Source organism: Sus scrofa, chromosome 9 (genome assembly GCF_000003025.6).
Source record: "Sus scrofa isolate TJ Tabasco breed Duroc chromosome 9, Sscrofa11.1, whole genome shotgun sequence".
NCBI lineage: Eukaryota > Metazoa > Chordata > Mammalia > Artiodactyla > Suidae > Sus > Sus scrofa.
The window spans coordinates 21,490,876-21,557,401 of NC_010451.4; the positions used below are offsets into that span (position 1 = coordinate 21,490,876).

General features: G+C 40.8%; 1 long non-coding RNA gene across 1 annotated transcript; it reads left to right on the forward strand.

Moving 5' to 3' along the window:
* LOC110262276 lies at positions 21,491–58,005 on the forward strand. The gene is made up of 6 exons (XR_002347104.1): positions 21,491–21,662; positions 22,624–22,738; positions 27,032–27,207; positions 31,627–31,711; positions 43,809–43,918; positions 57,889–58,005. It is a non-coding gene; the product is annotated as an uncharacterized LOC110262276 (long non-coding RNA).

The following is a 66,526-nucleotide window of genomic DNA, read 5'->3' on the forward strand; positions in this document are numbered from 1 at the left end:
CCAGCCTGGACACCGGCGGGGTCCTAACCAGCATGTTGCTGCGCAGCGGCAGCTGCCCATCATGCTCCCGGGCCCTAAGCCACGGCTCAAGAGAGGGAAGGTGCCGCTTTTCATTTCCCCCAAGCATGGGCACCCTGGGTAGTGGATAGGAAAGGATTGAGGGGAGGTGGATGTGTAAGGAAGTAGAGATGGTGAAGTGCGGAACAAAGGAAAGCCCAGAGGGCCTGCGGTGCTGACAGCTCATCTCTCCCACTGGGGACACTGGAAAACCGGAAGAAGAGGTTTAACTCCTGCCTGGACAATTCATCGTATCTGACTTCGCTAGATCCAAGATCCTCGTGCACTGAAAAGGTAAGATAGAGTTCAGATTGGAACCTCTTAATTGGTGAAGGCCGTAATACTTTGCTTTCAAAAACTTAATTCAAATTCCAACTCATTCAGAAAGCGTTTCCAATTACCCTCCCCCTCACTGATAACACCAGGAACTTCTTTTTTATATAATACTTATTTAATGCACCAGACTTTAGGAGCGTTTGTTCATTCCTCTATCTCTGTTTCCATTTTGCGATGTTCATCGCTGATCGTGTGGCACTGATTATTTTTCTAAATATCTGTATTATGAACTGACAAAGACAGGCTCTTATCTACTCAGTATTCTCAGCTCTTAGCAAAGTCTAGGCATTGAATAAGTTCACAGAAAATATTTAACAAAAGCATTCAAAGAAGGGACCAAGTGGAGATGATCTTGGTTAGTTACAAGGCAAAAAGAACCAAAGGCAGAGCTGACCAGTCTGTGAGTCCTAAGGGGTAGTCTTACATTCTATGGAGGGAACCAGTGGGTAACTGTTACTGGGAGCAAACGGATGTATTAAGGAATATCGTAGTCCTTAAGTTATCCAATTGTGGGCTGGCTCTCCAAGTAATACACTTCCTACCACTAGTGTTCAAGTTAAGTTAATGCATGTTCTTCTGTTTGGAGTGATCCGGAAGGATTTTCTGCATTTATCTGACATGGACTTATCTCTTTTGATAATGATTTTTGACCTCCTATGATTGGGAAGCCTTTATGAATGGAATAGTAATTGTGTTAGGCCTTACCTGAAGCAAGAGAGAAGAGCTCAGGTCAGAATGCCCCCACACCTCCCCCTATCCAGACCCTACTCATGTATGCTTCATGCCATGCTAGAGATGGGGGGAGCGCACTCTGTTGACCTTTGGCCTGCACTTGACTCCTAGTACTGAGTTCTTTGTCCCTGGACATGATCAGAGAGGTCCAGACAAAAAAGAATCTCCCTAGCCTCTTCTGCTGTCATGATTGTTAACCCCATGTTTCCATCGTCAGGGCCTTCTCAGACTAATTTCTCTCATACCCCTGTTTCAAAAGCTTCAAATCTCTGTTCCTGATTGAAATTTCATAAAGTTATTGCATTTCCTAAAATTAAAAAAAATTACAAAATGTTACTAAATTATTATTGTCGATTAAAATGTAGTAGAAAATTGCTGGCCTTGAAGCCAAGAGATCAATTAACTAGTGCCAGTTCAGCTTACAACAAGCAGTGTGATTTTAGGAAAGTCAGCTCACCTTCCTGGGCCTCCTTTGTCAAATGAGAAGACTGATCTAAATAATCTCGGAAGAATTTTCTAACCTTAATTCTACATAAATCAAATTATGTTATTTCTCCTGAACTCTCAGTCCAAAGAATAACAAGTTTACCCACTGAAATAATATATGGAAGTTGAGTACACAAGGGACTTTCTAAATTATATAATTTGTATATTGGTCTAAATGAAGATTAGGAGAAAGCTGGTAGGTGATAGCCTTGGTGGTGCTGCTGAGGACTGGGGCTTTTTTTTTTTTTTTCCAAGAGATGCCTCAATTTCTTTTTTTTAATTTAATGTTTATTTTCTATTGGGATATAATTGATTTACATTGTTGTGTTAGTTTCAGGTGTACAACAAAGTAGTTCAGTTATACATATATCCATTATTTTTCAGATTCTTTCCCATATAAGTCATTACAGAGTATTAAATAGAGTTCCCTATGCTATACAGTAGATCTTTGTTAATTATCTATTTTATATAAAGTTGTGGGTATATGTTAATCTCAAAGTCCTAATTTATCCCCATCTCCTTTGGTAACCATAAATTTGTTTTTTAAGTCTATAAATATGTTTCATCTTGTAATAAGTTCATTTGTATCATGTTTTTCAATTCTACATGTAAGTGGTGTCATGATATTTGTGTTTCTTACTTACTTAGCATGATAATCTCTGGGTCCATCCATGTTGCTGCAAACGAATTATTTCATTCCTTTTTCTGACTGAGTAATATTCCATTGTGTATATGTACCACTTCTTCTTTATCCATTCCTTTGTTGGTAGACATTTAGGCTGCTTCTATGTTTTGGCTATTGTGAATAGCACTGCTTTGAACATTAGGATGCATGTATCTTTTCAAATTATGGTTTTCTCTATGTATATGTCCAGGAGTTGGATTGCTGGATCATATGGTAGTTCCATTTTTAGTTTTTTAAGGAATGTCAATACTGTTCTCCATAAGGGTTGTACCAGTTTACATTCCCTGATGAGCAAAAGGTGGGCTTCCTCGCAGGGCTTGACCTGCCAGTCTGTAACAAAACCCTCATTCATCAATGCCAGGACTGATTACAGTGCTGAGCTATGACTCTGTGTATACTCAGCCTTCATTTACACAGCCTCATCTGTTTCCCCTGGGAGCCCTGTCTGGCTTAGTTTGATCCATTCTAGAGCACCAGCAGTGGTATCAGCAGTGGAGGAGGTGCATCTGACAGTGCAGAAAATTTGCTCGGAAGAAAGGAGATAAATAGTATGATGACATGAACACTTACATCTGAATGACAGAATACACAAAGATCTTGGCTATACTGTCCCAGCTGGTATTCTGCATATTTTCTGTCTATCCCAGGAGGCTTATGAAAAGCAACTACAGGTGGTTATTGCTCAGAAAGAGGCTTCCTCCTAAAAACACAACTTGGGTATGAATGTATAACATACTTATGACTATGTAATACTGATATGTAATATTACTTATGATACATAATATTCTCAACTGTCCATCCGTAGGCCATGAGCTACATGCAGGTGGGGATTATATGGAATATATCTCTACATGCTATCACCCAAAAGAAAGTAGAGCTGGTCTTCCAATATAGGCTCAAGAAACAAAAATTGAGAATCATTTTTGTTGGATTATAAATAATTTTTCTTCTTTTCAAAATACCCATAATATATTTTGGTTTTTATCTAGAAGCAGCTTTCTTGTGGTGAGACCTATCTTCTTACACTCGCGTTCTCTAAATGGAATCTCTTCCTTTGCCTAAGTAGCTGCTGCATAACACCTGTGGTACAACCCAGCATCCAATCTGAGATGCTTTCCCTGTTTTCCTGGGGTAGTCAGCCTCTCCCTTCCTTGGCTCCTGGTAGTTCCTGGTTTGTAAATCTATGAACCATCTCATTTATCCCCTCTCTTCTCTTTCTGCTACTCTCTTGTGGTGCTGTGTATCCTTAGGCAAGTTGCCTAACTTTTCGTGACTATTTTCCAATCTGCAATATAGAATTAATAAGAGGAACTATCACAGTTTTGTAATAGGGTTTAAATGAGTTAATGTATTTAATGCACTTAAAGCTGCACCTGGCAAAGGATGTTTTCAGTGTTTTAACTAGTGATACTAACACTTTTTTTCACCTTTTAATGTTATACTTTGGTAAAGCCTTTTTTTTTTTTCTTGTCTTTTTAGGGTCGTACCCATAGCATATGGAGGTTCCCAGGCTAGGGGTTAAATGGTAGCTGTAGCTGCTGGCCTACACCACAGCCACAGCAACTTGGGATCCCAGCTGCATCTGCGACCTATACCACAGTTCACGGCAACACCATATCCTTAACCCACTGAGCGAGGCCAGGGATCAAACCCACATCCCCATGGATCCTAATCGGGTTCATTAACTGAGCCATGATGGGAACTCCCTGGTAAAGTCATTTTGATAAAACCTAGTTTATCTAAAAAAATCAATTCCACAGGGGGTATACAAAATATCTCTGTACCTTTCCTTTGATTTTGCTGTGAACCTAAAACTACTCTAAAAATTGTCTTAATTTTTAAAAACTGTCTAAATCAGTTCCTTTGAAGACTAGGTTATATGAAATGAAAACCATAGTAGAGGGTCACTTCATCTGATCAAATAAGTTACGAATTTGAAAGGTCTTCTGAATCCAATCTCCCTGGTGATACACAGTTCTTATAATGTGACATTACCTTTATTATGCATGACCTTTGTAATTATTAAAGGAATCTTAAAATGTTTTAAATCTAATTAAATCCAATAAATTAACATAATTTAAAATAAACATTTAAAGTAAGTGTCACCAAGACAAACTGTCTAAAAAAAGTTTACATGAACAAAAATGTAGATCAAAAAACAAAATACACAAGGATATAAAACAATTCTCTAGTTCATGAAAATACTGTCAGAGTGATAGTTACTAGAAACCTTAAAAGTGGAGAGAAAGTATTTTAGATGAATTTGATTTTTAAAAAACTTTAAATTGTCAAAGTATAGGACCTCAAAGAGTTGCAAAAATACCCAATGTCTTAATATGGAAATAAAAACATGGAGTTCCCACCACGGCACAGTGGGTTAAGAATCTGACTGCAGAGGCCCAGGTCACTGCAGAGGCTCGGCTTCAATCCCAGGCCCAGCACAGTGGGTTAAAAGATTCAGCATTGCCAACAGCTCGGCTTCAATCCCAGGCCCAGCACAGTGGGTTAAAAGATTCAGCATTGCCACAGCTGCAGTGTAGGTCACAGCTATGGCTAGGATTCAGTCCCTGGCCCAGGAACTTCCATATGCCATGGGTGTGGCCATAAAAAAGAAAAAAAGAAAAGAAAAACAAAAAAAACTACTAGATTTTTTTACTAGTTTTTGAATGTTGTAAGATAAAGAGTAAAAGACCCCTGTCACTACCTATTCAATTCCTCCTGCAGAAGAAAACACTGCTAACAGCATGGTGGGCTTCCTTCCATATTTTTTCTACACTGGTGCAAGTATTTGGTAGTTAGTTAAAAGGCTTAATGCCATATACCCTATATGGTAATCTGCTCTTTTCAACACTGTATCCTGGGCATATTTTCATATCTCCTAAGTGTATCTCATTCTTATTAAAGGCCCAACACTTTTCCCTGGTATAGATTCACCGTAATTATTTAAGCCAGCCTGAATAGGAGTTGAATTTTAGGTGATTTCATCTGTCCTTAAACCTCTTTCTGCTGCTCCTTTAACGTGCTGGGTAGCCTTGGGCAGTTTACTTAACTTTTTCAAATAATCATTCAAATGATCATTTAAAATAATCATTTAGTGAACTATAGTAGGTGTAGCTTTAATTCATTTTCATTCTTAAAACATCAAATGGAGTTCCCTGGTGGCCTAGTGGTTAAGGATCAGCATTGTCACTGCTGTGGCACATGTTCGATCCCTGGCCCAGGAATTTCCTCATGCTGTGGGCACGACCAAAAACAAAAAACAAAAACATCAAATGGATAATATGCTAAACAGAATCTTTAAAGACAGGAATAATATTCTTTTTTTTTAATTCTTTTTTCTTTTTGGTCTTTTTTAGGGCCACACCCATGACACATGGAAGATCCCAGGCTAGGGGTCGAATCGTAGCTGCAGCCGTTGGCCTATGGGACAGACACAGAAATACCAGATTCGAGCCATGTCTACGACCTACACCACAGCTCACAACAATGCCAGATCCTTAACCCACTGAGTGGGGCCAGGAGTCAAACTCACAACCTCATGGATACCAGTCAGGTTCGTTACCACTGAGCCACAATGGGAACGCCCAGGAATAATATTAAATCTCCTTGAACCCCATACTCCCAAAGAGAATTTAATGTATTTTTGTAAGGAAGGATGCTGAAAAGAGGAGGAAAAATGAGAAAGGTGGTTTGGGTTTTCTCTTTCGGCTCTATCCCCTATCCTACTTGTAAAGGAGAAGGATGAGAAGACAGCACCACATAAGATGAGGGGGTGTGGCCCGCTCCAGGCAGGCTGGGGCTCTGTACTGGGGTGGGAGGCATGCCTGCTTATCCCTGGGAGGGGATCCAGAGCAGCGAGGCATTTAGTAGGAGGGAGGATTGAGAAATCACTTGTTCTTTCAGAGGCCACTGGCCACCAGGTGCCATATGGCTGCTTCCCCATTATGAATTCCCTGAACTCCAGGCACACCAGTACTTAAATGTCAGAACAGAACCATGTTTAAAGCCAAACAGGAATTATCTTTGGATTCCCCATAGTATCAGTCTCTTCTGTTAGCTTTGATGATTCAGAGGGAATGCATGTGTTAAATTAACAAGGATATTAAGAACTTTGGAAGTATGTAATCTTTTCATTACCTAAGTACACAATGCTTACTCTGTTGGGTTTTTAACATTTGAATGTTCTCTGATTAAAGATTCAGCACCGGGAGATCTCCTCGTGGCGCAGTGGTTAACGAATCTGACTAGGAACCATGAGGTTGCGGGTTCAATCCCTGGCCTCGCTCGGTGGGTTAAGGATGCCTCATTGCTGTGAGCTGTGGTGTAGGTTGCAGACTCGGCTCGGATCCGAGTTGCTGTGGCTCTGGCATAGGCTGATGGCTACAGCTCCGATTTGACCCCTAGCCTGGGAACCTCCATATGCCGCAGGAGCGGCCCTAGAAAAGGCAAAAAGACAAAAAATAAATAAAATAAGTAAAGACGCAGCACCTCCACATCCTATAAGCCAAAGGGGCAGGAAGTAAGAAAAGGAGGAGCATTTGGACAATGTGTGGAAGTGGTTGTGGGAGGGGGAGAGGGAGGAGAATGTCAGCCTTGTGCCTTAGTATAACTGGACCATCCAGAAAATCTGAACAAGAGGCCCTGTGTCAGTAGGAATTTTTACCCCTGCGCTTCAAAGCCAAATTGTCACTTTCCCTGTGTCCCAATTCCAGGATCCTAAGTTGGGATCCAATGTCCACCCTGGGGGCCTGTCAGCTACGGCCATGATCAGGGAATATTTACTGAGAAAGAGATTCAGGCTGGGTGGCAATGATGGAAATCTCTTTTGGACAGGGTTTGATGCCATCGGAAGAAAGGGACACACTTGAAATGTGGCATGTCCAAGGCACCTTGGAAAGAGATTAGTGCAAGTTTCTACCCTGTCTGGGTGGAACCAGAATAGCCAAGCTGCCTCTTTAGGCCTCGCCTACCCTTTCTTCAGACATACCCTCAGCTTCCTTTAGTTTCTCTACATGGACTTCGGCTCAGAAAAATAAAATTCACCTCTCTTGGATCTGGGTATTATTAGCCTACTCGATTTCTCCAGAGTCTGCTCTCCCATGTGTTAAATAAGCATTTAGCAATGAGATCCTGTTGAACACCAAAGGAAGCTATATCTAATCACTTGCGATGGAACATGATGGAGGGTAATGTGAATAAAAGAATGTATATAAATGTATAACTGGGTCATTTTGCTGTACAGCAAAAATTGACAGAACATTGTAAATCAATTATAATTAAAAACATTTTTTGGAGTTCCCGTCGTGGCGCAGTGGTTAACAAATCCAACTAGGAACCATGAGGTTGCGGGGTCGGTCCCTGCCCTTGCTCAGTGGGTTAACGATCTGGTGTTGCCGTGAACTGTGGTGTAGGTTGCAGATGCAGCTTGGATCCCGCGTTGCTGTGGCTCTGGCGTAGGCCAGTGGCTACAAAAAAAAAAGGCATTTTTTAAGCTACTGGGTATAAGATAGGCTCAGGGATGTATCGTACAACACAGGGAATATAGCTAATATTTTGTAATAATCGCAAATGGAGTGTAACCTTGAAAATTGTATAAAAATTTTTAAAATAAAAAAGTACATGATACCCTCCAAATATATACTAAGCATTTAGATCCCATCTTCAGACATCCTCCTCTCCCCTTCCTTCTGTATAAGCAAAGATAGAGCTTGTTGTCCAGTGCATAGGCAAAAATCACCTGACTCATCTAGTACCCCTTTAGGACAGCTGAAGTTCAGGCTTCAAGCTGTCTTTGTTGCTTAGATCTTCCAAATTGGGCATTTCTAATTCTAGAATCAGCAGCAAGGGGATGTTGGGACAGGTCATCTTATTGCATTTTTGTTTTCTTAATTTGGAGTCAAGGCATCTAAGTTGCAATTATGAGGACACAGACTGCACTGCTGGCTAAATTATATTTCCTCAAGAGCCTTATCAGTGCCTTTTAAAAGGCAACAATACAGCCTGCTACACACCACTCAAAATATTACATACAGAGATTACCCATAGAACAAAGATGGATCCTCCAGGACAATAAGAAAAAAGAAGCTGACTCAAGATCCAGATTAGCCAGGCAATTCTGGGCATTTTCAAAGCAGAGAAGCAGGAGCAGAGATGTGACCCAAAAAAAAAAAAAAAAAAAAAAAAAAATTAAAAGAGATACTCCAGCATGACGACTTTGTAATAGAAGTAAAACAGAGTGGGATTTGTTGCCCCAAATCCATTCCTTTTTTTAGGGCCACGCCTGAGGCATATGGAAGTTCCTAGGCTAGGGATCAAATTGGAGCTATAGCTAGTGGCCTACTCCACAGCCACAACAATGCCAGATCCAAGCCCTGTCTGCAACCTACACCACAGCTCATTGTAACAACGGTTCCTTAACCCACTGAGCAAGGCCAGGGATTGAACCCTCATCCTCATGGATACCAGTCAGATTCATTACCACTGAGCCATGATGGGAACTTTTTTGTGGCACTCATTCCCTTATCTTCTTTGAGAAGGCACTTCTTTACCACTTCTGTGTCATTTTTTTCAGATAAAGCTGATTTCACACACAGGACACAAGATGGAACATGTGGTCTAGACTAGCTTTGTCACCTTATCCCATCCTGCTTGCCACTGTGTGGTTTTGAAGTGGGCTCATGTCCCAAGGCATGTCCCCCAGAGCCAGGAAGACACAACCTGAAGACTTTTATGTGTGTTCTCAGAAAAATAGAGTCTCCCAGCTGCTGGTTAAGGGATGAGAGGGTAAAAGTGTGAACTGTCCATGGTGTTCTGTGCAGAACTGAGAACCAAACCAGTCCTGAGAAGTAATCAAGAGATGCATCCAAGTGGAGTTCCCGTTGTGGCTCAGAGGGTTAAGAACCCAGCTAGTACCCATGAGGATGAGTGTTCGATCCCTGGCCCCGCTCAGTGGGTTAAGGAATCCCATGTTGCCTTAAACTGTAGTGTAGGTCTCAGACATGGCTTGGATCCCGAGTTGTTGTGGCTATGATGTAGGCTGGCAGCTCCAATTTGACCCCTAGACTATGGGAATTTCCATATGCTGCACGTGCAGCCCTTAAAAAAAAAAAAAGACACATAGGATTGTTATATGATAAACAACCAAAGATTATATTGTAATGTCCTTTTTTGTCAGAGCTCCTTAGTCTTTTCATCCATGTGGAATTCCTCTGGCCTTATTTCTTTTTGAAGAGCTCTGTCAGTAAGCTCCTAGCCCCCTGCCTCTCTCTATTTTCTTCATTTCCTTATCTTTTTTCTGCTTTCTCCTGGGATTCCCCTAAAAATTCAAAATTCTTCATTATTTATTATTTTCAGTAAGTCATCTCCTCACCCTCACTGTAAATTCTCCTTACAGACCATGCCCTCAGAAGACTTCATTTTTCACACTCAAACTCTATAGAGGTTTGGTATTCTCCCTGAGATTAGTTGGTTAATATTGCTATTTCTTAGAAAGGAAGAAACTACTGTTTGTCTCTTAGAAAGAAGAACCAACTGCAATTTCTTCCTTTCTTTCTTCTTTCTCTCTGTCCCTTCCTTTCTTTATTTCTCATTATTAATGTTTTTGTTTTGAAATAATTGTAGTTTCACATGCAGTTGTAAGAACTAATACAGATAGAGCTCAGTGCCCTTTACCCAGTTTCCCCAGTGCTAACCTCCTATGAAACCAGTACAACGTCATAACCAGCATATTGACATGATGCAGAACATTTTCATCACCACAGGATCCCTAAAGTTGCCCCTTCATAACCACACCCCCTTCGCTCCCATCCTGACTTCCTTTATTTTTTACTGATTTATTTTTTGTCTTTTTCTAGGGCTGCACCCACAGCGTATGGAGGTTCCCAGGCTAGGGGTCTAATTGGAGCCGTAGCTGCTGGCCTACACCAGAACCACAACAATGCGGAGTCTGAGCAACGTCTGCAGCCTACACCACAGCTCACAGCAATGCCGGATCCTTAACCCATTGAGCGAGGCCGCCTCATGGCTCCTAATCAGATTCGTTGACCACTGAGCCATGACGGGAACTCCCTGACTTCTTTTATACTCCCTGATAGCTACTAACCTGTTCTTAACTTTTATAATCTTGTCATTTGAAGGTTATTATATATAAGTAGAATCAAACAGCATGTAGCCATTGAGGATTGACTTTTTTCACTCAGAGGGGTTATTTTGCATTTCTTTTATGGCTAGTAGTATTAAATACCTTGTCATATGCTTACTTGCCATCCATGTATTTTATTTGGTTAAATGTCCCATGTCCTTTGTTCATCTTTTAATTGGATTTTTTGCTTTTTGTTTTATTAGCTCTTGAGTTTTGAGAGTTCTTTATATTATCTTAATATTATATTTATCTTAATATAAATATAATAAAAAGCTCTTGAGTTTTGAGAGTTCTTTATATTATCTTAATATATTATATTTATCTTAATATAAATATAATATATTTATATTATCATATTTTGAATATGTGAGTTGCAAATATATTCTGTTTCTTTCTAGTTTGTCCTTTTATCTTCGTAACAGAATCTCTTGCAGAGTAAAAGTTTTTAAATTTTGCTGAAGTTCTGTTTGTCAGTATTTCCTTTATAGATCATGATTTTGGTGTGAAGTCTAAGAACCATTTGCCTAGCTCTAGGCCCCAGAGATTTTTCTCCTTATGTTTTCATTCTAAAAGGTTCATCATTTACATTTATGTTTAAGTTTTAACTTTTATAGGTGATGTGAAATTTAGGGTAAAGTTAATTTATTTGTTTGTTAGTTTGCCTATGTATATATCCAATTGCTTGCTTCATCAACTCCATGTCAAGTATAGATGACACAAAAAGGAAACTCAGGAACTCACTGCTATGTACTCCTCAGGCCCTGAGGTCCCTGGATGGTTGTTTTCTTGCTACCTTTCGGAGTATTCTTATGTTTGTTTTAGATTATAATTAGAGGATTTTTAGTTGTACTTAGAGGAATAGGACAAAGTATGCCTATTGCATCTTCCTAGAGGTGGAAATCCTTTATTATTTTTTTTTAAGTGCATTTTAATCTTCTTTGTAAGTTAAGTTTTAGTCCCTCCAGATATCAAGTACTATTCCTTGTAGAGAATCTAGCGTTGCAGTGTGAACTTGGTGTGTTTGTGGTCGCCCAGGTTCCAGCCAAATTCAGCTTAAAGTTCATATCTTTGAATTAGCTGTCATGGTGAACCTAGACAGCTTCTTGCCCTTTGAAGACCCTGAGTTCAGATGTGCAGATGTATTAGACACAAATTAAATGTTTGCTGGAAAAGGCACCTTCCAACACTCTTTATCCTATGTCTTTTGATAACTTCTCTGTCCTCATCCCAATCACAGAAATGGCCTAATGGTTCAAACTGTCCCGGAGTTTCTACCTTCAGCCGCAGTGATTGGTTCATAGAGGGGAGTGCAGCTTTAACTCATCACAATTTTGCCCGGGTTTTATCTGGCTAGAGCTAAATAGGCCATTTACTTTTATCTTTGATCAGGAGATGTAAAAATTGAAAAACAAGCAGGCACCTCACCACAGAAGGCGAAATGAAATAAGAAATCATCCCTCTAGTCGATTTGTTTCCCCATTGCATCATAAGGCAAGAAACCATGTCCTTCGTTGTCACATCCCAGGCACTGAACATCTGGTAAGTGCTTAGCAAATGTGGAATGAACAAATAAAGGAATGGATTCTTCTAACTCTTAAGTATTGCCTGTAAGTCAGTGCTATCCAAAAATGGTAAGACAGCGACAAAAAAAAAAAACTTCAAATGTTCTCTCTTTTTTTTAATTACTGAGCATTATTGACTCCAACTAAAGTAAAGAACATGATTAATTACTGTTTGGTGATGTTATGTTGCTCTGGTCTTCTTCCCTTCTGTTTCTCTGTGAGAATAAAACTCAAGGTCAGACCCTGAGAGATACACAGTACCCTTACCTGTCAACAGAAAGAAGTCCTGCTCTAAGAGTCATCTGCAAAGGGAATGCTTGTTTTACTTCTGTCTCTCTTGCTCCTCGTCTGAGTGTCTGATGGCTGCTGACAGCCCTGACTCCCTTCCTTGTGGCATGTAGCTTCCTCACCAAGAAAATGGTGCACACCCTGATTTTGTTATCAGCTGCAATGGCATTTCTCCTTGCAAATGATCTCTCCACTTGCGGAAATTTTGCTTAACCTGAGCTGTGCCTGATGTAGGACCATGGGAGAAGACATATAACCCACTGCTTCTCAGACTTTAAGGAGAATTGCCCTTGGACCTTATTAAACTCCAAATGTTTTCCAGTAGGTCTGAGTGGGGCCTGAAATAACTGCATTTCTAACAAGTTCCCAGCTGATGTGGCTGGTTTACACACATAACTTTGAGTAAGAAGACATGCCACTTTGAGGCTCAGTATTTTTTTTTCTTTTTAGGGCCACACCTGTGGCATATGAAGTTCCTTGGCTAGGGGTTGAATCAGAGCTGCAACTGTCAGCCTACACCACAGCCACAGCAATGCAGGATACAAGCTGCATCTGTGACTTACACACAGCCTGTGGCAATGCTGGATCCTTAATCCACTGAGCGAGGCCAGGGCCAGGGATCAAACGCTCACCCTCATGGTTACTAGTTGGGTTTTTAACCCACTGAGCCACAATGGAAACTCTGAGGCTCAGTATTCTTAATTGTAAACCTGCAATAATTAACCTCCACTCTGATGACTTCCTAGCTTTGTAACATAATGTAAACAGACACATGATGTAAAGAAAAGATTTTAAGTACCTACAACTCACTATGTAAATCTAAACTTTATGGCCTTGTGATCACCTTAGCTCAGCTACTCTCAACATCAAGAGTCATTGCCGGAGTTCCCTTCGTGGCTCAGCAGTTAACAAGATCAACTCCGATCCACGAGGATGCAGGTTCAATCTCTGGCCTCGCCCAGTGGGTTAAGGATTCTGAGTTGCTGTGAGCTGTGGTGTAGGTTGCAGATGTGGATCAGATCCCACACAGCTTTGGCTGTGGCAGAGGCCAGCAGCTGTAGCCGATTTGATCCCTAGCCTGGAACTTCCATATGCTGTGGGTTTGGCCCTAAAAAGAAAAAAAAAAAATTCAATATCAAGTGGAGATATAAACGTTAAGATTTGAGGGGCAATGATGAAAGAGCCACTGGCTCAAAGTAAACTTCCATACTGGTATTGGTGCCTAAATTCTCAACTATATTATAATTTATAATAGAATATTGACACTGGAAAGAACATTAGGGAGTTGTCTACAGGAGTGGATTCAAAGCTAGCTGAAAGTCAGAATCACCTGCAGATTGCTGAAAGAACCAAGACCCTCCTGGAGCCAACCACATATCTGAATTAGAGGTGCATGAATTTGTGTCAAGTGGATCTTCCAGTTGGTTCTGATGCCATCATTCTCATATTCAAGTGTTATATTCGTTGAGTTCTAACTGATGTTTTGCAAATGGAAGGACCAAGACCTGCTGATGAGCTGTGCTGTCTCCTGTTCCCCCAGGACAGGGAATCTGGGGACTAGTGCCATAGCGGGGCTCTAAGAAACTGGGAAACTGGAATGGGGGATTCTCACCACAGATGAAGAAAGTCCCCCAGTCAGTGCAATAAGCAAAGCCAAATCTACTCACAACAGCCAAGATCCAAGATATCAGGAAAAGAAAGATTTAACTTACCAAACAGGGTAACCAGAGATAATGGACATTTGTCCACATCCAATGTCTTTCCCATTTGGGGAGTGGTTTTTTGTTTTGTTTATTATTGTTGTGGTTGTTGTCTTTTTCGGACTGTACCTGCAGCATATGGAAGTTCCCAGGCTAGGGTCGAATTGGAGCTGCAGCTGCCAGCCTATGCCACAGCCACAGCAACTCCAGATCTGACCACATCTGTGAGCTACACAGCTCATGGCAATGCCAGATCCCTTAACTTATTGAGCGAGGCGAAGAATCAAACCCACATCCTCATGGCTACTAGTAGGGCTCATTACCACTGAGCCACGACAGGAACTCCTTGGGAGTGTTTTTGACTCAAACTAACCTGAACAGCCAGATACTATCTTTCCCTAGAAGCTAAGGTACAGGCAGTGGTCTGTGTTGAGCAGATCAGATGCTCCTGCCTAGTGTTGTTAGCTGTTTTTCCAATTCCAAGGAATGAGACCTTAATTGGAACTATCTTCACCACTGCTAGAGTCAATTAAAGGGACTATTCTCAGAGAAAAAAGTCACCAATTAAAATGCAGAAGGACATGGAATTTTTCTAGGTATTAAATGCCACAAATAAATTTCATTCTAATTGTTCATAATCACAGTTTAGAGACCCCCAGAGGATGAGAGCTCTGAGCATTTAAAATCCCTAAATCTGGTTAGGAGATCTGTGTCTTTGCCATCAATTCTCATTTAATGAAGTGACTGCATTTGCATAGTGCTGTTTTGCTGAAAAGAGAATTGTGGCAGTATAAAGTAAGATTCATTTTGCATATACTGAAAAGGGAGAAGGATAGGTCTCCTAAGACATATAGGGTACCTCTAATAACACGAAATGCAAGGGAATTTATACAACCAAATATTCACTCCTTCACTCGAGTTATTTGTTTGACAGACTTAGGGGAAATCAAATTGAGAGATTATTCTATTATGTTATTTGGGAACCCAAGTAAGGGACAGTTGATCTAATTTGGAGTTGGGAGATTCAGGGGAGGTCGCCTTGGGGAAGGCAACAGCTAATCTGAACACTAAACAATAAGGAGTCTGTTATAATGGGGACAGCATTCCCACAGAGGGGAAGGAGAAACAAATGTAGAGATGTGAGCACAGTATACTGTGGCAACTCCAGCCAACTGGGTGTAGCACGGGTCAGAGCTGGACTGTCTGGTGAGCACCCAGGGCAAGTAGTAGTGCAGTGTCCCTTTAGCAACTTGCTTTGCGGAGTTCTCCTGTGACGCAGGGGGTTAAGGACCCCAGGGTTGTCACTGCAGTGGCTGTAGTCACTGCTGTGGTGCAGGTTTGATCCCTGACCTGGAAACTTCCACATGCTGCAGGCACAGCACTCCCCCCCGCCAAAAAAAAGAGAAGGACATGCTTCTCTGCTTCTCACCTATTTAGTGAGAGAGGGAGAAAAACATTTTCAATTAGTAAACCATTCATATCTCCCTTTATGTTAAAAATAAGACAATTCGGAGTTCCCATTGTGGTGTAGTGGTTAACGAATCCGACTAGGAACCATGAGGTTGCGGGTTCGATCCCTGGCCTTGCTCAGTGGGTTAAGGATCCGGTGTTGTCACAAGTTGTGGCATAGGCCACAAATGCAGCTCAGATTTGGTGTTGCCCTGGCTGTGGTGTAGGTCAGCAGGTGCAGCTCTGATTCAGCCCCCAGCCTAGGAACTTCCATTTGGCACAGATAGGGCCATACAAAGAAAAACAACAAAAAATATTATTTAATTTAAAATATTATTTAATAATGCTTTATATATTAGGAATATGCCCAAGTATCCAGATTTTTTTCTCTTATTGAGTACAGTCTTTCCCCTTGGAAAGGTGAATTTGCTGCCCTTAATTAGAACTGTTTTAACTCTTTAGGACTCATCTTCAAGCATGAGCTGCAACAAAAAATAGTGGACTTTAGAGTTTTGCTCTGCCACTTTTCTGTAGGGCCTTCAGCAAGTCACTCAACTTTTAAGCCTTAGCTTTTACATCCGTAAAATCGAGAAAATGATGTCTTCCTTAGAAGGTTCGTTGAGGTTAACTGGAAGGACTTCTGTAAAATCATCTAACCTCATGGAAAGTGAATTTTAACTCACTTCCTTCTTTATGCACTTAGTAAAATATCCAGTCTTCCTAATTGCCCTTTTTATGTCAAAAGTAACAAAGCTCAGGCACATTCACCAATATTTTGAATGTGTTTTTTTTTTTGTCTGCTCCAAAAAAATTAAATATACACACAAACAAAGATAGTAACTTTGGACTATGAGGCACATACCAGAGAATAGTTCCAGAATTGCACAGTGCAATAACATCATCTTTTGAAGTCTGTGCACAGCCTGGCTAGGGGTCTACAATGAAGTCCAGTACCCATTTTCCCCAATTGATTGATTCTGGCATATTTATAGAAAAATTGGTCAAGATAATTTCATGCATTCTCCTCTATGTCCCTACTAAAGTTTCATTTGATAGAGGTTGAAGGAAGGAGATGGTTGAAGCAGGTAAGAGAGTAGTAACTGGCCCATTCGGTAACTGAAGACTTGATTCATGTTTCCAGTGTGGTTATTCATCTCTTATTCCTTTACCTCCCTGACCTTTCCTGCAGCATACGACAACCTTTTTCAAATCTCTCAGTATTTTATGTTATCTTATTATGTATTAGGCGGCCTGCTTTTCTTAGATATTTGTATTTCCTATATTTAATTCATTTACGGGCAGCAGTGGACAGCTTGATAATACATCTTTGTATTGGCTTTCCCCTTTTTTTATTTCTTTCTCCCTGATTTTCCTTCTCCTTCCTGGAATCACTTCCAAAATGAAGTCTTTGCATGCAGATCTCTGTCTCAGGCCTAGGCTTTTGTGAATATCCAAGCTAAGAAGGCCTCCGGTCATCTTCTTTGATCTCCATGCCCCTCTTTCTACTACTGCAGACTTTCCTTGGTAACCAGAGAAAGTGAACCCCAAATGAAAGCCTGCATAGCCAGGCTCTGCAATATCGCAATACACCTAGAAGCTGTGTTCTCCCATTCCTAGCCTCTGATATGTTCTGTGAAGGACAGTAGTAGAGAGCAGAGAGATTAGAGAAGTCTTTCACTTTGTTAACTTGAAGAATCCAGAAAACATTCTTCTCCCAGGGATGGAAAACTGCTGGCAGAGAAATAGGCACCCAAAAGGATTGTTGATGTCAAGACATATGGAAATAGCTGCCATCAAGAGCATTATTCTTCGGGAGGTTATGTGCTTGCTCTTTGTAAAGACAAGGCTGCATTTCTGCTCTGCCAGAGTAAATGGCATATGCAAATCCTGTTTGACACCCCCTTTTGAGGAAGGCAGCTTATTTGCTTTTATGTTTGTTTCTGTAAATTGATTAGCGAGCAACTTGCTTATTTATACCCCAAATAAGACAACAGAGAATTGTAATTATATTTCACTGCTGGCCCACCATTTCTGCCCTGAAGAATGTAACAAAAGGATGGAAACACCCTCTCCTCCTTTGGAACTGAGAGCTGTGCTTTAGGCTGTTGGCAAGATGTCTGTTATGCACGCCCCACCAACCATCAAATGGGCCCGAGGATTAAGATTCCTATCTCCAGGCTGAGGGCCAAAAGCTGCACAGTAATTGCAGCATGGTGCTTGGAATTGAATTTGATAAGGAATTAATGACATGTGAAACATTCTACCTAATTTTGAATATCTCCTGTCTGATTGTGATTAAAACAATCAAAATGCATTCTGACTTGGGATTGGAGGTAGCCTAAATTGGACCGTCTTCCATCATCCTCAAAAGAACACAGAGAGGTAAGGCATTGTCATTTCTATTTGAGAAAATGGGAAAAGTAATTGTCAAAAGAAGAAATAAGTCTTCCCAATACTGTGCCAATACCCAATACCCAAATACCCACATATTGTGCAGGTAACAGAACTTGCACTGATGTTCGTATCTGCCTGTCTCTTCAAACCATGCTACCTACCCCATCTCACCTTAGGTTTATGGGCGGCTCTCTGTGGACTGGGTCTTCTTCTATATGTTTCCATGAGTACCTACTTTATTATGGCCGAATAAAACAAGCCCTAAATATAGTACCTTAAGACACAACAATTTATTATTTCCAGTGAGTCTACAGGTCAGCTAAGTGCTTTTACTGACCTGGACTTGGCTGATCTCAGCTGGACTCGGTTATGAATCTTGACCAGTACCTCTGGTCCGCAGTAGACAGGCTGCTTTCAAAGAGCTCAGGTGAAGTAACTCAACTCTGCTCCAGGTCATTTTTTTCATTCTTCAATAGGTTAGTCCAAACTTGTTCAAAGAGTGGTAAATTGTGGTGCAAGACCTCTTGAGGCCAAGGCTTAGAATGACCATTGTTATTTCTGCCACCACTGATTGGCTAAAGCAAGTCAGAAGGCCATTCCAGATTCAAGAGGTGTGGAAATAAACTTGTGTTCATGCTGGTAGGAGCCACAAATTACAAAATGATGAATCGACTATCCTTTAATAAAAATTTTTTTAAAGAAAATACAAAATGACATTGCAAAGGTGTGGATACAGGAAGGGAAGTGATGGAGAATTGAATGCATTTTTGCAACCAATAAATCAATAAGTAAACGGGTCTGGGTACAATATTATATTCCTTTATCTGGATTTCCTGTGGCCGTCAGGTGGTATAAAGCACTAATGAGCTAGAAAAAATATATATATCACATGCAAAAAAAAACTTACTTCCACATTTTTGGCACCATTCCTTTATTTATAATCACATATGGACTAATTCAGATTATAAAAACATATGTGGTAACAGAACAGGCCACCAAAATTTTTAAATGATTTATTTTACTAAAACACATCTCAGGGAAGTTTCAAGGTTATCCAGATATCAGGAGTGCTCTCTCTCTCTCTCTCTCTCTCTCACTTGCATTCCAGTACGTTTCTTTGACTTGGGAACAAACACATGAAGTTAAATCTAGAGGAGAGTTTCCCAACCTCAGAACTGCTGAGATTTGGGGGCCAGATAATTTTCATTGTGGGCGATTGTTCTGTGTGTTATAGGATGTTTAGCATCCTTCCAGGTTATGAAAACAAAAGCTTCTCCAGACACTGCCAGATGTCCCCTGGGTGGGTGGAGGAGGGATCACAGTCACCCCCTGTTGAAAACCACCGACTAGTAGGAGGTGTACATAACCCACAGCCTACGGTAACTCTGTCACAACTATTCATCAGCTTCTGGAAGTGTGTCCTCGGGTACATATCATCCATTAGTATGTCACAAAAATGAAAAATTGAGAATCACTGAGCCTGTGAAAGGATGACTGTTTTCAGAGGAAAATCATAATTCTCCTCTCTGGATATTTCCTTACATAGAGACGGAACACCACGAACACCCCTGGCCTTTCTCCATAGTCTTAGTCTTAAATGATCGTTGATTTTGGCAGGGAAATTCATTCCATGTTCCCAGCTCCTGTCCATCTTCTTCACACTTGAGAGCAAACTGCTCACATTTTCTGCTCCACTCCTTTGGAGTTAGAGTTTATAGCAGCAGGTTTTACTCCCCAGGGTGTCGGGTGGAAGAGTGAAAGTTAATACAAGAAGTGTTGTCATCTAGTGCATCGGTCGGGGAGTTGATAAATAGTGAAATTCGATTTGGGGTAGAATACATAGAAAGGGACTAAGCATTTCAGTGTGGTCCAGGCACACAATGTCAGGGGCCTATGGGAAACAATGCAGCTGGTTTGTATAGCTCTTTGGGTGACTGTTAGCTGTTTTAACCAGGGCAGATGGCATTAGGCCTTAGGCAATTGCATGTAGGATTTTGTCCATTACGGGATGTTACACCTTAAGGCAGCTTTGTCCTCAGGCAGGCAGCTTAACTTTTTTTTTTTTTTCTTTTTTTTTAATAGAAGCAACTAAATGTGCTCTGTCTGAGGGAAATAAGCATTGGCCTGCTTATTTTAAGCAGAAGCAAGTGCTCAGCAAAGAGGTAGCTGTGGGTCTCAGCAGAAAGGTCTTAGGAAACACATAGACATTGGGTCAGGAAAGGTACAGGCCAAGATCCTCAGGAAAATTTGGGGCCTCAGGTTCAGCAAAGGCAGGGGGTGGCACGGAGCCTTCCACAAGGTGCCAGTCCACGAATAGCAAAGATACAGGCTGCAGGGACCTGTGTGGGTCAGAGTTGCTTAATTTTACATGAAAACAAACAAACAAACAAACAAACAAAAAAACCAAACCCCTCTCCTCTCGAGAAGGAGGGCCAAAGCAATGTCATGCCGTGAGGCCACAGTGGGCCAGGTCTGAAAATATTTGCATATAGGAGTATATTGACGCTTTGTCACCAGATATGATCCATACTCATTTCGGCACCACAGACACAGAAACACAGGGCTCAAAGGGGAAAATGGCAATGAAGAGTTTCCCCAGGCACCAGATGGAAAGAAAGGCATCTCCTAAGTGAGATGCCCCACGTGACAAAAAAATCCCAGATGTATTTTTCTAAATTTGCAAAAGAGCAGCAATGCCTTGAATGCCATATGTAGGAGAGGTACGCTCCTCTCACTGCTTGGTTCAGTGCTGTTCACCCCTATCATACAGTAAATTTAAAACATCAAGATTAACCTCCCAGTTAAGTGTATAAGATACGCATTATGGATTTTGGACGAAACACCAGAGACTGGCCTTGTCTCTAGACTGACACAAAAAGTGATTTTCTTCATCCTTCCTCCTCTATACAGGCTCTTCCAAGTCCATGCCGTCACCCTTGGCAACATTATGTTCATAATTTTTTTTGGGGTCAGCATAACTGATGATTCCTGCCTGGTAACTGGTTATATGGGTTTTCAGTTGACTCGATCTCAAGCCACTGAAAAGCAGGAGAGAGAGTTGAAAGTGGACAGCAGATTCCAGATGCCACCACTGAGTTCCTTATTTTCAGAGCTTTGACTTCCCTTTGCTTCCTAGATGCTGTGACAAACGTTTTAACAGCACTGGCATGAGATGGCAAGGACCAGATTGAGTCCCTGAGCAGCAGCTAAATGTTACTCTTAAGCCCTGGTATTTGAAACACAAACAGAGCACCTAAGTGTAGGAAGTCACGACTGCTCTCAAGTGGGTGCTAAAAAGGCTCATTTTACATCTAGGGCCATGTTCCAGTGGGACAGCCCTCAGCCTAGCCCAGAGTTCTTCAATCATTTCTCACTCCAGTGGTGATTCCTGCCTGGTTACTGGTCTGGTTTTTCAGTTGACTAGATCTCAAGCTATTGAAAAGCAATCAGGGAGCAAGGACTAGGTCTCAGAGCTGAACTATAGTGAATTTAATTGGCTATGAGAGGCTCTGGCTGAGAAAGGAAACAGGCAGGGCAGTTCCAGAATGCTGATGTGTTGATGTAGCTGTAATGAGGCAGGAAGCACATTGCTTCCAGGGTATTTCCAAATGGGTTTATTTTGTTAAAATAAAGTCAGGAAAGGCAGGAGAGAGCCCTGCAAATTGTGTTTTCATGCTTGGAAATGATAATGGCTACCACTAATATGTGTCTGCAAATCGGCAGGAACCTGGACAATTGTGCGACTCAGAATTGCAGGAGAGAGTGGCCTCCGTTCCTGTCACACCTGTTCAATTTTCCTCTCCTGCTGCTTCCACTCTTGCCTGTATGATAAGGTAACATGAATATAACGTGTTTAAGTAAAGTCATTGGACGCTAACAGCTTCTTCTTGTTTCAGTTCTATAGACCTAGAATGAAAGGCAAGAACCATTTGAGCAAAACAAAGGCATAACCATGTGCTAATATGTGGAGGAATGAGTGTGGGAATTGCACCTACAGTGTTAGAGGCATGAGCTTGAATAAAATCGTTCAAGGGCTGCTCTTTAATTATGCTGTCTTTGTCTATGCCTCACAGTTTTGCATTCGCTCTACTAAAAACAATGTTATGCTTGTTGAACATGGTAGATTGAACATAAACATCCATTGCCACTCCATCTTGAACATGAAAATATAGCTAAAGGTTTTTAAAAAGATATTTTTTAAGATATCCCATCATGACTCAGTAGAAACGAATCTGACTAGTATTCACGATGACACAGGTTTGATCCCTGGCCTCATTGAGTGGGTGAAGGATCCAGATTGCTGTGAGCTTGGATCCCGCATTGCTGTGGCTATGGTGTAGGCTGGCAGCTACAGCTCTGATTTGACCCTTAGCCTGGGAACCTCTATATGCCTCTAAAAAGACAAAAAGAGAGAGGGAGAAAAAAAAAACAAATAAATAAAAAGATATTTTGAAAGGAGGCAATAACAGCCCACTTCAATTGACCACACAGTTTTGGAAGATGGAAAGTAGAATACTTGTTGACGTAGCAATACACATAAGACTGAAACTTCCTTACAGGGGAAATGCAGTGAGAAAGATACATGTCAGCACTAGAGAGTGTGTTGGAAATCAGAGGGTCCAGTTATCTTTGATGACTGGGAAACAGCAGCTGAAAGTAAAAGGATTGGTTGAAAATATTGGATACCCCTCACCCCTTGAGGCCTCTTCCCTTGGCCCACATCGCCGGGTGACTCCACCTCTCCTGTGTTTGTTTCAATGAGACAGAAGCGCCTGTTTCTTTTCACATTAACAGATTTGAGGAAATCCTCTCTGAGATGACTTGCCAGCTTACAAAAACAGACTTACCCCTACAGACATCTGGAGGTCCCTCCATAGAACAGCCGGTTCCTCCAATCACTTCCTTTCGGGTGAGTTACGTCATTCAACAACTTCCACCCTTGCTGCAGTTTCCAGCTTATTGAATGGTACTTACCTGTACATTTGGGTAGCCTCTAAAATGAGTCAGAGGTCAAAATAAATATAAAAATAAAAAGGAAAAAGAAATACCAGGAAAAACAGAAAATGTCAGGAGTCGCCTAGACAGGCAAGCAAACAATCATTAATACCTCCAAAAAAGTGAGAAAAGATATTTCATCCATTGAAGAACAGGATACTACAATAACTGTTGAAGAAAGAAAAAGAACTTGAGTTCTCCAACTTCTGGCCACAAAAGCGTAACTGTGTAAGCGTTGCTGTCCTGCTAGAAACAACTATGAAAAACACAGGAAGCAGCTATTTTCGGGAAGTGGGACTATTGGCAGCTCAGTGCTATGGTCTTGGAAATAAGAGAAACACGGGAGAACCTGTATTTGCCCAGGTTTTGAGTCTGGAAGCAGATTTCTGTCCATGGTGCTGGAAAGTGGCAACCAGGCAGAGTGTGATAAGTCTTGCTAAGCTGAGAAAGCAGAGAACAGAGAAGAGGACTTGTGAAGTGGTTGGAATTTGGGAGTAAGCTACCAGAGCGGAGGAAGCTGTAGGAGAGAGGGTAGGTGTGCAGACATCTGTGTGGCTCTTCCCCACAGACCTCTCAGAGACGTGCACATGTGCAAAGGGAGACCCTGTGAGACCCAGAAGAGAGCAGCGGTTGCAGGACTGAGACCTAAGTGAAACCACCAGAGGTCACGCCCTGCTGGAATATGCTGCAGTACCAATTCAAGCTAAAGTGAAGGAGCTTGTGAGCCACCTTGCTCATTCATGAGACCTTGGAAATGTGCTAGAGTTTGGAGTGAGGACCACACCCTCTTTTAAGGGGTATGTCCTGAAACTAATAACAAAATTAAAACAGACCCCTCCCAATGAAGAGTAAACCCAGTCTGACATGATCAGTAAAATCCATCATGTAACTGTGCTACAAGAAGAAAAAAACCCACCTTTTAAAAGCAGACAGCGTAATTCAATAACCCTGCAATGTATTACCACCAAAGCCCAACATAATATAAAAATTTGATAGATATTCAAAGAAGCAGGAAAAATGAATCCATAATCAAGCAGAAGAAATAAAGTCAATAGAAGCAGATATTAAGATAATCCAGTTATTAGAATTAGAAGAAAAAAAATCTTTAAAACTAGCTGCTATAAATATGTTCACAGACTTAAAGATGATTATAATGAGAGAACATATGGAGAAACTCAGCAGGAATAAATGGAAACAAACCAAAAAAAAAAAAAAAAAGAATCAAAGAGAAACTTAGAAACTTTAGAAATGGAAAGCCATACATCTAGAAGGATGAAGTCATAAATTGAACTTAACAGTAGGTTTAATATTGCAAAATAGTCAGGAACTTAAAAACAAATTAGCAGAAATTCTCCAGTCTTAAGAACAAAGAGGAAAAAAAGACCCCCAAATGAACAGAATCTTAGAGAAAGCACAGTTTCATCTTCAAGGAATAACTCCTTATTTCGGTTCAGTATTTCACTTCTACTGAACTGTCTTCGTTTAATCCTCACAAAAACCCCAAATGTACCATTTTTCCTATTTTGTAAATGGAAAAATTGACACCAAAAATTGTGACTTGCCCAAGTTCCAAGGTAGGATTTAAGTGCAGGCAGTCAGAAAGCGATTCTCTGTACTTTCCTCGTGGTTCCCTCTGAGGTAGCAGATCCCCATTCCTCAGTACCGCTTCCGTTTCCCATTTACGAGCCTAGCATCCCCAAACATTAAAACCGACTCTTCCTGTCGGAGATCTCCAGAGAGCCCAGAATCAACTGTTAACCCCATCTGTCTACCTCCACGTCCCCTGGACTTTATTTCTTAAGAATAAAGTTGTCCAAGTCAATTAAGGAGACATCTTGGTAATCTGACAAGCTATTCCAGGCTGATTTCTATTGTGAAAAGGTATTAAATGGCCTTGTAATTCTGCTTCACCCTCATACAGTTTAACTGAGGTAAGACAGATATAACTCTCGCTTAATAAGACACTGTATTAAAAGCTTCTATTGCATACATTATTAATTTTTCATTTGAACATTGATTGTCTGGCAGGCACGTTGCCAGGTGCAAGGAACACCATAGTATATAAAGCCCTTGTTTTTGTTAAAATATATTGTCTCTTTCAATCAAATTTTTTTTCCTAATTTACTATTATTTTTTTCTGGAGAAATGCCATATATATATTTTTTAATAGTTATTTCCCCAATACAGTTTTTTTTCTACTGTACAGCATGGTGACCCCGTTGCACATGCATGTACACATTCTATTTTCTCACATTATCATGCTCCATCATAAGTGACTAGACATAGTTCCCAGCGCTACATAGCAGGATCTCATCGCTAATCCATTCCAAATGCAATAGTTTGCGTTTATTCTTTCAATCTAATTTAATCTTCAAAATAGGCCCATTGCTCTCAGGGAGGCATTATTATTCCTATTTTACAGGTTCAAAAACTGAGGCTTACAGAGGCTTGACCTGCTAAAGTGATATAGATGATAAATGAATGGTGTTGCTCAAATGCAAACCCAGCTGTTTCTTATTCAAAATCAAGTGCTCTTAAGAACTCTCCTTGTGGAGTTCCCGTCGTGGCGCAGTGGTTAACGAATCCGACTAGGAACCACGAGCTTGCAGGTTCGGTCCCTGCCCTTGCTCAGTGGGTTAATGATCCGGCGTTGCCGTGAGCTGTGGTGTAGGTTGCAGACGCGGCTCGGATCCCGCGTTGCTGTGGCTCTGGCATAGGCCGGTGGCTACAGCTCCGATTCAACCCCTAGCCTGGGAACCTCCATATGCCGAGGGAGCGGCCCAAGAAATAGCAAAAAAAAAAAAAAAAAAAAAAAAAGAACTCTCCTTGTTAACAATCTCAGAAAGATGACTAAGATGGCAGGTTGGCCTGAAAATTTTAAAGTGTAAATCATGATGAGATTGCAGCCAGACTAGTTTTAGTAATAGTTACATCTTGACCAGTGCCTACTGGGTACTTTTCTAGGCTTTTATATACACTGTTTCACATAGCCCCTCGAAATAACTTCATGGTGTAGATGTTATAGTTCTCATCCATATATTGGAAAACAATGGCTCAGAGTAATTCAGCAATTTTTCTCAAAGTCAGATAGTAGATAACTGGCACAGCTGGGACTCAAGCATCGGCCTGTCCAACTCCAAATCTTTTGTTCTTTACTAAGACACACTGTCTCGTGTTTGTGCGTGTGTGTGTGTCTTTTTGTCTTTTTTTTTTTTAGGGCTGTACCCATGGCATATGGAGGTTCCCAGGCTAGGGATTGGTGGAATCGGAGCTGCAGCTGCTGGCCTACACTACAGCCACAGCAATGCAGGATCTGAGCTGCGTCTTCGACCTACACCATAGCTCACAGCAACGCTGGATCCTTAACCCACTGAGCAAGGGCAGGGATCGAACCCACAACCTCATGGTTCCTAGTCGGATTCGTTAACCACTGCGCCACGACAGGAACTCCAACCTTTACTTTTTATTTTTAATTGAGTTACTTTTTAATTTAGTAAAGCTCTCCCATCCTACTTTCCACCCTTCCTCTGTGCCCTGAGTGTTGGTAGAAGCGAGCTGAGTCTGATCTACGCAGTGTTGCTCTACTGGAAGCTTCTGATTTTTGAAAACTCAGAAGGGAAACTCTTCTTCAATATGTAAAACTTAAAAATAATTTCAAAGGACCAAATACACAGAGAGGTGAATATTATATTACAAGGAAGTTCTCCTCTGAACTCCCAAAGCACACGTATCTCAAAGTTCTCAGGGCCTCAGTTTCCTTGCTTGTAAAGTGAGGTACCCCAGATAAATCTTGTATCTAAGGTTCTTTCTAGGTCTGACGTTCTGTAGGTCTATTAATGCATTGGAGTTCATTTACCACAGAATGTCTGTAGGAAATAAACCTTCACTGCGTACCAAAAATAATCCAGAAGGAAATCTTAAATAGTTATCTGATCTCAGATACCTTTGAGAATGTCAGTTAGGAACAGGGATAGAAACAAAACTGGAACAAAGAAACAACAGCCTTGATATTAATTGTCTTTGCTTATCTGTCTAAAGCAGGACTGAGGAAAGCATACTTCATTTGCTTTAGTTCATCAGTTTCTTTTGTTTAGAGCGAGGACATGTGCAACCAAATAAAAATGGATATTGTTTTATTTTCGACTAATAACATCCAAGGACGCGGCTTCATGATTGCTTTTTTTTGTTTGTTTCTGTTGTTTTCCAGCATTTAGAATGACTTGGAACAAAAGGAAGGGAACTGTTTGCGAATGACTAACAGCATGAAAAGCAATGCCGAGATTTTGTTCTACCTGACTCAGAACCTAAAGAATTGGAGATTTATGGTTGTCTACAAAATGCTGCAGTGAAATGCGAAGAAAGGAGCCCAGACCAGTTAGGATGGTGAGCTGTGGAATCGGTCCGAGAGGGACTCATGGGAGGTGGTGGGGCTGAGATGCTAAAAGGAGGTAATGCATGGCCAAATCCTATTCTCCGAGCGTCTCTGGGGCTTACGGTTTTCTAATGAGGGTCTCATGCGTGAGCCCCACCCCGCTGTCACCCTGGGCTGGAATGGAATAGCTATTTGTCAAGGCCATGCAATAAAGACTTGATAGAAAGTAGCCACATCGAGATTAAAATCAATAACCTGGGGAAAGTGCATAGCACCTTACCCTTTTCATATGCTACCTAGCTGTGTGCAATAAATTGTACCAGAATAGCAGCAGCAGCAGCAGTAATAAAAGCAGTCCTATTAGAAGTGGTGATTGGAGCAGTAGTTGCTATTGTTACACTGTTATTAAGTAGGAGGTAGAAGGTGAGTGCACATCTGGGGGCCATCTCCTCTCCCTCTCTTGCTCTTTAGTATCAGTGGTCAAGGATAAGGGGAGCTAGTAGGAGAACCAGCGGAGTCGGAGTACAGACGCCAGGTTTTACGGCAGCTGCTGACATACCCTGTCTTGTTTCTATACTCCTGTCATGGGGAGTTACAACTCTGCGTTATAGATGAGGAAACTGGGGGTCAGAAAGTTGAAAAAAACTTTCTCCAAAGTCACACAGTTGCTAAGTGGTTAGGATGAAAACCCAGATATGCCTTGCCCCACCATCTGCCCCTTAGTGCCCCCAATCTGTATTCTAAATGATCCATCTGTTTACTCACTTTACCACACAGCCTTGCTATTAGGTGGATATTATTATTCCTATGTAAGAGACCCAGAATTGAAGTTCTGACTTCAAAGTTGTTCTCCACTATCCTCACAGCATCCACACCATGGCTGTAGCAAGCCCTATGGGTAACCCCAACCTCCTGCCTACCCTGGAGACAACGCTGGCTTTAGACCCTGACAAATATGTGGTTGCCGAAGGATTGTTCCTCAATTCTTTGGCTTCCTCCTGGGCTTTATTACATGCATAGCAACTGGGGTGAGGGTGGGAGGGGACAATTTGGTGCTTCTGATGTTCGGCAAGGGAACCGGGTGGCATTGACCAAGGTGACGGGAGATACAACCGTCAGGGCCAACAGATAGACAGACAGATATGGCAACCTCTAGAAAGCTATAAAGAGCTAATGTCTAGAGATTCCTGAAAGTAAGACTGACGAGAAGCCAACTAGTAGTCAATAATAGGTCAACCTGAAAATCAAAGTGCCAAATTGCACACGTTTGCCTATATTTCTTTACATATTTTGTCAGTTATAAATCCTCCCTACAATGTTACCTCTTGGTAAGAATTTTAATCGCTGTTGTTTTTCCTAAGAAACACATGGCTGGCTAGATCACGGGCTGTTCCTGAGCCATCTGACCAGGTCTACAGAGCGGGAAAGAGGTGGTTGCAGCCATTGGCTTCTTCTGCTGAGCAAACTAGGGAAGCAGCCCTCCAGGGGGTGACTCAGTTCCCCAGATACTCAGGGGATCCTCTCTGTATGTTGGTCCTTTGGACAATGTAGTGTTGGGTTGTCTGCTTTCAATCCCAGCTCTACCAACTCCTCACTGTGACCTTGGGCAAGCCAATTAAACCCCGAGCCTCTCTTGGTCCATACAATATGGTTTTCTGTGAGGATGAAAATGAGATAATCATGCTGGTAAAGCACTTAGCTCATAATGAGTGATCAATAGGTGTGAGCTATTATTTTGATCATTGCCTTGCAGGGCTTCAGGATATGAAAATGTGTTAATCATGCCATTGTGGTGATTTGGATGTTTATTTGCTCTGTTGAGAGGGACAAGTCTCAAGAAGGAGGGGAGAGTAGGTTATGAAAGCATCCGTCAACTCAAAGCCAATATTGTTTCTTCCAATAAAGGCAGTATCCAGTCTATCTAAAAGGTCCCTTGTGGGCTATTGCTTGTCCCCACACTGTTGGTTTGGTGAAAAGAATGTCTTCAGCCTTAAAAAAGAAAAATGTTTGTAGCTGGAAACACTGGGGCCTTCTTCGTCTGAGGCAGTCCAAGGATTTGTTCCCCTCCTCACTCACCTCCGTTCCACGTAAAGTATTAAAACCACTGCTGGCTGCTTGTGAGTTCTGAGCATGTGGATCAGACGGAGGGATCCTTCTACCCCTCAACCATCCTCCCTCCAGCCCCCAACATAGCCCCCGTCTTCACCTAATATTTTGACCATTTGGAGCTCATGTAGGAAAAAAAGGTGTTGATTTCTATACCTGAGCTGCCAGCCACAAGTCAGCTACTTTGGCCTGCTCACTAGCTAATATAATTCTGGTGAAAAAGGAAGGCTAACTCATTTTTTCACTCCCCATGCTTTTACTGCCCCAGTGGGCAGCGGACTGTGTGGAAATTGCACTGCATAAAAAAGTTCAGAGACCAGTGCTCCAGACTGTACACCTTTGGATAATTGTTTTAACTTTCTGAACCTCAGCTTTCTCAACTGTAATACTAATATAAGAAAACCTGCTTCAATAAGTGAAGACTTAAGTTAGAGATGAGAGTATCTGCCTTAAGAAAATAGTAGATAATTGATATGAAGACATTTTTTTGCTCATAATGAAAGGAAGCATCTTCTCATTAACTCTCTCCTGGTGAACACGGGTTGAGGGATACATTTTTTTCCCTTCCAGCTCAAGATCCATGCTGCTTCCTCACAGGTTTTGTGAGTCCGTGGTCATTTCACCCTCACCTCCCAGAGATGCCACAAGGGGGAGCACTTACCCTTCTGGACGTGCCCTCAGCTCCATTGCTCCTCTTCCACCATTTCCTGGTGTGAAATATTTTCTTCCTGGAAACATATATATATATATATATAAGTACATAATTAACAAGACCCTACTGTATAGAACAGGGATATCTACTCAATAGTTTGTCATAACCTATATGGGAAAAAAGAATGGGTAAACATATAACTGATTCACTTTGTACACTGAAACTAACACATCATTATAAGTCAACTGTGCCCCAATTAAATTTAGGAGAGAGAGAGAAAAAGAGGGAGAGAGAGAAACGTAAAGTGGGCAAGAAAAACACCGTGGTCTTGCCTTGCACAGCCACTATCTTGCTTAAGTCACCTACACGCTTCTAGATCTCATTTTTCCTTATTTATAAAATGCATTTAAAACTTGCCAAGCACTAATCTAGGTAATGATGATTCAGAAGTGAAAAGATTTAGTCCTTGCCTTCAAAGAATCCACAGTATCAATGGTTAAGGAGACTTGTAAGTCACAGCTACAAAGTGATAAATGCTGCTAGGGAATAAACTTGAAGGAAAAATCCCCTAGGGTTTGTTAAGAACTGAAAAAAAAAAAAAAAAAAAACTAAACTAAAACCTTTGCAGACAAGGCACAGCCTAACTTAGAATTTTTTGATTTGAAGGAGAAGCAGCAGTTTGATAAGCAAGAAAAGAAAGGTGGGCACTGCAAGCAGAGAGGATAAAATACATAAGCAGGAAGATGAGAAAGGGAAGGTCTATTCCCTCAGGACACGTTTGGGGTAGGCTCAGGATTCTTACACTTTGGTCCATGAATACTTCTTTATGTATGGTATTGTACAGATGTGCTTCTTTCCATTTTTCTATGGAAGAAATCTATTTGTTGATTTTATCATATTCCCAAATTAATTGATAATAAGAATATATATGTGTGTATATATTAAGACATACATACCTATATATAAAATGAGGGAGTTATATAATCTCTCAGTTTATATAACCAACTCAGTCATTCCATAGTATTTATTTACAATAAAGAAATTGTGTATATAAAATGATGCCTGTGCCTGGGAAGTTTCCATTGTGGCTCAGTGGGTTACAAACCTGACTAGTACCCATGAAGATGCATGTTGGATCCCTGGCCTCACTCAGTGGTTTAAGGATCTGGCATTGCTCTGGCTGTGTTGTAGGCCGGCAGCTGCAGCTCTAATTGGACCCCTAGCCTGGGAACTTCATATGCCACAGGTGTGGCCCTAAAAAGAAAAAAAAAAAAATTGATACCTGGGTCATGAAAGCATCTATATCCAATTCTTTTCTTACATGCAATAGTTCTTAATCTGTTGGTTAACTAGATCCTACCCTGGTCTTACATCAGCTCCTTTCCAACTGCCCTTGAAATCTACCTTTGTTCCAGGACCCCTGCTTTCAACAGTCTTGGGCAATTTCGACTCTATCTCTACATGTTACCCGGACCTTTTTCTTCTTTCCTTTTTTTTTTTTTTTTTTTTTTTTTTTCTATATCAAAACTAACATAGCCAATGAGTTTTTAAAATATGGCTAAAGAATAGAGAGGAAAATGACAGTAATTCCACATAACTGCCTCTTATCTCAAATCTTCACATCTTTTATCACCGCCTTGCTCACAGCCAATAACCCTGGTATTTATTTCAGAGAGAAAACAGAGACACAGAGAAGAAAACGTTCCCATCCACCTCCATCCCCAGCATCCCTACGCGTTGACTCTTCTGGTCCTCCTGTAAGTATTTAAAGTATCCAGTTGAGCAGAGAATCCCCTCCTTATCATTTAAAGGTTTTTTTTTTTTTTTCCCTGTATCACCATTTTTAATCTTTCTGCTGGACTTCTTCCACTGTCTTTCAAACCGTGAAATATCTCGAATCTTAAAAGAAAATCCCCCCCTTTAAGGACGCATCCCTCTTGGATGATCACTCCCTTTCTGTTTTCTTTTATAGCAAAACCCCTTAAAGAAGTTGTCTGTGTAAATGGTCTCCATTGCCTCACCTCCATCTCTCATCTGAATCTACTCTAGACAGATCTCTGTCCCTAGCAGAAACCAGATACAGTCACCAATTCTCAACCTGCGTATTTTTCACTCAGCAGCAACTGTTATACGCAATCATTCCCATGTATTGAAGCGTTTTCTTCTTTTTAAATGGACAGTACATTTTCCCAATTTTTTTTCCTTCTTTGCTGGTTACTCTTTTTCTATTTCCTTTGCTGGATTATTTTTATCTTCTCAGTCTCTAAATGATGGAGTGCTCTACAATTCATGCCTTGTGCCTCTTCTCTCTTCTATGACCACATTCTACTCACTCCTAAATCATTTGGAATACTTTCTATTCAATAATGTTTCCAAATTTATATGAGTAGCTTAGACTTCTGCCTTGAATTTTAGCATCATGTGTCCAACTGCTTCTTGACACCTTTGCTTGGATGACTAACTGTTATTTTTAATTTCCCACCTACACCACCACCCACAGACCTGCTCCATGCCCAGTTTTTCCTGTCTTTGTAAATGGTACCACTGTTCCCCAAGTTATACAGACCAAATACCCTACAATTGTCCACAACTTGTCTTTTTTCTTTCCTGGAAATACACATCTAATCTGCGAGCACCTCCCCTTGGCTTCCCCTTTGAAATATTCCCAGAATCCGATCTCTCTTCTCCATCTTTGCTACCACCACCCCGCTATAAGGTGACATCTCTCACCTGGTCCCCTGCAATAGACTTCTAACTATTCTATTTCCATCCCTTCCTCCCTAATCTAAAGCAACCAGTGTAATATATTTAAAATGTAAATTATGTCATTCCCTTCTAATAATACTCAAAGAGCTTTCTATCCAAAGTCTTTAGAATGATCTACAAAGACAAATCCAGCCCTACATTCTTCTCTGTACCCATTTTTTTACCCCATCCCCATCTCCTACTCCCCAGAAGACCCCCAGATGCCCTCCTGCCTCTCTTTATGTTACTGTCTTCTCTCCTAACAGTGTTATCACCAAACATTTGCAACACTCTCCTTCAGTTCATTTAGTCTCTGCCCAAATGTAACTCTGAGCATCTTCTGTTACCTATTAAAATAGCACCCCAATTTCCTTTATTCTTCCTAGAATTATTCACACCTGACATTAACACAAGTGTATTTGTATGTCTGTAAGCTGTCTCCTCCACACACATAGCTCTTTGAGAGCAGAGACGTCTCTCTAACTCGCCACTGTACACTCACTCTCAGAACAGTGCCCAGTACCTAGTTATCATTTACTGTGTACACATGCAATAAATGTAGAGAACAGAGATAATTGAGTCAACATGACAACTTGCACATAAGTCTTGTCCAAAAAGGGTCTCTCACTAAAGCTACTGACAAGGACCAGATAATTTGTCTTTGGCCATTTGTACCCAGAGTATGTGCAATTGTCATAGGGTAAGTAAAATTTACATAGATGAAATAACGTATTGGGCAAAAAATTAATCTTTACTTGGAAAGAACATTGATTTTCAATAAAAGCAGAGACTTGGTATGAATCTCTAATAATACTTTTTTTTTAGGGCCACACCGAGGCATATGGAAGTTCCCAGGCTAGGGATTGAATATGAGCTATAGCTGCCAGCCTACACCACAGCCACAGCAACGCAGGATCCAAGCCACATCTGTGACCTACACCACGGCTTACGGCAACACCAGATCCTTAACCCACTGGGCGAGGCCAGGGATCAAACCCATATACTCATGGTACTAGTCAGATTTGTTTCTGCTGCACCACAACAGGAACTCCTCTCTGATAATACTGCTAATAATGGTAATACTAATTTGTATTGAGTACTTACACATTATATACTGTTTTAAGTAATTTCTATGTATGACCTTGGGTAATCCTCACATTACCATGAGCAAGGAACTTTTAAGTTCTCCACTTGATGGATTGAGGAGTAAAAAAGAACAAGAATTATCACATAAGTAATAAGTGGCAAAAACAGGTTTTGAGCTAGGGAATCTCTCAATTACCTTGTGATTCTTATAAAAGAGAGAGAATGAGAGTAAGAGAAAGTATTTTGCTTTGTGAAAGACCTTTTTTTCCTCCTCAATCCTAAATGATGAATTTAAAGAAAATGAAAAGATAAGCTACAGACTGGGAGAAAATATTTGCAAACCACACACATAACAAAAGACATATCTAGAATATATGTATAGAATTCTCAAAACTCAGCAATAAGAAAATAAACTATTCAAGTAGAAAATGGACAAAAGACATGAACAGAGACATTCCATCAAAGAAGATATGCAGATAGCAAATTAACACATGAAAATATGTACAATATCATTAGCCATTAGTGTAATCCAAATTAAAACCACAATAAGGTATCACTACATATCTATCATAATGGTAATTTTTTTTTTTTTTTTTTTGCTTTTTAGGGCTCTACCTGTGGCATATGGAGGTTCCTAGGCTAGGGGTCTAATCACAGCTGCCAGCCACAGCCACAGCCACAGCCACACCAGATCCGAGCCATGACTTGAACCTACACCACAGTTCATGACACCACCAGATCCTTAACCCACTGAGCGAGGTCAGGGATCGAACCCACAAACTCATGGTTCCTAGTTGGATTCATTTCCACTGCTCCATGACAGGAACTCCCCATAATGGTAACTTTTTTTAAAAGACAGCACTACACAAATTTTAAAATATTTTGTTCTAGTTCTGTGAAAAATGCCATTGATAATTTGATAGGCATTGCACTGAATATTGTAGATCGCCTTGGGTGGTATAGTCATTTTAACAATATCTGTTACTCCAATCTAAGAGCATGGTATTTCTTTCCATCTGTTTGTGTCATCTTCAATTCCTTTCATCAATGTCTTAACAGTTTTCAGAGTACAGATCTTTTACTTCTTTAGGTAGATTTATTCCTTTGATGTAATATATTTGTTTCCTTAATTTTTATTTCTGAACCTTAATAGTTAGTATACAGGAATGCAAGAGATTTCCACGTATTAGTTTTGTATCCTACAACTCTACCGAATTCATTGATGAGCTCTAGTACTTTTCTGGTAGCATCATTAGGATGTTTTATGTATGGTATCATGTCATTTGCAAATAATGACAGTTTTACTTTTCCAATTTGGATTCCTTTTATTTATTTTTCTTCTCTGATTGCCATGACTAGGATTTACAAAACTCTGTTGAATCACAGTGATGAGACTGGACATCCTGGTTCCAGATCTTAGCAGAAATGCTTATGGCTTTTCACCATTGAGAATGATTTTAGCTGTGGGTTTTTCATATATGGTCTTTATTATGTTGAGGTAGGTTTCCTCTATGCCCACTTTCTTGGGAGTTTGTTTTTTTTTTATCATAAATGGCTGTTGGATTTTGTCAAAAACTTTCTGCATCTATTGAGATGACCATATGTTTTTTATTCTTCAGTTTTTTAATGTGGTGTATCACCTTGAATGTGGTGTATCACCTTGATTTGTTTGCATATATTGAAGAATTCTTGCACCCCGGGAATTATTCCCACTTGATCATGGTGTATGATCCTTTTCATGTAATGGTGGATTCAGTTTGCTAATATTTTTTTAAGAATTTATGTGTCTATATTCAAAACTTATGGTCACCAAAGGGGAAACACTGGGAAGAGGAATAAATCGGGAGGTTAGGACTAACTCATACACATTACTATATACAAAATTGCTAAGTAACAAGGGCCTACTGTATAGCACAGGGAAATCTACTCAATACACTATGATAGCCTGTGTGGGAAAAGAATCTGAAAAGGAGTGTGTATGTGTGTGTGAGCGAGAGAGAGAGAGACGAGATTAACTTTGTGTACACCTGAAACTAATACAACATTGTATGTTAACTGTACTCCAATACAGTTTTTTTTTTAAAGACAGCACTAAATACTTACAAGGATGAAGAAAAACTGTATCCCTCCAACATTACTGTTGAGAATGTAAAATGAAACAGTCACTCTTGAAGACAATTTAGTAGTTGCTTATAAAATTAAACGTGCAACTAATATAAACCAGCAGTTGTGCTCTTAGGCATTTATCCTATAGAAGAAACTTATGTTCACATGAAAATCTATATGTGACTATTCATAACAGCAGTATTCAGTGGCCAAAAACTGGAAACCATCCAATAATCCTCAGTGGGCAAACAGCTAAACAAACAGTGGAACATCAGTATTATAGACTATTACCCAGCAGTGAGAAAAAATAGATTATTGATGAATTATAAGGGGAATCTAGAGGAGAACAAGTGGTGTGAAAAAAGCCAATCCACAAAGTTACCTACTTTATGATTCCGCCTATATAACATTATTGAAAAAACAAAATTATAAAAATGGAGGGAAGATTAGTGATTGCCAGGAGTTAGGGTTGGCGGAGGTAGGTGTGGTTATAAAAAGGTAACATGAGATGTCTTTTTGGCGATGCATCTGTCCCGTGTCTTGACTGCCTATGCTGTTGGATACATAAACGACATAAGATCACACAGAACTAAAACACATGCCCACACACTCAGATACACAAGTCCATGAAAAACTGGAAACAGCTGAATAAAATCCTGTGGATTATATCATTGTTAATTTTCCACTGAGGAGACTGGGTAAAGGCATACACCAAATCTCTCTGTGGTACTTCTTACAACTTCAAATTGAATCCAGCAGTATGTAAAATGAGTACTAAATCATGAACAAGTGCGTTTTACACCAGAAATGAAAGGTAGGTTTAATGTCTGAAAAATCAGTGTACTTTACCATACAAATAGAATATCTTCTCAAGATATGCAAAAATTATTTGACAAAAATCAATGTGCATTTACTATTTTGTTTTAAAATCTCAGAAAACTAGAAATAGAAGCTTCCTCAAACTGGTAAGGAACATCTACAAAAACTATATCTGTTGTCATACATATGGATGTGATTGCAATAAAAATATTTTGGAATTAATCGATTAGCAAATTCAAGGTCCATTTAGAAAGAGTAAGGCCAATATACAAAACTCATATTTTTTTAATTTTGTTTTGTTTTTGGCTTTTCTAGGGCTGCACTGGCATCATATGGAGGTTCCCAGGCTAGGGGTCTAATCGGAGCTGTAGCTGCCGGTCTTTGCCAGAGCCACAGCAATGCTGGGTCCATAACCCACTGAGCGAGGACAGGGATCAAACCCGCAACCTTACGGTTCCTAGTCGGATTCGTTAACCACTGGGCCACAACGGGAACTCCCCAAAACTCATTTGTATTTGTATATTCAGGTGTTAAACGAAAAGTGAATGCCTAAACCAGTACTCTTATAAAATGTCTCACAAGGGAGTTCCCTGGTGGCCTTGCAGCTAAGGATTCAGCATTGTCGCTGCTGTGGCTTGGGTTCAACCCCTGGCCTGGAACTTCTGCATGCCACCGGAGTGGCCAAAAAAAAAAAAAAAAAATGAAGTCTCACGATGTAGATATGCCTGATTTTTTGCCTGAATATTTAATTCAAGTTTAATATTTTTGACAACCATATGAATATCCTATGTTGCTACTAACATGCACCCAGTGGTTTTAGTGCCCATTGACGATTCCTCTGAGTGGTGTTTGCAGAATGGTGGCTTACAAACTTCCGCATTTATTAGCTGGCATTCTGTAAAGAACAGTTTTCGATCCTTCTCCTTTTTATTTAGAGTATCACTCTGGACTCCCTTTTAGTTAGTAGTTAGTTAGTAGTGGTATCAGTGAGTTTTAATACATTGCCACTTTTATTCTTTGCTTATACATTTTTTCTCTCTTTTTTATACCATTTTCTAGTTAGATATTGTATTCATACACTAAAGTCCACAAATCTTAAATATACAGATCAGTTTTTACAAATTATGCACAACCAAGTAAGCATGCTTCACAGCAACATAAAGATTATTAGCAGCCCACCCCACCCCCACTACTGCCAGAAGCTGCCTGATCCTGCCCAGTCTCCATTTTAGCCAAAAAAAGGTAACCACTACTGTGAATTCTATCATGGTGAATGTGTTTGGCTCACTTTTAAACTTGATATAGATGGAATCATAAAGTCTGTGAGATTCATCTCTATTACCACATGTAACAGTAAATCTTTATTTTTTTACACCACAAATCATCTATTCATTTCATTGTCGTAGGGTACCCAGGTTGTTTCTCATGTGACATAATTTTGCCTCATGCTGCTCCAGACATTCTAACTCATGCCTTTGGTGTATGTAAATTCATCTACGTTTATGCGCCTAAGCATAGAATTGTGGGTCGTGGTTATGCATGCGTTTAGCATTAGGAAATACTGATAAATAAATAGTTTCACAGTGGTTGTACCAACTTTATACTTTGGTCAGCTGTGTATGACACGCTTGATATGCACCCTCAGTTTGTAACACTTCTTGCTCTTTACCACAATAAGATATTTCAAGTTCATTTTGGACTGACTGACTTGGCTAAAGGTATGTAGCCAAGGAGCCCAGGTTCTTTTTGATGATGAATGCTGTTTAGAAGCCAAGATCTGGGGGTAAATGTGACATTGCTTCTAGCCCTTTCTGTGACTTAATTACACGTATTTAATCATCCATGCTAATAAAAACTCAGATCCAACACCATAGTGCTCCTCCTTACCTTTCCAATTCCAGATTTACTCACTTGTTTTATCCCACACCAAATAGTTTCAAATGTCTACACTAATCTCACTCCCAGCACAACTTAGTAAAGTTCAAGGTATCTTTATATTTCTTTTTTCTCAGTACATATTAAGGGTACATTCAAAATATTACATGATCCAATTACTTGAATTAATTTTTTTCTTTGTAGATATGTTATTGATATACAGATAAGCTCACTTTTTCTCTTCTGTGTAGAGTTTTGAAAATATATAGACACATGAATAATTATTTGCCTCACTGTCAACATAATAATTTATATTAATAGATTTCTTGACACTTGGTCGTTCTTTGATCCCCAGAATAAATACCATTTGGCCATGATGACATATTTTCTTAATATATTATTGAAGGGTTCTGTTTACAAAAAAAAAAAATTATTTCGGGTTCTTGAATCAATATTCACAAGGGAAAAAGTTTTTCTAGTTTTTTTATGTCGTCTTGAAAGATTTAGGCACAAACATTACATTTGAATTAGATAACGTGTAGATGTTTTTCTTGTTTTAATTTTTATGCTCTGGAACAATCTAAATAGAAACAGTCTTTAAAGGATTGGTAAAAATCCCTATGTAACTGTCTAGTTTGGGTAATTTAGAAGATAATCAGTCTGTTTAAACTTTCTATTACAGCCAGGGTTAATTATGATTAATTGCACTTTTGCTTAGGATTTCAAATATGCTTCCATAGATTTATGTAAAATAATCTCATAATTTTAATTTCATCTTTTTAAAATAATTATTTCCCTTTGTCATTTTTTATTTTGTTTATATTTAGAATACTTTTACTGGAGTTCCCATTGTGGCGCAGTGGTTAACGAATCCGACTAGGAACCATGAGGTTGCGGGTTCGATCCCTGCCCAAGCTCAGTGGGTTAACGATCCGGCGTTGTCGTGAGCTGTGGTGTAGGTTGCAGACATGGCTGGGATCCCGCGTTGCTGTGGCTCTGGCGTAGGCCGGTGGCTACAGCTCCGATTAGACCCCTAGCCTGGGAACCTCCATATGCCGTGGGAGCGGCCTAAGAAATGGCAAAAAGACAAAAAAATAAATAAATAAATAAATAAATAGAATACTTTTACTCTTCTTTTTTTTTTTTTTTTTTTTTTTGTCTTTATGTCTTTTCTAGGACCGCTCCCACGACATATGGAGGTTCCCAGGCCAGGGGTCTAATCGGAGCTGTAGCCACCAGCCTACGCCAGAGCCACAGCAACGCCAGATCCGAGCTACGTCTGCGACCTACACCACAGCTCATGGCAACACCAGATCCTTACCCCACTGAGCAAGGCCAGGGACTGTACCCACAACCTCATGGTTCCTAGTCAGATTCCTTAACCACTGCGCCACAACGGGAACTCCTTACTCTTCATTTTTTGAATACATGGATAATGGTGGTTTGTCTATTTGGTGGTTTTTCCCAAAGAAACATAATTTTTTTTTAGGGTCGCACCTGTGGCATTTGGAAGTTCCCAGGATAGGGGTCCAATCAGAGCTGCAGCTGCTGGCTTATGCCACAGCCACAGCAACGTGGGATCCAAGCCACATCTGTGACCTACACCACAGCTCACAGCAACACCAGATCCTTAACCCACTGAGTGAGGCCAGGAACCAAAACCACGTCCTCATGGATGCTAGTCAGGTTCGTTAACCACTGAGCCACGACAGGAACTTCTTTTTTATTTTTTTATTTTATTTTATTATTTTTATTTTTTTATTTTTTGTCTTTTTGCCTTTTCTTGAGCCGCTCCTGCGGCATATGGAGGTTCCCAGGCTAGGGGTCCAATCGGAGCTGTAGCCGCTGGCCTACCCCACAGCCACAGCAACGTGGGATCCGAGCTGAGTCTGTGACCTACACCACAGTTCACGGCAACGCCAGACCCTTAACCCACTGAGCAAGGGCAGGGATCGAACCCGCAACCTCATGGTTCCTAGTCGGATTCGTTAACCACTGCACCACAATGGGAACTCCAGGAACTTCTTTAAAAAAAAAAAAAAGATTCATATCATTCAAAAACTCACGTAAATTTGCAGTAAATTACCATCATGACTCTGTCCCCAAGAAGCCAGTGATAACTATAGGTTAATTTTGCCTATTCTAGAACGTCATATAAATAAAACCACACAGTATGTATTCTTTTACTTAATGCTTGCAAGATTCATTGAAGTTGCTTCATGTATCAATAATTCATTTCTTGTTACTGCTCAGTATTCCAATGTATGATTATAAAAATGTATATGCAATTTTACCACATACCTTATATATCTTATTTATGAAATATCTGTTTCTGTGCCTTGCCCTTGTTTTGAGGTTGTTTTCTTAGTAAAGAATTGTAAGAGTACTCATCCACAAAGGTAATTTTAAAAATTACTGAGACATAAAATATATGGTAAAATTATATACAAATTGTGTTAAATCCATAAAATGAAATACTGTGTGTGTTTATGTAGAGAGAGAGATTACAAGATATTTTCTGCCAAGCTACACTTACCCTTTTATTTTAATAATGATGTATTTTGAAGAACCTTGCCTGAGACTCTACCTCTCTATCCCCCGTCTCTGGGATTTTCATTGTGTAACCCAAGAAATTTCCCTCTGTGTACAGCGAGTGTAAGCTGGGTTTCTGCCAAGTAGTATCCTCGGTAATGCCTAGTGAGCTCAAGGCAATCTATCAACAGCTTTCCTTGTGTCAAGATGTCAAATCAACAAAAATATTTATTGCCACTTGGGAACTCAACTCAGTAGTTGATTCCAGATCATACAGCAATTGCAACATTGATTTTTATTCTTCTCTGGAAAGCAGATGGTATATTTTCCCCCATAATGTTCATTTCCAATAAATTTGACAGCTTTTCTAAGGCATTTCAATTTTCTTTATTATTAAAATGTATGGTTCAATCTCAACAAAATTGTTAATTCATTAATAGCACAGTACATTTTCCCACACTTATAAGTACTGAAACAAAATTCTGGGCACCCTAAACTTATTCTTTTTCCTCTGTTCTATCAGAAAAAAGTCACCAACTTACTCAGTTTTCCTAGCATCAATTTGGGAATCATTTCCTTCCCTTTATACATTTTAATCAATTAATCACCAAGCCCTGACAATTGTTTAATCTCTAAAATCTGTTATTCTGTTTTTCCCACTGTTGTTTATTTGGTCCAGACACATTAATTTTTGCTAAGTGATTTATCATTTTCATTGTTTCCAGATTTTAGTAGGTGAAACATTAAAGTCATATCCAAGATATGACTACATTGCAATCAGCAGTACTTTCCACAAGTCGGTTTCATTCATTTATTTATTTACTGTATGCAGGCACTCTGCTGTGCTTTGTGGTTGTTAAGATGGAAAAGAAAGAGTCCTTAGCTTTACTTCTTCCAATAGGGTAGACAGACTTAGAAAAGATAACAATACAGAATAAAAAATATAAATCACTTTATTTGGGAGCATATAAATTAATCGTTTTTTGAGCTGAACCTTAAAGCTTCCTGCATTTATTGTGTGTGTGTGTTCCTTTGTGTTTTAGCTGGAACTACTTATATGCTCTAGGGGTGCCCTGTGTGCACTGTGTGGATCTCTCTGTTGTGCCAGGGCTGACTACTGTTGATAGATGGGACTGCCCCCCATCCCCTAGCCTGGTTGGTTGCCAGGTCCTGCCTAGGACAGAGGCTGCTGGCCCACTGATGGGTGTGGCTCTGTCCAGCTGTAGCTGGCTTCTTGGCACGTGGGATCCAGGAGCTAGTGCCAGCTCACTGGTGAGCCGGTAAGCCACTGACACTAAGGAGCTAGAGGGTGGACTCCAGAAATGGTGCCTGCAAGCACCAGGGTCCTAAAATAAGCACCCCAAAGTGACTGTCACCAGCTGTCTCTGTCCCCAGGGGGAGTCCCAGTCACTTCCTGCCTCTCCCAGAGTTTCTCCAAGATCAGAGTTTCTCTAAGATCAGTCTGACCCAGGTTCCTTTCAAATTACTGTCTCCGCGCTGGGACCCCAGCAGAGGGCGTGGGGTGTGAGATTTTGTGTGTGCCCTTTAAAAACACAGTCTCTGTTTCCTACTGCCCTGTGACTGTCCTGCACCCAAGCCCTGCTAGCCTTCAAAGCTAGATGTTCTGAGAGCTCTTCTTCCTGGTGCAAGACCCCAGGCTGGGCATCCTATTGTGGGACATGGTCCCCTCACTCTTTGGGGAGAACATCTGCAGTTGTGATTACTCTCCTGTTTTGGGGTCACCTTCCCAGGGATATGGATCTTATCTGCACTGCATCCCCACTCTCCTATCCGTTTTGCCGTGGCTCTTTCTTGATAGCGAGTTGTGCAGAATCTCTTCTGCTCATCTTCTGCTTGTTCTCACAGACAGCTGCCCCATAAATATTTGTAATTGTTGTGTGTTCATGGCAGGAGGTGAGGTCAGTGTCTTACTACTCCACCATCTTGGCCATATCCTCCAACCGTTATTCCTATATTTAGAAGGTAGTGTTGGTGGCAATTTAAGACATGTTGGAGCTAGAACCCTTTGATCATTTCACTTTTTCTTTTGTATGACTATAGGGAGTACTGGGGATTTAAGCAAGAAAACCACTATTTAAAAAAATGTCAGCTTTTTTTTTATGGTGGAGCTGCAAAACATCATAAGTCAGATCTGTTTATTTGGCAGAGACTGATGTCACAGGTCCCGTAGACAAATATTAATCAAACAGTCACCTAATACCCTCAATAAGCAGAACTGTAGAGGGTGGGGAAGCGGGGAGAAGAAAAATGTGCACAGGGACTTAGGAGCCACCAGAGAAGAAGAGATTAACATCCCAACCTATTTCTTTTCTTTTCTTTTCTTTTCTTTTTTCTTTTTCTTTTTTTTTTTTTTTTTTTTTTTTTTTTTTTTTGCTTTTTAAGGCCGCATCTATAGCACAAGGAAGTTCCCAGGCTAAGGGTTGAATCAGAGCTATAGCTGCTGGCCCACACCACAGCCACAGCAACATGGGACCCAAGCCACATCTGTGACCTACACCACAGCTCACAGCAATGCCAGATCACCAACCCACTGAGTAAGGCCAGGGATCAAACCTGTATTCTCATGGATACTGGTTGGATTCGTTTCCACTGTGCCACAATGGGAAACTCCCCCAACCTATTTCTATTTGAAGTTCAGTGTTATCTCCTTTTTACTCCTGAATTGATTAGGTTCCGCAAACGACCCATTTCCAGAGAGAAGGACCTGAAGGGGTGGGGTCCCGAGAAGGAGAGAAGAGCCTGACTGACCACCAGGGCTCAACAGCAGGACCGAAATGGAGGTAAGAATGGGCACGTGGCTGATGCCGGACACCCCTCCTCATCCCAGAGAAAAACTTGAGGCACGGTGGTTGGGCCTTCACAATAAACTAAAGAGCTATGACCTTTTAAGTCCAGCCTGGAGCACCTTTCGATGAAGACGATGCTCATGGGAACATGATCTGGACCAGCAAAGACGTGTTGGTTGCACTTGACCAGGAAACGTTCAGTAGTGTAGCATCACTTATCAGCTGCACCATTAGGCAGCAAAAGAAAACAGAAAGCTAGCATCTGCCTGGGGCCACTTCTAATTCTTGAGTTCTCTTCTAGTCTTTCTAGACTGAAAGACTGGCCCTCTGGGCTGAAAAATTCCCCAGAGGGTTCTTAGACAACTATTGAGTATTGAGATAGCCCCAAAAGAAATACTCTAAAATACTTGTTACATGAGTTGGTTGGAGTATCATAAAAATCTCACAGACCGGATGGCCTAAACAAGCTCAAATATATTTTCACACAATTCTGAAGGCTGTGAGTCCAAGATCGGAATGTCGGCAGAGCTGGTTTCCTCTGAGGCCTCTCTCTTTGACTTGTCAGATGCCCATCTTCTCCCTGTGTCTTCATGTGATCTTCCCTCAGTGTATCTGTGTCCTGATCTCTTCTTATCAGGACAACAGTTATATTGGATTCCAAACCACCCATCTGACCTCATTTTAACTTTATTACCTCTTTAAAGACTCTATATCTCCAAATGGACCCGTATTCTGAGGTATTTGGCATTGGAGCTTTGACATGTCAATTTTTCAGGGACACCATTCCTTTTGTAACATTTGCCACGCTGAACAAATGGAGACTTAAGTGAATCTTAGTATTTTTAAAAATTATTTTAGGAATTCTCTGGTGCAGCAGGTTAAGGATCTGGCATTGTCACTGCAGTGGCTTCGGTTGCTGCTGTGGCTTGAGTTCCATCCTTGGCTTGGGAACTTGCACATGTTGTGGGCGTGGCCAAAAAAAAGATTATTTTATTGTTAAATCAGTGGCCATCACCAATTTTATCATATCTAATTCTGTACCAACTTGCTTCAGAACTTTGTGTTAAAAAAATGGGTCGAAGACACAATTGAGGCTTCCTCCGAGCCTTCTCTGTTCGCATTCGCATCTTTCTCTCCACAAGAGCTTGTCAATATTTACCTCCTCGGGGAGTTCCCATCGTGACTCAGCAGAAACGAATCGGATGAGGAACCATGAGGTTGTGGGTTCCATCCCTGGCCTCGCTCAGTGGGTTAAGGTTCTGGCATTGCCGTGAGCTGTGGTGTAGGTCACAGACATGGCTCCGATCCCACATTGCTGTGGCTGTGGGGTAGGCTGGTGGCTGCAGCTCCAATTCGACCCCTAACCTGGGAACTTCCACATGCTGCGAGTGGAGCCCTAAAAAGACAAAAAATGGATACCCCCAAAACATTCCCATATGGATATTTTTATTCTTATGTTGTCGCCTTACCTGCACTCTAAGCTGGTGAAGTAGAACATATCATTACATCTGGTAAATAAACACCAACTTTGGACTAAACTCCATACTCCACAGCACGGCATAGATTGGCCCCAGAGTTCCCTGTGACACAGCAAATTCAGGATCCAGCATTGTCATTGGCTTTGGCCACTGCTGTGCCTTGGGTTTGATCCCTGGCCCAGGAACTTCCACATGCTTTGGAAACTGCTGAATAAATAAATAAAGGCAATGACAGGGCGTAGTGAATGGTAGGAAAGGCAGGTACAGAGTATTAAAAAAAGGATTTGTCCTTACCTGCCTTTCCAGTGCCACTCGCTGAGCTGAGCAAGTCATTTGCACTCAGATACTTCCTTTCCTTGCACGTGCTCTTCTCTTTGCCTAGATTGACGTTATCTCCTGCCGTCTGGTTTCCTGTGTCTCATTTATACTACTGTATCATCTAACAATGCCTCTGCCACAATCGATACGTGTTATATCCGATTAAAATCGTAAATTTTCTCACATGCTTTACCCAAAGGATTTAGAGCGCCTTGACTATGAGGACGGATCCTTTCATAATTTAAGTGTTTAGAGCTTGGCACGTGGAATATTGTTAATGCAGCTAAGATTGTTAACGCAGCTAAGATTTGTTAAATGAATGACTAACTGAATGAATTAGTTGTTGATGATTTGGGTTGTGATACTGCTTGGTGACCCATGCTTGTGCCATGAAATTGAGAAAAAATTTAGTTTTTGAGTAAATCTGAAGTCCCTGTTCAGAGTCCCTGTTCCAACAACAGAAGCAGCACCTAGATGAGGAAATAAAGATAATTGTTTCTCCTACTGAGACGTTCGTGACACCACTGCTTCCTTCTGTGGCTGTGATGCGTATGGATGACGGGCCCCGGGATCCCTGAGCACCACCTTCACTTGACACCTGACAGCAGGATCTCCCCCTGATTCCAGTGTGAGCTGTTGCAAGCTAGCAGGGGGCAGGGACTTTTACTCCTGTCTTATTAAGATGGAGAATCCATTTCTGGAAGCTAAATCCACAAAAACCCCATAACTCAGGAAAGGGACTGGGGGTTTCAGAAGATGTATAATAGACCCTTCAAACAAATTGAAAAGCTAGTCTAGGTTCTACAATTGTAAAGTTATTTTCATCACATACATGTTCAATATCTGTCTCTTCTTAAGAAAAAAAAAATTATTTCTATCAAATCCTAGGTCATAGGCTTCCCAGCAGAAGACAAAAGTCAGCTTCTTCCCAGGCAAAAAATTCTCCCAGATCTAGCTCTCCGTGCATGAAAGACAGCACCCTCCCCCAATTCCCCCAACTCCCACACCCACTCCCCCACCTCCCCAACCCCCGCTAAGTTGAGCAGCCCTCTTTCTGATCAGCCCTGCTCCTCCAGCCGTGTTAATTGCTTCCTTGAGAAGCTTAGGCAGAGAAGCCTGGCAGTATCCTGAGGAGCTTCCTGAGGTCTCTCCTTCTGCACTCATTATCTCTCGCTGACACCAGCAGCTTCCAGGGTTCTTCAGCACCCGCCACGTAGGTCCTGCCAGAGCATGACACCATGGGAAAAACCCCCTCCTGCATGACATAGCGGAGGTTCATTCCCAGGCACAATGCGGGGGGGAACCAGGGAGTGTACCCGGGAGACTGGTAGTTCTGTAGGTTTCTGGCAGCTCCCTCCCCCTAATTAGTGGGAGGAGCCCCCAGAAGTGTCTAGGTTGGCAGACCTTAGGGGATACTGGCTGCTTACCTGGCCAGAGAGAGCAAGTCAGAGGATGGAGCAGAGACCTCATGGGGCAGCTTTGCCTGGAAGGAAGCACAAGTTCAGTAAAACAGGACACTCTGGTGGTCTTTTGTGGCCCTTAGAAGGCCTGTCCCAGGGCGGAGGACTTCTTACATGATCAGTAATTATCACCTGCCTCAGCTCAGAGGCCGTGGACAGAAATGTTTCTACAGAAGGCAGTATAAGAAAATGAATGTGCGTACATGTATAACTGAATCCCTTTGTTGTATAGTAGAAATTATCACAACATTGTAAATCAGCTACCCTTCAATAAAACTTTAAAAAATGAAAAAAAGGATGGAAAAAAGAATACGCAACTTAATAAAGCAATAGCTAAGTTTAGGGTAGCAGCAGGCATTTTGAAATAAAACCTCTCTCACCACACATACTCACACACACACAGTCACATACACAATCACACGATGAGCAATAAGAGAATTTCTTTTTTTTTTTTTTAATTTGGAAAAGAGAAAGCCTATGCAAAAGTAACAAATCTTGAAAAACACTGACTGTCTCCAAAGAGATCAGAAATAATTGAGAAGGACCCTCTCTCTGAGACATTTCTAGACCTGATTGAATTTCGTTCCAGGATTGTTTCATCTGTTCATGGGATTGTGCTCACTTCCTCAAATAGATGCTGCGGCTCCGAGCCAGATCAGTGTTTATTTCATGCACTTTTGTACAGCCTATGATGCCTCATAAAGTGACAGGCTAGAGAAGGCGCTAGCTAAATCAGTATTTCCAGAAAGGAAGGAAAGAGGTGGGGGAGGAGGCAGCACTGGCAGGATGGAGGCAGGAAAGGAGATAAAGGTGCAAATCGATGAGGGATGTCTCAGGGTTTTCCAGAGTTATAGAAAAATTGACTCTCTGTGCCAAAATATAGGTTGAAAAACGTTTTTTAACTTGCAATGGGGGCAAAATGTCCAGAGACCATGAAGTTAAAAAGCATTCAACAGTTTTTGTACCCAGTTCTTATTCTCCAGTCAAATTTCCATGATGGAACAATATTTGGATACATTCTGCACTGCTTTTTTACTTTCTTCTGCCTGATGCTGCCAACATTCAATAAGTAAAATTCTGGGGCCTAGGAGCAAATAAGCAGACATCCTCAACAAAAGACTTCAAACAGGGCATGCGGATATGTTGCTCAGGTTTTTTCCAAGGTAGATAGGCAAATAGCCAAAGGAACGACAGCACTGAACTTGAACCACCTGCCTAAAACCAATGAGCTACCCTTTATGTAAGTGTTCTTTTTTCTTATAAACAGGACAGATTGCAACATGGTAAGTGCTAGCAAATACAGTACCCATGAGAGTGGCTTATCCCTTGATGATTTCCCCAGAACATTAAGGAAAAAGGAAGCCAAGACAGGGATTTAGAAGTTCTCAATCGTCACATTTTCTCTTTCATTATTTTGAAGGAAATATGGGAAACCTCTATGTGTCTAAATCTATAGCATCCTTATCTAAGTCTTACCTGCCCTCACATCTCTCTTCTCTCTCTGAGACATGAGTGTATAAATGCCTGCTCATGCACGCACGCGCGCGCGCGCGCACACACACACACACACACACACACACACCCTCTACTTTCCTCTGGAGGATAAAGGAAATGAAAGGAGTACATTGGATAATTCCTGGAAATTCTGCACAGTTACTTTTATTTTCAAGTCTTCAAAGAGTTACTAGGAAAAATAATGTGACAGAACTGGTTTTTTTTGAAACTTTCACCATTTTTTTCCTAGAATGTGCTTCCTTTGCCTACCTCTAACCTCTGACCTCTGACCTACAGCAATTCAAGCAGAGTCTTCTCTGGTCTGATTCTCGTTAAGGTGGAGTAGGCACCCTCCACCTTGTCTCTCCCACTAAGTACAGCTATGAAACTTGGACACATCCCGGAGATATTGAAGAATAAATGAGAGCAGACAGGCTGAGGAAGGAGACCAGAATTCAGAGTGCCACCAAACCATGGTATTTACCATTTTTTCCCACCTGTCTTTCCTCCCCTTGGTGCCAGATGGAGGCACAGTTGTAGAAACACACAGCAGAGCAGGGCTGGGCTTAAAGTGAGATGTGCGAGGCAGGGTTGTAAAGTGCAGAGTCGCATGCTGTCTTTATTTAAAGTTGTCATATTTTGATCCTTATAAATTTTTGCCTTCATTTTGATTTTTAATGCTACATTACATTTTATTTATATTTATTATTGATTTTTTGTGCCTGCTTAAGTTTTGCTCCTGTGGTATGGTACCTCGCTGTGTCAGCATTGTCCTGGCCCTGTCGGAGGATGGGTAACTAAAACCCCAGACTTCTGGCTGGAGGACCAAAAAACAGTGAGTCCCAGGAAATGGGAAACTGCCAAGGAGATGAATAAAGAGGAGCTCAGAGAAGCAACCCCGGACTTATAAACTCCTAGGCTTAACCCCAAGTTGTGCAGGCGTAGCTCCGATGCCAGTCAGCAAACCGAAGGTTTTTGAGGACTGAACAAAGATACATCTCTGCCCAGGACACAGACTGGCCACTAGGTGCAGCACACAGGACAGACAGAAGCAAAGGCTGTCAACAAAACTCAACTGACACTAGAACCACAGGCGGACAGTCCAACAGAAGTTGGGATTGACTTGCAGCCTGAACCTACCCAAGACAAAATATCAACAATTCTTCATACTTTTAAACAGAATACCGTCCTATTTAAAAATTAGGCAGCACATAAAGAGCAAAAATAATCTTACCTTATATTGGAAAAAACAACAGATGCCAAGGCAAAAATGACAGAGATGTTGGACCTATCTGACAGTCTTTAAAGCAGCTATTATAAAATGATCCAGAAGTTCCTGCTGTGACCCAGTGAGTTAAGGATCCAGTGTTGCCACAGCTGTGGCATAGGTCACAGCTGCAGCTCCAGTTCAGTCCCTGGCCTAGGAACTTCCATATGTTGTGGGTATGGCCAAAAAAATAAATAAATGAATGAATAAATGAAATGACCCAGCAAACAATCATGAATACTCTTGAAGCAAATGAAAACATAGAAAGTCTCAGCAAAGAATTGAAAGATGGAAGGAGGAACCAAATGGACTAAAAAATACAATATCAGAAATAAAGAATTCACTATACCTTAAATAAGAAATGAAAAATTTGGAGTTCCTGGCATGGCACAGCAGAAACAAATCTGACTAGGAACCATGAGATTGTGGGTTCAATTCATGGCCTCGCTCAGTAGGTTAAGGATCTGGCGTTGCCATGAGCTGTGGTGTAGGTTGCAGATGTGGCTCGAATCCTGCATTGCTGTGGCTCTGGTGTAAGCTAGCAGCTGTAGCTCCAATCAGACTCCTAGCCTGGGAACCTCCGTATGCTGTGGGTGCGACCTAAAAAGCCCAAAAAAAAAGTTTACTAGTTGGATTCAACAGTGAAACGGAAATGAATAGAAGAAAATAGAAATGGGATGGGGGTTTGGGATAGAAATGCTATAAAATTGGGGTGTGATGATAGTTGTACAACTATAAATGTAATAAAATTCACTGAGTTAAAAAAATAAAATAGAGATTTATTTTAAAAAGAGAATATAGGGAACAGAGTAAATAGAAATAATCCAGTTTGAACAACAAAGATTAAAAAAGAAAGAAAAAAAAATCTATCTCAGAGAACTGTAGGACAGTTTTTTTTTAAATCTAATATTTGAGTCAAATATAATATTTTGAGTCCCAGAAAGTGATGAGAGAAATTTGGTGCCAAAGAAAATAGTTGAAGAAATAATGGCTAAAAGCTTGCAAATTTTCTGGTGAACCGTTCTATGAATTTTAATTTAATGCATGCATTAAATCATATAACCACTACCACAAACTGGATTTCAAATCTAGGTCTTCTTTACTCAAAAGCTTATTCAGATCCTGTTCATATGCTTCACTAGGTCTGCATTCGAACTTTCCAAACAGATACGTTCTTTTTTAAAATGTCAAGGGAAGAGTGTTATTTGGCTCTCATAATTTCCTCCATTCTCAAAAGTTCCTGAACGCTGATCCATCAACACTGCCTTAACAACTGTGCTCCAGGCAGTTTCCCTCAAAGCCAGTTTTTCTATAAATGAAAATATCCAGTGGCCTAAATGAAATTGAGTCCACCCCTCCCAAAATCAACTTGGCATGCTTTCCAAGCATGTGGGATCTCTACTTGCTGGGCCTTTAGCTGACCAAAAAAACAAAAAAACAAACAAAAAAACAAAACAAAAAAAAACCTCAGAAAAAAAACAAGGAAGAGGAGGTTAATGTGAATTTTATATGCCTCCCACCACTACTTCTGAGAAAAGTACCACACAACAGGAGCTTCCCGCACAAAGGTAAAGTTAAAACCAAATGAGATCAAGAGGTTGGGGCTATGAGACCAAGCCTGACAACTGAAATGAGTTATATCAACAGCTTTAATTATGCAGAGGTTTGCCAGGGACAAATAACCAATTTAGTTTTCAACCAGGTGCCATGTTAGAGAATGCTTCAGCAATTTTCTTCCCACAGCAAAGCCACTGGTCAGGAAAAAAAATCTGAATGAATGACTGAGACAAGAAAGGCCTTCTTACTTATGTCATAGAGCGAGAATCCTATACCACGTGGCAAATGTGCCCACTTCGAAATCAGAACTCTTTGTAAATCTCACACCTCCCATTGTATGTGAATTTGAGCAGGTTATTACACCTCTGTCTTGACCACACTTTCAGAAACTGTGAAGAATGAAGATCTCATTTAGCCTCACATGACTGTTGGAAGAAGATAATGCATGTGAAGTGTCACACATGCCAGCCCTCACCTCTGAGGGCTTGGGTATTCCAGAGGAAGCCTTTTGCCTGCATATGGAGTAGCAGGAATATTCATTTGAAAGGCCTTCCAGCTTCATGTTCTGTAAGTCTTTTTTTTTTTTTTTTTTTTTTTTTTTTGTCTTTTCAGGGCTGCACCCGCGGCTTATGGATGTTCCCAGGCTAAGGGTCGAATCGGAGCTGTAGCCATCGGCCTACACCACAGCCACAGCAACGTCAGATCCGAGCCACATCTTCGACCTACACCATAGCTCATGGCAACGCCAGATCCTTAACCCACTGAGCGAGGCCAGGGATCAAACCTGCATCCTCATGGATGCTAGTAGATTTGTTTCGTTCAAGCATGACAACAGCTCCACGTTCTGTAAGCCTTGAAGAACCAGAGTAGGATGAAACCAGACCTCACTGAGTTAACTGTATAGCTGGGTAGTTTTTTGCATGCCAGCAGCCTCCTAGCTGTGTACATTAGATGGAGAAATAAAACACATAAAACTTCAACTTCCTAGCTTTGAAACAGGTCAGTGAAGCAAGTAGGTCACCCGAAAAATCAGGATGAATTTTAGAAGAAAGCAAAAAGTAATAAATAACATCCGAGAATGCCTCAAACACAGTTTGAAGGCTAAAAACCCTCTTGATAGTTCAGCTCAAATAGGATTCGCTGAACACCTGCTGGATATGACATGTCTCTGCCCTCTAGCTGACTAACCATACCTGGTAGGCAGAAAGCTCTCTAGTCATCCTCGTGTGCTAAATCTGGTAATGGAAAGATATACAAGGAACACAAAGGAGGCACTAACTTTGCTCAGGAGGACAGGTATGCGTCACAGAGAACATGGTGCCTGAACACAAAGATAAATAGGTTTTCTTTTTTAATTGAAGTATACTTAATTTGTAACATAGGGTTAGTTTCAAGTGTAAAAAAAGTGATTCAGTTATATATATATATGTGTGTGTGTGTATATATATATACACACATATATATTTTCCATTGTTTTTACAAGATATTGAGTATACTTTTTTTTCTTTGCTACGTAGTAAGTCCTTGTTGTTCACCTGTTATATACACAGTAGTATGTATCTGTCGATCCCAACCAAACTCCTAATTTGCCGTCGCCCCCCTCCAAACACACACACCCTATATCCCCTTTGGTAACCATATTTGTTTTCTGTTTGTCGGTCTATTTCTGTTTTGTAAATAAGTTCATTTGTATCCATTTTTTAGATTCTGCATATAAGTGGTATCACCTGAGATTTGTCTTTCTCTGACTTACTTCCTTACTTCCTGTAATATGATAATCCCTAGGTCCATCCATGGTACTGCAAATGACATTATTTCACTCTTTTTATGGCTGAGTAATATTCCATTGTATGTATGTACCACATCTTCTTTTTCCATTCCTCTATTGATGGACATTTAGGTTGCATCTATGTCTTGATTATTGAAAATAGTGCTTCTCTGAACATTGGGGTGCATGTATCCTTTCAAATTAGACTTTTCTCAAGATATATGCCCAGGAGTGGGAATACAGGCTCATATGGTAGTTCTGTTTTCAGTTTTTTGAGGAACCTTCGTACTGTTTTCTGTAGTGATTGTACCAATTTACATTCCCACCAACACTGTAGGAGGGTTCCTTTTTCTGCACACCCTCTCCAGAATTTATTATTTATGGACTTTTTAATGATGACTGGTATGAGATGATATTCTCCTTGCAATCTTGATTTGCATTTCTCTAACAATAAGCAATATCAAGCATCTTTTCATGTGTTTTTGGCCATCTACAGGTCTTCTTTGGATAAATGTCTGTCTAGGTCTGCTACCCATTTGTTGATTGGATTTTTTTATATTAAGCTGTATGAGTTGTTTGTATATTTTGGAAATTAATCCCTTGTCAGTAGCATCATTTGCAAATATTTTCTCCCAATCCATAGATTTTTCAGGTTGGAGCTGGAAGCAGACTTTCCAGGCAGGAAGAATAGCTTGCACAAAGGCAGGAACCAAGTAATCTCAGGGAGTTACCAGATCTCCTTAGGTTTATCATGCTCCCAGAACAAAGTAGTTGGGATGAAAATGTTTTCCACTAAGTAAGGATTTATATACCAAGTGGTATATAATGTAATGAATAATATGTAGACAAGAGACCTAGGTTGGCCAAACCTTTGATCTTGGACAAGCCACTCTGAGCACTGGTTTCTTCATCTATGAAATGAGTTAAAGATCATTGCTACTTCATACGACTGTGAGGATTTGCTGATATGAAAGCACTGATTAAACTGCAAATCTGGAGCTCCCATCATGGCTCAGCGGTTAACGAACCCAGCTAGTCTCCACGAGGATGCGGGTTCGATCCCTGGCCTCGCTCAGTGAGTTATGGATCCGGCATTGCCATGAGCTGTGGTGTAGGTCGCAGGCTCAGCTTGGATCCCACTTTGCTGCTGCGGCTGTGGCCTAGACCAGCGGCCACAGCTCCAATTCGACCCCAAGCCTGGGAACCTCCATATGCCACAGGTGCAGCCCTAAAAAGACGAAAAGACAAACCCTGCAAATCTCTGTAGATACTTATTACCATGAATATTACTTTAGATGTGATGATTGATACGGTCCCCCATATGGATCAGTTTTAAATGGCTATATTTATAAAGCACCAGATACACAGTGCCCTGAATAATGTTAGTAGCAGCACACCATTACCACTAAAATGTTCTAGGAGTCGAGATAGGAATGAAAAGGTGTTTTCAAATCACTTTCACAAAGGTTAGTGACTAGGAGAAAAACATCAGTTACTTATATTAGGACTTCCTCTCTGCAAAGTGGAGGGGGGGAATATCTTTACCATGAAAGAAAGATTGTTATGATAGAAAAAGTAAAATAACACCAAAAAGAGGAAGAGGAAGCTGGAATACCTGGTTTATTTTTAAAACATAATAATTAGGATGAAAATACAAAGCAGTTTGTAGAGTGGGAAAACTTCCTCAAAGGAATATGAGAAATAAGAGGTAAGAAGCACACAGCTTCCTGGGGAGAATCAGGGACAGTAGGAGTTGAACAAAGCAGAAAACCCTCAGAGGGAGAAGTTGGACGTTCAGACTGCAGCAACTGAGAGGAGGGGGTGCCAGAAATCTTGAGAGAAGGAACCAGTGCAGTGAGCCCATAAAGACAGGCCTTGGATGAGCTCACAGTGAGCACTAACCTCTTTGTTTCTGTTCTCTTTGCTTTGTTTTGAAGTCACCACCATAGCCACCTGTTTCTTCCTAGGTGCCACCTCAGAACTTTTGTCACTTTTCTTTCTTCTTTATCTATGTGTGTGTGAAGGGGAAGGGCAGCTGACACATGATAATTTGCTTCAAGAACATGGCACAAACAGATTTAGAAGGACTAAGCACTGAGGTCCTACTGTACAGCACAGAGAATTATATCCATTCTCTTGGGATAGAACAGGATGGAAGATAATATGAGAAAAAGAGGCGTGCCCATTGTGGCGCGGTGGAAACGAATCTGACTAGTGGCCATGAGGTTGCAGGTTCAATCCCTGGCCTCACTTGCTTAAGGCATTGCTGTAGTTGTGGCTGTGGTGTAGGCCAGCAGCCATAGCTCTGATTCAACCCCTAGCCTGGGAACCTCCACATGCCATGGGTGAGGCTCTAAAAAGGAAAATAAATAAATAAATAATATATATATATATATGAAAAAGAATATATATATATATGACTGGGTCACTTTGCTGTATAGTAGAAATTGGCACAACATTGTAAATCAATTATACTTCTAAGAAAAAGAACATTGCATAGTATTTTTTAGTTTTCCTCTGGATTGTGACTCTCTGAAAAGGCTTGCAAATCATCTGATAAGATAATCTAGGACAGATAAAATATTTAATTAATGGATTCATTGATTTTTTTCACTCTATTAACCTATCAACCCTCCTTTAGGCCAGGCACTTGGCTGGGTTCCATAAATATAAAGGGGACTGAGAGTCATAGGCTCTGCCTTCAGGATGCTTCCAGAAAAGGGGGAGGATGGCTCAATGAGCAGGCCAGCACCAGATTGTTCATAGCTGCTGTGATAGGAGACATAAAGTGTTACCAGAGTCACTTGGCAGAAATTTCATGTTTAGTTTGGGGTGGGGAAGGTTTGGAGTGAGGCTTGTCAGGGAGGCCCTCTTGGACTAAATACAATTCTAAATGGTAGATTTTAAAAATTCAGAACATTGAATGGGTACCTAAAACTTCCATGTTGATTAAGGGGACGTAGAAACTACTCAATCCGGAGTTTCTGTCATGGATGGCTGATATCCACGAGGATGCGGGTTCGATCCCTGGCCTCGCTCAGTGGGTTAAGGATCAGGCATTGCCGTGAGCTGTGGTGTAGGTCACAGATGCAGTTCAGATCCCGTGTTGCTGTGGCTCTGGTGCAGGCTGGCAGCTGCAGTTCCAATTCGACCCCTAGCCTAAGAACTTCCATAGGCTGCGGGTGCAGCCCTAAAAAAACCAAAAGGAAGAAAAAAGAAAAGAAGCTACCAAATCTAATCAAAAACATTAACTTCAGGTTCCTTCAGTGATTTGTGTGTCCATTCAGTGAAAAATTTAATGAATGTTCCTGCCCTCAGTGGACCAAGTGCTGAGTATGCAGCAAGAAACAGACCAAACAGACCGATCTGATCCCTTCCTTCACTGAGCTGAATTGTAGCTAATCTGAAATCTCCATGCACATCTGGAGCAACACCTAAACCGAGAGGAACACTGAGCACAAGTTCAAAGTGGAAACATTCCCTTCCCCGGAATGAGCATGCTCAGAACATAAGCTCAGAAACAGCCAGAGAAAGCCCTTGTCCCATTCCTCTGTATGCACACAGGACACAAACCATCAACCAGGTATTCCTGGTGGGGGAGCGGGGGGGGGGGGGGGGATTTGCCTTCCCACTTCCCTAAACCAAATATAAAGCACACTCTTTCACTTGGAAGCCTCATTAGTCCTGGGTAGCCCTAACGCCTGAGGAAAAGAATATATTTGAAAACGGACCTAGGTTGAAATTTTGGCTTCAAAGCTTCACATCTGTGTGGACCTAGGAACATGCCTGACTTCATCATCTCTCCAAAAATGAGGGAAGTACAGCTGTCTTTGGAATCATGGTGAGGATTCAGTAAATTAACTAAAATAGAGCACAGCATGTCGTGTTTAATGAATGTTTCCTTTTGCTTCAAGATCCTGCCCGATGTATGTATAACTGAATCACCGTTTTTGTGCACTTGAAACTAACACAACATTGTAAATCATCTATATGTCAATTTAAAAAATAATAATAAGGAGTTCCCTGGTAGCTCAGCAGGTTAAGGATCTGACGTTGTCATTGTCATCTCTGGTTACAGTTTTAGTGTGGGTTTGATCCCTGGCCCAGGAACTTCCACATGCCAAGGGTGCAGCCCCCCAAAATTAATTAATTAATTAATAATAAAAAAGAGGGGTAAAATAAAAGAAAAACTTATTAAAAAAAAAAGATCCTGGAGTTCCCACTGTGGCATGTAGATTAAGGATCTGGCATTGCCACAGCTGTGGAGTAGGTTGCAGCTGCATCTCGGGTTCAGTCCCTGGCCTGGGAACTTGCATATGCCATGGGGGCAGGTGGCTGAAACAGAAAGAAAGAAAAAAAAAAAGATCCTGTCTAATTGTCAACTCTTCTATTTAAACTTTCTTAATTTTCCTTGGCAGAGTATGGAGCTCTCTTCTGTGTTGACGTCATAACTTGATGTAATTATAATAATTAAATTTGCATGTCTCCCTCCTATGTTATGACTCCTTAAGGGTAGGGGGTCCTCTACGTAGCCCCCGTCCTAGTTTAGTGCCTGGAAACTTTTAACTGCTCTTCTCCTCCACCCGCTGCGTGATGTTTACCACGACTCTTCCCATTAACAGGAGGTGGAAACAACAGCAGTTGTGGAATTCCGTGGAGCATCTCCTCAAATGGAAAATATTACCCGGCAAATCTCTGCCTCAGCCGGAGGTTCTTACCTGCCCTGCAAGGTCCTCTACATTTTCAGGTGAGTGGCCATGCATTTTGGGGCAGCCCAAACAAAGAAATGTGAATATTGACATGATTCAGTGTGCAAGACAAAGGCAGACCGGAGGCATTAGGACAAACACAGTCATCTCTGGTATTAAAACCAGAGAATCAATTCTCTGGGGCCTCACACCGAGGACACTATTTGATTTAATTAACAATGCCCACAAGAGCATCCTTGCTGCAAATACAGCACACAACAAAAAGGCCGTAACCGTGAAATCTAGGAACATTCCCACTGGTCCTTTGCAATCTAAAGGTAAATTTTAAAGCACCTAGAGGAACCAATGGATAATATGATCTTCAGATAGTCCTGCATAAACATTTTCTTGGAGCATCTGTGCCTTTGAGAACCAGTTTACTGAACAGTATGTAACAGCAACATCACATGGTGGTTAAGAATCCAGGTTGTAAACTCATACTTAGCCCACTGCTTACTATTAATTCTGCTTCCTTGAGCAAATCACTTATTCTCCCTGAGCCTCGAGTTTCTTCTCTATAGAAATAGGATCTATATCTTAGGGTTGTTGTGAGCACAAAATAAAATGCATGAGAAGTGCTTGGCTCAATGTGGGGGACATGTAGCATTTCACAAATGCTAGTGGAGTTCCCTTTGTGGCGCAGTGGTAACAAGCCTGACTAGTATCCATGAAAACGCAGGTTTGATCGCTGTCCCTCATTGGGTTAAGGATCCAGCGTTGCTATGAGCTGTGGTGTAGGTAGAGGATGCAGCTTGGATCCCTCATTGCTGTGGCTGTGGTGTAGGTCAGCAGCTATAGCTCCAATTCGACCCCTAGCCTGGGAACTTCCATATGTCATGGGTGTGGCCCTAAAAAAGCAAAAAAAAAAAATTATTAGTTATTAATACATGACATGAAGGGAAAAATAATTAACTCCCCTAACTAGTTACTTCTTTCAGTTGAGTTTGGTTGTATTTCACTCTGGCTTATAATTTCTGTTCCTCTAATATGAGGACAGGAATGCCCTTTATTTTGCAGTTACCCCTTTTACATGAAAATTTAAGTCTTACTTCTTGAAAGAGGCATTATCCTTTGGGGCTGTTCCAAAAAATGGTCATGAATCATGCAGCTCAAAGGCCTCCACACAGGCCGTATTCCCAGGTAGGGGGAGAATGCCTTGGTCTCTGCCCAGCATGTTCCCATCAGGCTGCAGAGTCAGATGTTACTAGACTCACTCAGAGTGTTCTCTTTCAGGGCTTCTGTGGGGCCACTCAGTAGTCATTCATTAAGCACCTACTATGTGCTAGGTACCAAGTTTGCTCCTGAGTCTGTTGCAGTGAACAGAGGGCATCCTTGTTCAAAGGGTTCCTGTTCCTCACGTGCTTTACCATTTAAAAAAAAAATCTATTTTAAAAGAGCTTTTTGATCCTCTCCTAAAAATGAACTCCCCTTTCCTGTTTGAAACTCATGGGGATCTTAAGTATTTGATCCAGTGCTTCTCTCCGATGTCTCACCTGCCTGGGCTGGTCTCATTGCAGTGCAGACCTCTTAGCAGGGCTCTTCTGCATAAAAAATGTGTTCCATTCACAAAACTGCCCCACAGCTGGTCCAGGTGCCACAGGTGTCGATGCACCCCTGAGATCATGTCGTTTTGCCAGCGAGTCTGGTTGTACCTGGACACACACTGGACACATAATCAGTGTATTTCCAAGAGCCTGGCCTGGGTCAGTGCCAGGCAGTGTTGAGCCTGGGCTTAAAGAGGAGCCAGTGTGTTGCCGTGTATTCACACCTGCTACCCCCCCCCCGTATCCCCTACTCCCATCCCTCCAGGCCCTGGGCTGTGCCCTGATCCTCTGGATGCTCACAGTCTCCTTGGAGGCTCTAGCCTCACTGTAATAATCTTGGTAAAAGTAAGCCTTTGTGATTCTATGAAATCAATTAAGCAAACATTGAATTGTGTGGATACTCATTGAGCTCAGGAAATGAACGGAATTGATGTCTTCTCTGTTAGTTCTTTGGCTTTGACGTTAGAAGCTTCAGCTCCTCTTAAAGTGGTCTGGCTTTGAGAGGCAAAGGCAGAAGTTATTCAGAGTGGCCACAAAAGGGAGAAAGCATACTATTCATGTTCCTTCTCTTTCTGTAAACACATTTTGGATCAGGACCACCCTACTTTGTGTCTCCAAAAACTAGCCAGATCCCTGGGCTTTTTTAAGATCCAAAGACCCCTGGGTCTTACTAAGTTAAGAGTTTCTGCTTCCACCTACCTTTCTGGACCTTGATTCTTATAATGTTTTATGTCAGACAGAATTTGGGGAGTGCAGAGAAGTCAAGCAGCTTGTCCAGGATCACAGAGCAAGACAGCAACTGATTTGGGACTAGAACCTCGCTCAGACTCCAAAGCCATATTTTCTGTCATATCAGGGTTTCTGGACTTTGGCACTATTAGCACTTGGAGGCAGATAATTCTTTGTTGTTTGTATGTCCTCTTGTTTCAGGATGTTTATCAGCATCCTAGACCTAATAGCAACTAACTGCCAGTAGCACTCTCCATTTGTGACAGCCAAAATTTTCTCTAGACACTGCCAAATGTCCCTGCATTAAAAACCACTGCCCTGCAACAAACTAAGAAAAACATTTATCCAACCTAAGTGGTCCATCCTCCTGAAAAATTATTGAAGTATCAAATTCTGTAAGGTTCTATGTTAGGACCTTAGGGATAGAAAAGTGCCTGAAGCAGCTTCCTTTAAGGAGCTTAATGAAAAGGCGTTGGAATCAAGGAAATGAAGTTAGGATTTCTCGTGAGGACAGTAATTTACTTTATCAGGGGAGGGGGTTATTGAAGAATTGTTTATTCATGGATCTGTCCAACATTACCAATACCCTATAATGAGGTGATAGTTACCTGGATAGTAATAATGTTATAACCACAAACTTGTGATACTGATACTGCAAATCAGGGAACTGAAACAGAGAGAAATAAAGTAGCCTGTCTCTGATCAGGCAGCTGTGATGAGAAAGGCCAGGACAGGCACTCATTTCTGTCTGGTTCAGACCAGCATTCAAGGGATCACCACCAACAGCGGACAGTCACAGATGCTGCGAAAGACCCAAGTGCAAGCTGTTGGCAGAAGCTTCAGAAGTAAAGTGAAAATAGCAAATTAGGCCTGAGTTGCAGTGCTGAGCAAAATGAGAATATTAATCATACATATTTGGAAAAGACACACCAGCTGTCTAGAGACATTAGCCTGTTTGTGTCTCATAAATGAAGACATTGCTTTGTTTAATAATCATTTAAGAATCAAATTGCAATATGTGTCTGCCTCCAAAAGAGGGCTGCTTCTAACTGGTAACATATTAAACTAGAGCAAATTAGGGAACATTGGGGCAATGGAAAGACGCTTTTCCTTTTTACATAACCCTGTTTGCCCACAGGAAAAGAAACTCGAATGGTATAATATTTTATCCTAGGTCGTTCATGGCCTGAACCCACTCAGAGATTTTCCTGCCCTTTGTGATTATGAGAGGTTGCTGCAGGCTCCAGAGAACGGCCCTGAATGGCTCAGCGCAGGTGTGAGGCCTGATTTCCTCTCCTGTGATGTCTAGAAACACAGGAGGAAGACCCGCCAAGCCACTCCCCAGGGAGCCCATCTGGCACCACGCAGAGGTGTCACTGAGAGAGTAAACCATCAGGCCCACTGTGTTATCATCCTCACATGGCTGCAAGTCTTCATTTTAGTGACTGTAGGATGACTTGATTCAGTCCACTTGGAAACAGTCTTTTTTTTTTTTTATGTTTATACTTTTGGTGAAGGGAAGAGCTTTTTAATCATTCAAACAGATGCAGTAAAAAGTGTTTAATGGGAGTACCCATCATGGCTCAGTGGTTAACGAACCCAACTAGGATCCATGAGGATGCAGCTTCAATCCCTGGCCTCGCTCAGTGGGTTAAGGATCCGCTCAGTGGATTAAGGATCCGGCGTTGCCATGAGCTGTGGTATAAGTCACAGACACAGCTTGGATTTGATTGCTATGGCATTGCTGTGGCTGTGGTGTAGGCTGGCAGCTCCAACTCTGATTCAGCCTCCAGTCTGGGAATCTCCATATGCCATAGGTACAGCCTTAAAAAGACCAAAAAAAAAGAAAAAAAAAAGTCAAGAAGCGAAAGATAGTTAACTCAGGGGAAATAAGACAAAGTATACAAGAAGGCATTTCACATAAAGAAATGCAATTGGCCAATAAATATAAGGATTGTTCGTTGATGCAAATAGCATTATCTTTGACTCACTTTTGGATAGAAGCATACATCTTCAAATAGCTTTCCAAGGAATTCTGTATAATTGAATTACTCTGTGCTTGTGATTGTCTTTGAACTAGACAATTTGAAAATTCCTTGGCCACAGTCCTTTATTTTTTTTCTCAACTTTCTTTTTTCTTTTTATAACCACACCTGCAGCATATGGAAATTCCCAGGCTAGGGGTCTGATCAGAGCTGCAGCTGAGGTCTACACCACAGCCACGGCAACACCAGATCCGAGCCACATCTGTAGCCCTACACCACAGCTTTCGGCAACACCAGATCCTTAACCCACTGAGCAAGGCCAGGAATCAAACCCATATCCTCAGACTATGTCAAGTCATTAAGCTGCTGAGCCACAGTGGAAACTCCTGAACTTTTTGTTTTAACATTCGGAAAGCTTTTTTTTTTTTTTTTTTTTTTTTTGTGAGTCCCTGCTATTTGCCAAACATTGTCCTTGGTGCTAGGAATACCTCAAGGGACGAGCAGGGTGCTCCTGCTCACCTAGTGCTTACAGTCTAGTGGAGATGTCTTCTGGTTCTTATAAGTAATCATTTTCAGAGATGTGTCGAAGTCTCTGGAAATGGTTTCTTGTCTTACGTTCTTAGTATCTGTTCCTGGGACCCATGATTCTTGCCTTATCTTTTTACCGTTTCTTTAATAATCTTTAAAGAGGCCAAGCTCTGTTAAGGCCAGAATTTAACAGGATTGCAGAATTTCCCTCTCAGATGTAAATATTAAAGATAAGTTCTGTATTTATCTCCCAGCTTCATATGTATGCTTAGGTATAGGTTTGCTTTACAAATATCAACTCTCCTATAATATATGCCCGCAATAGTGGGTTCTGTAATTTCAATAGAACCTAAGATTTTATTTACAATTATTTGATCACATGTCCTGGCACCTAATGTTACTAATATTACTCCTTCCTTAGACCCAGATTTTAATGCACTTGCTTCAGTCCGCAATGCCCAGAGACTCTGGGCTTTGAAGGGATCTTTAGGGATGAGAGAATATTGAAAAGATGGGAAAAATGACTAGCTCTAATTACAAACTAGTTGCTTGGGTCAGTGCAGCCTCAGAAACAGGTATAGGCAGTAAAGCACGTCAACATGTTTTTCTAATTTTAATGGGGAAGGGCTAGAATATTTGGCAGTGGGAAAAAGTACATAGCTAAAAAGGCCTGAGTTGGGAAGGAAGGGAGGATCAATTAGGGTTTGGGGATTAGCAGATACAAACTACTATATATAAAATAGACAAACAATGACACCCTACTGTACTCAATATCTTGTAACAATGGAAAAGAATCTGAAAATTATACATACACTCACACACATATATACAACTAGATCACTTTGCTGTATACCAAAAACTAGTACAATATTGTAAATCAACTAAACTTCAATTTAAAATATAAATATATTTTACTTATATAGATATATAAAACTGAATATATCGATATATATAACTGAATATAATTATATGTATTTTTATATATAACCAAACATATATAGTATATATATATATTATGTATATGTAACTAATCATTTTCCTGTACTCCAGAAACTAATATGACATTTTAAATCAACTATACTTCAATTTAAAAAATAAACAGATAATAAAAAGACCTGAATCTTGGCTCTCCCACTCAAAATTGTGTGATATGTATCCTATAGAAAATCAAGACACCCAGCTAATACATTTCACTAATCTAGTGAGTATATTCATATAATATATATGAAGTCCTCATAGGGTTTCTGTGAGAATTAAATGACTATACGAAGGTTTCACTTTAATACTGGTTTTCAAAGGGTGACCCACAAAGGCACAATAAAGTATCTCTCAGTTTATGTCCATCATGACACAAAGGGAAAATATCCCTATGATTTGATCATTTGTCCTTTTTTAAAATTTTCGTTTCCGGTTTAGTTTTCTGTATCTCCTTATGGGCATTTTAATGGGGAGTCAAAAAGAGAAGTATCCAGCAAGGTAATTGTAAATTTAGAAGCTGCTGCCTCATTTAAAGAAGAAATAGCCTGAAAGTGACCCAAACCCTGCACCAGCATGGCAGACAGCTTTGTTTTGTAATCACCAGAGTAGCCAGGGACTTTTGCTGACATTTCTGATTTGGAAATTTAAACCTACACTTTCTAACAGATGATGAGATAAGAGGTGTACTCCATTGCTAAAGCCCTGTCTTAGAGATATTCCTGATCCCTTGCTGGTTCACTGCACAGCAGACGTGGGCAGCAGTGTTGGTTCCAGAGGACTTACTGAACTACCGTTTGAATATGCTGCCTGAGGTTATTGCAGCCGAAATACTCTCAAATGCTCGCAAAGCCATGCTGGTGAGAGAGAGAAGCTGATTCCACTAGGTGTATCCTGGGTCTCATCATCCTACCTAAACATTTTGAAGTAGGTATGCTTTCTTTCTAGAGTTCTGTATAAGTCATATCCCCAGTGTGAAGTCAGCTTATTTTTAATCATGTTGCTCTGTCTTAGCCTGTGTGATAGGGTTATGCAGGATAAAATAATACAGTTTGAGTTGAAAAATATGTCAGGATGCACCAGTCTCCCTGGAGGAAGTGGAGCCTGTTGGTTAAGTGTATGGACTCTGCCCTTAAATGTGCCTGAATTCGGCTTAGGTACAGCCACCAGCAAATGTGAACTTGAATAAATTACCTGAACATTCAGATCCTCAGTTTTCTCATCTTTAAAGTAGATTTAGAATTTTCTATTCCAAAGGGTATTTTTAAGAAGATTAATTTTTCCTCTCAGTTTTTCATTGCAGTATCATTTGTCTTCTATGATGTAGTCATATTTTATGTGTACAGTGGATGAGTTTTTCAAATGTGTATAAACTTCCATCAAGGTATAGCACATTTTTATCACCCCAGGAAGTTCCGTTGGGTTCCTTCTCAGTTAATTCCTGCCTGCCTCACCCCAGAGGCAGCCGCTGTACTGATTTCTTTTATTATAAATTGATTTTCCTTTAGAAAGACTAAATTTGAAACAAAATAATGTCCATAAAATGCTTAAGATACTTAGGGGTATCTAAAAAGGATGCAAAAAGTTGTATCAATTATTATTATTAATATTTCTACACAAAATTCCACTTGTGATGACTGATGCACAGAAGACACTAGAGGAGAAATGTCCAAAGTGACAGGGGATAAATTAAATTAAGAAAAGAGAAGATGAGGAGTTCCCATTGTGGATCAGTAGTAATGAACCCTACTAGTATCCACGAGGATGCAGGTTCCATCCCTGGCCTTGCTTATTGGGTTAAGGATCCAGCATTGCCGTGAGCTGTGATGTAGGTCAAAAATGCATGTGGGAGTTCCCGTTGTGGCGCAGTGGTTAACGAATCCAACTAGGAACCATGAGGTCTTGGGTTCAGTCCCTGCCCTTGCTCAGTGGGTTAAGGATCAGGAGTGGTGTAGGTCGCAGATGTGGCTCGGATCTGGCTTTGCTGTGGCTTCGGCATAGGCTGGCAACTACAGCTCGGATTAGACCCCTAGCCTATGGAGGTTCCCAGAACCTCCTTATGCTGCAGGTGTGGCCCTAAAAAGACAAAAAGGCAAAAAAAAAAAAAGGAAGAAGAAAAAAGAAAATTCTAGGTGTTGCTGAGTCATATTTACTTTGAATAATGTATCATCTATATTTTGAGTATTTTGTAACTATTTTTAAAATGGTATAATTTTTTAATATATGAAGGTATTGTCTGATCTTGTGATCTAAAAATAAAGCAATCAATAACTGAAAAACTTGTCTAACTTTAAGAAACCTCATTAAAATAGTAAATTTCAAGGCTAGTGTGCAAACTAGGGATGGAAACCAAGAATTAGGCATTTCTAGACCCTATGAAAGGTAATTATATTTAAGCCTTAAGTTTCTTCCTTTTCATTCAACTAACATTTAATCAAAACCAAATACAGTGATACTTTTCATATTAAAGGTCACACGTTTTTGTAAAGCTATTATAGAAATACATTGACCCAAATCAGCACTTTATATTATTATAAGCTTATACGTCCCCTAAAATGGCAAGTCAGCCTTTTTAATGAGACTGTATTAAATGAAGCGTTGTCTGTGTCAAGGAATTATAAAATTTGGGGGACCAGTTGATGTCCAAGGTTCTTTAACCCCGGCGCCAATTCATTCTAAGTTTGATAACAATAAATATACTGAAACACTGGGCTCTCTTGGGTAGAACACTAGGCAGCAGCATGGACTTGA